The sequence below is a fragment of the Gymnodraco acuticeps genome, unplaced genomic scaffold (genome assembly GCF_902827175.1).
Source record: "Gymnodraco acuticeps unplaced genomic scaffold, fGymAcu1.1, whole genome shotgun sequence".
Classification (NCBI taxonomy): domain Eukaryota; kingdom Metazoa; phylum Chordata; class Actinopteri; order Perciformes; family Bathydraconidae; genus Gymnodraco; species Gymnodraco acuticeps.
Window position 1 is genome coordinate 452,213 of NW_022989917.1, and position 62,305 is coordinate 514,517.

At 40.8% G+C, this 62,305-nt stretch overlaps 3 protein-coding genes across 3 annotated transcripts in view; 2 read left to right on the forward strand and 1 right to left on the reverse strand.

Moving 5' to 3' along the window:
• LOC117542261 (filamin-B) overlaps positions 1-23,843 on the forward strand; it is a gene marked incomplete at its 5' end in the record, with an annotated part of 50,575 nt that extends 26,732 nt beyond the window's left edge. Inside the window, 25 exon segments of the mRNA XM_034209831.1 lie at positions 1-165; positions 530-692; positions 797-957; positions 2,119-2,410; positions 5,153-5,306; positions 5,699-5,888; positions 6,592-6,839; positions 7,365-7,448; positions 8,625-8,730; positions 10,332-10,472; positions 10,757-10,885; positions 11,136-11,309; positions 12,250-12,408; positions 12,508-12,711; positions 13,155-13,307; positions 13,780-13,902; positions 16,538-16,740; positions 16,742-16,805; positions 17,313-17,450; positions 17,618-17,733; positions 19,539-19,671; positions 20,274-20,450; positions 20,853-21,071; positions 21,671-21,877; positions 22,394-23,843. The exon segment at positions 1-165 is cut by the window's left edge and continues 9 nt beyond it. Of these exon segments, the coding sequence (XP_034065722.1) occupies positions 1-165; positions 530-692; positions 797-957; positions 2,119-2,410; positions 5,153-5,306; positions 5,699-5,888; positions 6,592-6,839; positions 7,365-7,448; positions 8,625-8,730; positions 10,332-10,472; positions 10,757-10,885; positions 11,136-11,309; positions 12,250-12,408; positions 12,508-12,711; positions 13,155-13,307; positions 13,780-13,902; positions 16,538-16,740; positions 16,742-16,805; positions 17,313-17,450; positions 17,618-17,733; positions 19,539-19,671; positions 20,274-20,450; positions 20,853-21,071; positions 21,671-21,877; positions 22,394-22,581 (4,091 nt within the window).
• Positions 23,844-32,159: 8,316 nt separating this feature from the next.
• Positions 32,160-37,718, forward strand: tmem74b (transmembrane protein 74B). The gene is made up of 3 exons (XM_034209826.1): positions 32,160-32,285; positions 33,979-34,251; positions 35,018-37,718. Exons 2-3 carry the CDS (start codon positions 34,036-34,038, stop codon positions 35,648-35,650), a joined length of 849 nt encoding a protein of 282 aa, XP_034065717.1. The 5' UTR covers positions 32,160-32,285; positions 33,979-34,035; the 3' UTR covers positions 35,651-37,718.
• Positions 37,719-45,625: 7,907 nt separating this feature from the next.
• psmf1 (proteasome inhibitor subunit 1) lies at positions 45,626-59,388 on the reverse strand. Its single transcript, XM_034209827.1, has 7 exons — positions 59,125-59,388; positions 57,646-57,801; positions 56,980-57,062; positions 54,402-54,584; positions 48,301-48,357; positions 46,530-46,691; positions 45,626-46,159 (listed from the first exon to the last, which is right to left on the reverse strand). Exons 1-7 carry the CDS (start codon positions 59,251-59,253, stop codon positions 46,108-46,110), a joined length of 822 nt encoding a protein of 273 aa, XP_034065718.1. The 5' UTR covers positions 59,254-59,388; the 3' UTR covers positions 45,626-46,107.
• Positions 59,389-62,305: the final 2,917 nt, after the last annotated feature.

The following is a 62,305-nucleotide window of genomic DNA, read 5'->3' on the forward strand; positions in this document are numbered from 1 at the left end:
GAGAAGCCACCACAGAGTTCACGGTGGACGCCCGGCCTCTTAGCCGGCGGGGGGGGGACCACGTGAAGGCGGAGGTGAAGAACCCGTCCGGAGCGCTGACGGAGTGTCAGATCACCGACCGGGAGGATGGCACATACAGCGTGGAGTACACGCCGTTTGAGAACGGTAACACAAACCGAGACTGAAAACACTCATCATCAGGTGGACTCAAGTCACCGGACCTGAACTCCAGTCAGAATACAAACCAAAAAAAAAAATCTAACAAGATTCACTGTTTTAAAACTAGTTGCAGTATACATACTGTGCTGGTGGAAAATGGCTTTGCATTTGGTTTACAGCGCTTTATGACTTTAGGACTTCGGACCTTTGTGCAAAGTCTTAAGACTTATTTGCGCCTTGCAAAACAACGAGGTGGTCCCATCTCTGCTAATCATAAATCTGTAATCATTACCAAATGATCTAACTGTAACCTATAACAACCCATCGTGCTGTGATCATCAGCTCCTCTATGTCCTGGTGTGTGTTTCAGGCGTCCACAGCGTGCAGGTCTTCTACGACGACACTCCGGTTCCTAAGAGCCCTTTCAGGGTGACGGTGGAGGAGGGATGTGACCCCCGCAGGGTGGTGGCTACCGGCCCCGGGCTCCAACAAGCCCTGACTGACAAGACCAACAACTTCAACATCATCACCAGGTACTGTCGGGAGTAGAGAGTAAAACGTGAAGTTCGTGAAAGGTGAACATTCTTTAACTTGAGCTCAAACTAATGCTGACTTTGTGTGTGTTGATCCTCTCCAGAGGGGCAGGTATCGGTGGTCTGGGAATCACTGTGGAGGGTCCATCAGAATCCAAGATGTCCTGCAAAGACAACAAAGATGGCAGCTGCAGCGTGGAGTACGTTCCCTACACCCCCGGCCTCTACGACGTCAACATCACCTACGGAGGAGAGCACATCCCCGGTGAGATAACGGATTCAAAGAGGCCCTATTCCGCTTTTTGGGGGTTTCCCTTTCCTGCAGTGTGTTACAAAGGTTTTTGTGAATGTAAATGGTCTGCAAAGGCTAACATCCCTGTGTTTCTCTCCCACACACTCATCCACCCCCCCCCCCCCCCCCGACTGAAACACCTCCATTGGACTCCTTTGTTTACTTCAGTGACATCCCTATATAACAGTTGTGCTTCTATTTGCTAGCACGCCAACACATTTTAAGTGATATGCTAAGAGGGGCGGGACATTTCCGACATCTCTAAGCGTTTGACCAATCACAACAGAGCCAGCCAGTTAACCAATCATAGCAGCCTGGGCTCTGGTTTAAGACAGAGGGTGTTACACTAAATGCTGTTTTTTAGGCTCTCAGTTCAAAGCCCATTGATGGAAAGAATAGCTCACAAAAAAGTCTTTCTAGGGATGTACGACGATTTTGACACGTCAACTATATCGGTAGAAAAAGGCTGTACATCTGTTTATTTCCTAAATGCCCTTTATGTCGTTTCCCGTGCAACGTAATAAATGTTATGAACTTAGTGTTTTTCAGTGAATGTTTAAAGGATGTTGTTGATGTTATTGGCTGATAAACTAAGTGCCAGGTCTTTGAAACAAATGTTTTAAAGATGTGGTTGAAGTTAAAAAGCCGCAGCTCTCTTTAATCGACTTTGTCCAGGAAAAGCTCAGCATGGTTTCTCGTTCGACACCTTTCACAGAAAGCTGTGGGTTTGTGGTTCTGCTGTGTGCAGGCAGCTGGGACACAGGAAGCATCAGGATGCAGAAACCACATTACCCAGAAACCACGTCACCCAGATCCAACTCGCAAAGAATTTAACAGCAGGACAAAACTTTATAGAGCTCATAATTATCCAGTAGTTAGGCGTTTGAGAATCTAAGGTCAATGCTGCACGGCAAGTTTAAAAATGTAAAAACCTTCATTTAAAAAATAGTTTCCATTTATGTATACAGATTATTGTTTAAAAATATAAATGAATGAAAATAAATTAAAAGATAATGTGTGAAACAACCTAAATCTGGAGTTGTTTTTTGTTTGTTTCTCCAAAAATAATATTTGTTCTCTATATATACAAATATATATTTATTGTTTTTGTGACTTCAACATTTCCTCCTGCAGGAAGTCCCTTCAAGGTCCCGGTGAAGGACGTGGTGGACTCCAGTAAGGTCAAGGTGTCTGGTCCCGGTGTGGGGTCAGGGGTCAGGGCCAATATCCCACAATCATTCACTGTGGACTGCAGGAAGGCCGGCGTGGCGCTGCTTGCTGTGGCCGTCTCGGCTCCTAAGGGCCAGGCAGAGCCTGTGGAGGTGACGGACAACGGGGACGGGATCCACCTGGTGTCCTACACCCCGTCTGTGGAGGGCCCGTACTCTGTAGCCGTTAAATACGCAGAGGAGGACGTCCCCCGCAGGTACTGAGCACAACCTATTCAGAGAGATCTGTTAGAGATAGAATGGTCACACATGCAGAGCACACCGCACACACAGTGAAATGTGTTCTCTGCTTTTAACCCATCCTAGTACCAGGAGTTTAGTACTAGAGCAATGGGAGTGGGGGGGAAGGGGGTTGTCGGGTGCCTTGCTCAAGGGCACCACGGCAGGGCCCAGGAGGTGAACTGGGACCTCTCCAAGTAGCAGTCCACACTCCATATTTAGGTCTGTTCGGGAACTTGAACCGGCAACCCTACAGCTCACAGTCCAAGCCCCTACTGACTGAGCCACTGCCGGACAAAAAAAATACTAAATCTACAATATAAACTTTTCAAGACCTTGAATTCTTCTATGGCCCTTGAATGCCTATACTTTGGCATTCTATGTTTAGGGGATAATGAAATATACCTTGTTGAAATGTACAAATAGAAACTATTGTGTTGCAAACATTTGGAGGAAAATATTCAGACTTTTATGCTAATTAAGTAAAAGAATACCAAAAGCTGGTTTCTGTTGACTGTAATACATGGGGTAGGAATGTGGGTGGGACAATTTGACAGGGGGTGCGGGCAGGTGGTGGACCTCATATCCTCTCGGGGGGGGGTCCGGGGGCATGCTCCCCCGGGAAGATTTTTTAAATGTTGAAGTTAAAAGCATCAATCTGGTGCACTTTGAGAGCAAAGTTAGGAACTAAATCTATGGATACATCTCTCAACAACCATATGAAACAGTACTGTAAACAGATTTACTTTTTCTTTATGCATATTTTACTAATCACTCCCCTTTTAAACTGTATTTTTGTTTTACTGTCCTATAGTATGAGTTGGAATGATTTCATACCTGTTATTCTCTTGTTTTTTATAATGATTATCATATAAAGGTGTGCCTTGGAAATACTTGTTTACATGAGATAACTTAGACTAAAGTCAACGATCTAAACACTCAGAGAGTCCTTTACCTCCCTGAGCTGACGTTATAAGATTTGTCTGACAGGAGAGAGCTCTCCTCCTCCTTGTTGTAGAAACAACTCCTTATGTACGTTAGCGCTCGCTCGCTCGCTCACACAAAATGCGCTCGTGCCACACACACAGCCAGGCTATGACACACAAAGACCCAGAATAACTTTTAATGCTGTATCCTATTATTTTCGATGGCTTTATGACAGATGAACAGATCACCACTGGGCTTACAACTAAAGACACAGCTACGCAAACAACGCCGCATGTGTACGGCTCTGAGAATCTGCCTTGGTACAAAGTAGCAGTGAAAACATGGTACGGAGTTTCATTGATTTGGGCATTCTCTCAATAAGCAAGTGGAATGGATTTGATAGTGAAGCACTGACACAGCGCTCTATAAAGGGCGGAGAAGGGATAGACCGATTCACGGACTTTCCACATGGTAAAAGTGGGGGGGGTCTAAACTAATCATTTTAAAAGGTGGGGGGGACTTGTCCCACCCTCATATAATAGCTGCGTGTAATACATTAATATTCCTTAATTAAATTGTTACTTTATTGTAAAATTGAAAAAAAATCGAAAACATAATCCAATTTTATTTCAGAAATCAGAGCACAATCTGAAATCCTATCTTCTTCCCATTTGGGGATTTTATTCCAGCAAAGTGGACACTGCAGAGAAAGGGCAACAATCAAATAAGTAGAGTTAAATGTTTAAATAGAGAGGTGAGCACAACCTGTTAAACCCGCGGGGGCGAAAGCACAACAATATGTCTCAGGGCTTCTTAACATTTAACAACCTATTAATGTGTCTTACCCACTTAACGGGAAGCAACTCAGCTAACTGATGATATGAACCATTTTTACCGAAATAAAACACAACTCTAACGCCGAGCGTCTGAATTAGCACTAAACGAAAGAGTGCTGACGCACTTGGCACATAACTCACAACTCACGGTAGCGATCTTTTATACTTCATGCAATCTGCACAGATTGCACAGATACCAATGTTATAAGTATCATCACTGAGCGACCAAAACAGGAAAGACAACACAACTTCACTTTACGGGGCCAAAACGGCAAATACGTCGTACCTTTGCTGTTTTCTGATCAAAAGTTGTGTTCAAGGGCATTAAAACGCTGCTGAAGATTAATCCAATGTCTCTGTGTCACTTTGAAATGATTACTGATAATCCATCATAACATTTAGGAACTTCCCCTCGATTCTATTGTCTCTAACGGTTCAAAAGAGGTGTCAATCACCATCATCGACCGATGGGTTCCAGATGTTTGTTTTTTTTACTAAATCTCTCTAAAAAGGTAAAATGTCACTTGTTTTGCATCAATCTTGATACAGGGTACTTATTATGTTATAGTTTGGATTCCTAAAGCTTTTAGTCTACCATCCCATCATTCAAGGGTGGTTTTCACTATAAATGATGGGGTTTTTTTGGACGGAAACTATAATTTACATTTTTTTACTATGTTAAATCTGAATTTACTTAAAAACAAAAAAAACATCTATGGCATGTCATTTTCGAGCCTGAGGCCTGAAAAACAGGCTTGGGGTTTAACAGGTTAATAAAATAAAAAGTCAAATAAGTACACACCCAAGGTAAAGAAAATAGGTAGCAGCATTATCAAAGTAAACATATACAAATAGTGAAGAAGCAGCCAGTTATAACATGAAGAAATGGCTAAGCAGTATATACTCCATGGCGTTGTTCCAGTCAGTATCTGACAGTCCCTCTGTGTGCCCCCTCAGTCCCTTCAAGTTCCGGGTCCTTCCCACTCACGATGCCAGTAAAGTGAGGGCAAGCGGCCCCGGGCTGACCAGCGGCGTGCCCGCCAGCTTCCCCGTGGAGTTCAACATCGACGCCAAGGACGCCGGCCAGGGCCAGCTGAGCGTGCTCATCACCGTCAGTGACACACTCATAGCACACACACATTTATAAACAAACCTCTGAATGTTATTTTTTTCACAGCTACCTTTTTCTAAACCTGAATGAATGTAATAAACCCAAACTTAAATGTAGGAGCTTTAGTGTGTCAAGACTATAGAATGACATTATCTGTCTGTTTTTTAAGAGATAAAGGCAGCAGTTGTTATCAAAATATGCCACAGCTTGATCATAAGACTAGCAAAATGAATCTTTTTCTTTCTTTTTTTCATGTCCCTTTAGGGGCTCCGTATAAATGAGTGGAAACAGGTTAATAGGAAAATGTATAAAACCACTTAAATCTGTAAAGGTTTTTTTTCTCGTTTGTGAATATAATAAATGCATTCTGTCCCGTCCTCCCTCCTCTCCAGGACCAGGATGGTAAACCCAGGCAGCCCACCATCCACGACAACGGTGACGGAACCTACCGGGTGTCGTACATCCCCCACCGGGCAGGCCGGTACACCATCGTCATCAAGTACGGCGGCGACGACATCCCCGCCTCGCCCTACAGAGTCCGAGCCACCGCCACCGGAGACGCCAGCAAGTGCACAGTCACCGGTACGTTGGCACGGAGGAAGATGTAACACAGAGAACATAAATAATCCCAAATATAAATTACGCATTAAAAAACATTGCTGGAGGGATTGGCCACATTCAAATCATTGAGTAAAAGACTTATTCCAACAAAACACACAACAACCCTTAATAAACTGTGCAAGACGGACAATAGTTGACCATGGAATACTGATTTAACTTAAGATAATTACAGTATTATACTTTACATTTCAAGCAATAATCAGGTTTCCAGCATGAATATCTTTATTACAACTTTTACTACAATTTAAATATTGTTATATATACATTTTTCTCATATTAATTGTTGCTATATATTGTAATAATTTGGCAGACACACTACTTTGCTTTTTATGTTTATAAATATATTATATAATATATTTTATGTTATTTCAATTTATAAAAAAACTGTTAAGGAACCAACATTCTTAATTTAACTCATTATCTTATTATAAATATTAGCTTTTTATTTAAATATTGTTTTATTTAATTTTGAAATATAGCAACTGTAACAAAACTAAAATGTTTACATTAATTTCTTATTTTTATATATTCATATTTTAGCTCATATTATCTTATCCTATTCTAGTTTATTGTGAAATGGAGCAACTACAAGAATCCAACTTCATAAAACAAACAGATTGTGATTGTTAATCCATTAACTGTCCTCTTCCTGCCCCCACCCCAGGTCCGGGTGTGGGTCCCACGGTTGCCATCGGCGAGGAGCTGGGCCTGGTGGTGAACGCTAAGGCTGCTGGGAAAGGGAAGGTGAGCTGTGTGGTGGTTCAGCCCGACGGTAGCGAGGTGGAGGCCGAGGTGCTGGAGAACGAGGACGGCACCTTCGACATCTTCTACACGGCGCCGGCCCCCGGGAACTACGTCATCTACGTCCGCTTCGGGGGGGAGAACATCCCACGCAGCCCCTTCAAAGTCATGGTGAGGGGGAGAATACATTTGTGGTTAGGTTTAGGTTCATACGGCTCTTATGGGGATCCTAAATGGTTTCATGAAAGTCGAGGTCGTCATAAAGCTGAGAACTCAGTACATTTATTTACAGTTTTATATAGAGATTTGTTTTCAAAGCACCATAACTGTGTTTTTAAGTCCTTAACTGCGATTATTGTCTATACATCTATCTATACAGGCTTAAAGGTTTATTTCTTGTCTTCCAGGCAGCTGCTGGTTTGTATTCATGTTAACATCAACACAAATTACTCTTTGACTGTCGAAGCTTTGTTGAGATGTATAATCTATAACTGTGAAGATAAACTGCACAATGCAATGTAAATGCAGATTGATTTGAAAATGGCCAAAAACAATCAGCTGATGCAGCTTTTGGTTGATTAATTTACTTTTTGACCTCATACCTTCAGTTTACAGGAAAGGATTTACCCACAATGCAGTGTGTGTGTTTTTGTTTGTGTGTGTGTCAGATGTTAATCATTACTATCGTGTCTTCAGGCTACTGATGAGGTACCCATCATGCAAGAGGAGAGGTCTCTTCCGTCACAGGCTTCGGCCCCTGGAGTTGGGTTCCAGCCCTGGGTACCCAAAAGCACTCACACACACACGTGCACACACACATGAGGCACAACACAGTCGTATACTGACGTTACACCAAATGTTTCCTACAATTGTCAAACACAAATATCAATCAAGGAAACATCTGTTTGATTTGCCTTAAAGGGGCATTCGTAAGGGTTGTGTTTGGCTGTCATAAATCGACCTTTCATCCAGTATAAAAACCCATTTTTATGATACACTTTCTTAATCTTGGTCCAACTACATATTCCAACTGGATCTTCATTTATCAGAGAAGAGGAGAAGGTTATCAAATGCTAACGGCAGTCCAACAGCACTTATCCTTATAACTGCCTAATTCAATGTTTTAACCAGTTTTAATTACCTGGTTTGTTTGGGTAGAGGAGCCTTTAATTCAGTTCCTGGTAAAAACCTCTTGAAAAAACCCACAATGAATTGAATCCTAACTAGGAGAAGCTCCAATGACAAACTCCCATTAACCCAAATTACCTCACAATCCCAAACAATTAATTTTGTTGTAGCTGATATAATCAAGAGAAAAAAAATTCATATTACAATTTCAAGAAAATCACCATACACTATATGAAAACGTGATTTGTGTAAAGTTTCCCTTTAACACACAGTAGCATAACATAGTCACAAAATGAACAAAACAAACACACACACACACACACACACACACACACACACAGCTCCTCTCTCTTGCAGGTGGCTGCTGGGTAAAATCGCCCCTTGCTCTCTCTCGCTCCATGCTAAGTTGGACTTCCTCGCCTGCTTTGCCTCATCCAGATCATCGCTTCTCTTTTTGTCTCCCAATCCCAATGGGATCGCAGAAATCACCTAACAGCGTAACGTGAATATAAAACAGTCCCAGGTATCTTTGTGATGCAGGAAGCTTTGCTTGAGGATCCATATGTTGTCCTGCAGGGGGATTTCTGTGGTGGTCTGTCTTTCTCCTCTTCTTCAGTCACCTCATCATCATCATCATCATCATCATCATCATCATCATCATCATCATCATCATCATCATTCTAATTCCTCTCTGCTCCCTCGCTCTGCACTTCCCAGGATGCCACAGGCAGCAGCATGTTTCTGTTGCAGGGCACTGAGACTGACAGGAAGTTGTTTCAGGGTTGAATCAAAGTGTTGACTTCCTGTCTCTCTGTCTGTCTTCTGCAGGTGACCTCAGATGGCTTTGATCCTAATAGCAGCAGCATTAATGGAAGCGGCTTCAGGCCGTTCGACATGGTGATCCCTTTCTCCTTCACGAAGGGAGAGATCACAGGTGATTTTTTTTAGATTTTCAGTTGAAGTGTTTTTCCATTAAAACATCTTGAACCTTGAACATCTTTCTTGTTAGTTGGTATGAGAGCGATGGCGTATTGATGATTTTTGTTCTTGTGGTTGTATACATTTATATTTACAGTGCCATATACAGTGGGGCAAAAAAGTATTTAGTCAGCCACCAATTGTGCAAGTTCTCCCACTTAAAAAGATGAGAGACTCAAATCCTGCAGTGCCAGACGTGTCCCCCTGCTTAAGCCAGTACATGTCCAGGCCCGTCTGAAGTTTGCTCGAGAGCATTTAGATGATCCAGAAGAGGATTGGGAGAATGTCAGATGAAACCAAAATAGAACTTTTTGGTAAAAACTCAACTAGACGTGTTTGGAGGAGAAAGAATACTGAGTTGCATCCAAAGAACACCATACCTACTGTGAAACATGGGGGGTGGAACACATCATGCTTTGGGGCTGTTTTTCTGCAAAGGGACCAGGACGACTGATCCGTGTAAAGGAAAGAATGAATGGGGCCATGTATCGTGAGATTTTGAGTGACAACCTCCTTCCATCAGCAAGGGCATTGAAGATGAAACGTGGCTGGGTCTTTCAGCATGACAATGATCCCAAACACACCGCCCGGGCAACGAAGGAGTGGCTTCGTAAGAAGCATTTCAAGGTCCTGGAGTGGCCTAGCCAGTCTCCAGATCTCAACCCCATAGAAAATCTTTGGAGGGAGTTGAAAGTCTGTGTTGCCCAGCGACAGCCCCAAAACATCACTGCTCTAGAGGAGATCTGCATGGAGGAATGGGCCAAAATACCAGCAACAGTGTGTGAACACCTTGTGAAGACTTACAGAAAACGTTTGACCTCTGTCATTGCCAACAAAGGGTATATAACAAAGTATTGAGATGAACTTTTGTTATTGACCAAATACTTATTTTCCACCATCATTTGCAAATAAATTCTTTAAAAATCAGACAATGTGATTTTCTGGAATTTTTTTTCCTAATTTTGTCTCTCATAGTTGAGGTATACCTAGGATGAAAATGACAGGCCTCTCTCATCTTTTTAAGTGGGAGAACTTGCACAATTGGTGGCTGACTAAATACTTTTTTGCCCCACTGTATATATTTATGGCACTGTTAGGTTGTACCTCGACGACCCCCTTTTCAAATACAGTTTGACTTATGATACAACGCTCTTGAGTTATTGTAAATGTTTGAAGCACACAAGTTGGAAACAATCCAAGTAATATTAGTGTAGCCTAATCTTTATCTGCATCTGTGCAGATATACAGGGTTTAAACATCATGAATAGACATGCATAAACCAATACATCCAATCTTTTTTGAGACATTTTACTAAAATCCACAAATGTCAAACTCATGATGGGGATAGAGAAACATCAGAGAATCACAAAAGTCTTTAAGATTCATCCATCCAATAGTTGAGATTGTTCTGTTAGGAACAAAGTGGTATACCTACCAAGAGATAAAGAGCCACGTGTCATACTTTCATACAAGTAACAGAATAATACAACAAATTCAAAATGAATAATCGGATTGAATCATAGATTATTTACATGTGTCTCTTTCTCTGACCCTCAGGGGAGGTGCTGATGCCTTCAGGTAAATCCGCTCAGCCGCTGATCTCTGACAACCTGGACGGGACGGTCACAGTGCAGTACTCCCCCACTGAGGCCGGCCTGCACGAGATGCACATCAAATACAACGGAACACACATCCCAGGTCAGAACACACTCTCTCTCTCTCACACACACACACACACACACACACACACACACACACACACACACACACACACACACACACACACACACACACACACACACACACATCCCAGGTCAGCACACACTAACAATCTCACAGTTAAGCCATAAATGCATGTCGAACACCTTTATTTTCCTTCATTGGAGCAAAGGAGCACAAACCATAAAAACAGAAAGTAGGTAAAAAGCATGTAAACTGAGGACTACCCATGTTTAAGTGAAATGCTTCTTTTTTTTTTACAGAGTCTCCTCTTCAGTTCTACGTGAACCACACCAGCAGTCCCAACGTCACAGCGCACGGCCCCGGGCTCTGCTATGGAGTCGCCAACAAGGTGGCCACATTCACCGTCTTCACAGAGGACGCCTCCGAAGGTACGTTAGCTACAGGACCCCATCCACACTTCTCTAGATCTAAGTTTCTCCACAAAGAATCAATCACCTTCAAGCTCACTACCTTGTTTTCATCAGTCCAAAACCCAACAAAATCAGAAATGCAAGATTATAATTTGGTAGTAAGCGGTTGCGTTTGTAGCAGCAGTAATAGTGGCGTTCTTTGCATTTTGCATGCAATTCAGTTCAGCGATAACATCCTGTTTCAAATTGAATCTGTCTGTCTGTGCAGGGGGTCTGGACCTGGCCATCGAGGGTCCCTCCAAAGCGGATATCAGCTGTGTGGACAACAAGGATGGGACGTGCAGCGTCAGCTACCTGCCCACTCTGCCCGGAGACTACAACATCCTGGTTAAATACAACAGCAAGCACATCGCCGGCAGCCCCTTCACCGCCAGGATCACCGGTCAGCCTCACATACACACACACACACACACACACACACACACACACACACACACACACACACACACACACACACACACACACACACACACACACCACACACACACACACACACACACACACACACACACACACACACACACACACACACACACACACACACACACACACACACACACACACACACACACGGAAAATGGGTGGATGGAAGTCATTCCATCCAATCAGTTTGTTGATTAGCTTTAAATCGCAATTTCTGAATCATGAATGGTACAAAACAGATAAGTTGTATTTTATTGCTTAGAGCGTTCAACAACACCTTTTTGGTTTCTTATGCCAGCCCCACATAAGTGCAGCACAAATGCCCCAACTCACAATGTTAATCAAAGTGCAACATGGTTATTCTATCTGGCTCGGGATTCAGATCCATTCTAACATTTTATTGGTAATTCTGCTTAAGACAAACTGAGCAGAAAACATATGTTTTTGTTTCTGAGTTCTATCATTAAAACTTCTTAAAGGTCCCACGACATGCTTTTCTGGTTATTACCCGTCCCCTTGTGTGTTATGTAGCTTTTTCTGCATGTAAACGGTCTGCAGAGTCACAAACCCTCAAAGTACACCCTGTAGAGAGTAAAACTCTAACTCAGAGAAGACCTGTCTATGCTGCCCCAGAACGCCTCGTTTTTCTTCCTGGGTACAGTGACGTCACGTGACCATACCCAAATGGACCCATTGATCTCGCAGCGGCGAAACTGTGGCGCGCTTACACTGTAGGTGCGCCGCGTTTGGGGGTGCGGGTGCTAGTGGAGCCTCGCAGATGGGGGTGCTGCAGCCCCCTCAGCACCCCCCCTTCCCGCATCCATGGTGCACAGACCTATTAAATCGCATTTTTCAGCTACATGTCCACAGGTGTGTATTTACCTGTGTGTGTGTTTCAGAGGACAACCAGCGGCGCTCTCAGGTCAAACTGGGCTCTGCGGCAGACTTCTCTCTGGACATTAATGAGACGGACCTGAGCCTGCTGACCGCCAGCATCCTGGCTCCGTCTGGCCGTGACGAGCCCTGCCTGCTGAAGAGGCTGGCCAACAACCACATCGGTAACACACACACACACACTCAGAAACTCTCCATCTTCTATTCCAACTTTCATTCCCTCTTGACTGTTTATCCCTCTACCCCCTCTCTCCTCTTCCCAGGTATCTCCTTCATTCCCCGGGAGGTGGGTGAGCACCAGGTCAGCATCCTGAAGAACGGCCGTCACGTGGCCAACAGTCCCATCACCATCATGGTGGTCCAGTCTGAGATCGGAGACGCCAGCGCGGTCAAAGTTCACGGCGATGGCCTGGTGCAGGGAACCACCTTCAACAACTCCAGCTTTGTGGTCGACACGCGGGAGGCTGGTCAGTGTGGAAGCCGATTTTAATTATTTCTTCTTCTTTTGCCATTTTGACTTAAGTAGTGGCTTGACCACAGACAGCTTTGTAAGGGTTTACCATTATAATAATGTTTACATTTATTCATGTTTCCCAGAGGATGAAATTGAAAGAAAACGCTGAAATAAGATGTAGAACATGGTGAACATCATACTTGCGCAACATTAGCATGTTAGCATTTAGCTATCCACCGTCTGCACATCACAGAAGTACTAGCATGTAGACTCTTATTCATGTGTTTGTTATAAACTTTAGGTCCTTTATCGGTAATAATATTGTATGTATTAAACTATTTTAATAACATTGTAATCACAAAGTTAATTCTGAGATTGAGGAACACAATATAAACATTAAATGCCTGTTTCTGCTGTTAGTGAGCCACTGTTAACTTCGTGTGTGTGTGTATTCAGGTTATGGTGGCCTGGCTCTGTCCATCGAAGGTCCCAGTAAGGTGGACATCCAGACGGAGGACATGGAGGACGGGACATGTGGAGTCACCTACTGTCCCACTGAACCAGGGAATTACATCGTCTCCATCCGCTTTGCAGAGGAACATGTCCCAGGTAAAAAAACAACATTTTTATTTGCTGTTGGTGAAAATAATATATCATTTGACTATAGGTAAATTCATTTGATAAAAGGATTCCTCTTTGAAAAAGCTACCATAAATGTTAAACAATATTTTGATTGTGTTGATGTGAATAATTGTTCCAAAAAAAAATTAATGGGAGTAAAACTAATGTTAATGTAATCCGACTACAGTCGGATTGGATTTAAAGGCCCCCATTGGACTATTACAAATATAAAAACATATGACATAAACAGTGTATATATGTCATATGTCATATGTTTTTATATTTGTTGTCACGACCAGATTGAATCCATCAATTAGAACATTTGAAACTAAGCAAACAGACTTTTCTAATCATCATAGTTTCAGGATTGTTCAATGCCTAATAAAGAATATACTTGAATTACCCATAATGTGATATGTCTTTTCAGAAGAATAATGTGTGTGTTTGTGTGTGTCAACAGGAAGTGCGTTTACTGTGCGGGTGACAGGAGAGGGTCGTATCCGTGAGAGCATCACCCGGCGACAGAAGGCGGCGTCTGTTTCCAGCGTGGGGAGTGTGTGTGACCTCAGTCTGAAGATACCAGGTACAGTACACACACACACACACACACACACACACACACACACACACACACACACACACACACACACACACACACACACACACACACACACACACACACACACACACACACACACACACACACACACACACACACACACACACACACACACACACACACCAAATACATCTTAGTTTGGTACAGATCCTGGCAAAATAAATCTCCCCATAAATGAAAATGAGGATAATGATTCAGAAATGAACAGTCCCTGAACTTTCATTAATAATATTGCAATTGCCATATCAGTCAAAAATAATGGCAAACCGATATTTTTTTCGAATTTGATAAGCCCTCATCCGATGGCTCATGATCAGACTCCCTGAAGGACAGGAGCAGCGGCTCTCATTTCTAGAGGGTTTCCCTGGTTCCTTAAAAAGTCTTAAAAGGCATCAAATGTATTCATAATAAACTGCAAAGACCTATAAAGTAGGATGTTAATCGTTTTTTCTGAAGCTGCATTATGAAATCTCAAAATAAATGGTAACACCTATGTAAAAACGTTTTACTGAATATTTCTGAAATAGACATCATGCCGATCTGGATAGCAGAAAAAGTCAGTGGAACGTTCCTTTTGTATTTGACTCCACTTAAAGGCAAAGACATGTCTCAGATGTGTTGTATCCATCGCCTGTGAACAGCAGTGAGCGTTCAGCTGTCTTGTAAGTCAGAGAGAAACTCTTCAGGTAAGCGTTAGCAGCTCCTGATATTTGGGAGCTGAAATCTGACACGACCTTCAGACTGAACACTTCTGCGTCCTCGGAGCTGCTCCTCCTTTTCCTTTTCTCAAACCAATTCCTGTCTGAAATGTCTCTGCTTTCTGTCTCATACTGCTCTGGTGATGTTTGTCAGTTTTGTCGTTCACCCTTTCTTAATCTCTGATCTCCTTTACTCTTCTTCTATCCTTCCCTTTGTCTCACCCTGCATCCTTCTTTCTTTAATCTCTGTTTTTACATTTTTGTCTCCTTATTTTTTTGTTTTCTTCATTTTGTTCCTTTCTTGTTTGTCCTTATCCTCCTCCCTTTTCTCCATCATTGTTCCCTATTTTCCTCCTCAGCTTCTCCTCTTTTCCTCCTCCTCTGCCTTCTTCATTTCCTTCCTCCCCCTCTCCGTGTGTCCTCCTCTCTCTTTTCCCCCCCTTCTTCCTCTAGTGAGCTGGTTCCTGCTGGCCCTCTCTCGGCAGCAGCTCCTCTCTCCCCCCTCCTCCCGCTCCTTCTGCTCCCTCTGGTGGTCTGGAAGATCCAGCGGTCGAGGGGCTCGTTCCTCTGCTGTTGCCCAGGATCCGAGCCTCTCCCCTGGGCACGTGCGCCTCATCTCCGGCCTCTCCGGCCTGGTGCTGGGGGGGGGGAAGAGGGCAGCAAGGGGGGTTTGGGTCGTTGATGCCCGCTGCTCAGTGGGTAGTGCCAGGGTGGAGGGTGCGTTGTTGCTCTGTGGCACTGTTTTTTTCAAACAATGTATCACCTTTTAAATATATTTCCTGAAAAGAGCAATTGACTTCTAGTAGAGCGGAGACTTTATTGTTTGAATACTTTTCATGCAGAATGTGCAACCACATTTGTTGTCAGCTTGTTCAGGTTAGAGTTACTATTACATTACTTAATACTGCTGGCTAGATCATCTTTAATACTATATGAAATATTATAAGTACAATATTTTCTTTTTAAATCTAGTGGAAATGCACATCCAATTCAAAATCCCCAAGTAAAAAAATAAATTAAAAAAAAACCTTACAATTTTACTTCTGGAGTAAAAAGTAAAACTTTCAACCACTGAATAACATCCCAAATTCATAAATACCTCAAATTAAGGTCAAAATAGAAAAATAAAGATAAGATGGCTCTTCCAGTACTGCATCTTTTTTTATTTTCACAATTTATTGAGAAACTTGGACTTCTTTTGACTTTTTGGACTCATTGTTTTCAGCTATATTGATGCTAAAACAAACACACATTTAACACAAATAAGTTTTCTTGATTTTCCAACTGAGCAAACATCATCTTCAATGTGATAGCATTTATAATGATTTGCATTGAAAAAAAGGAATATTAGACAATCTGGTTATCAAACTTGTATTTACATTATTTTTATTGAACCTATCATATTATAATTATTTAAGAATCCATGCACAACTGTTTACAAAATGTATATTAAAGAAAAACCTGCCGCATATTTCAGAAACTCTGCTCTAGGGGGAACCTCCCAGTGTTTGTAACATAACTGCAACTGCTCTTAATTTCTCTTATCCTCATCATTTTTCTACTTGGATAATTTACCTGATTAATGTAATTGTATCAAATCATAATCAAATATGTACTCATAATACAAAAATGCTTTTTTTGAAAAGCTTGTAAAGGTGGAGCTAATATTTAATAACTTTATACTGCTGGCTAGCTTCATGATACTATATCAAATGTTATTTTTTATTTGAATTTTTTTTATTAATAATGTAAACCTACAAATTAAGTGGTAACTAAAGTTTTTAAGATAAATGTGGTGCAGCAAAAAGTAAGTACAGTTCTGGAATAAATGTACTAAGAGTAACTTCCCAAATGATTACAAAAATAATCCATATGTATAATAACCCTCTTCCTGTGTGCAGCGATCGACATGCAGGACGTCTCCGCGGAGGTCTCCTCCCCCTCGGGGGCCCGCCAGCCTGCAGAGCTGGTCGCCGCAGGCAACGACACCTACTGTGTGCGCTTCGTTCCCACGGAGATGGGCGTGCACAGCGTGAGTGTGCGGTACAGGGGCGCGCACGTGCCAGGCAGCCCCTTCCAGTTCACTGTGGGGCCCCTGGGAGAGGGGGGGGGCCGCAAAGGTGAGGGCAGGAGGTCCGGGACTGGAGGGAGCCCAGGCAGGAGAGCCAGGTACACACACAGACACACACACACACACACACACACACACACACACACACACACACACACACACACACACACACACACACACACACACACACACACACACACTTGACAATAATTTAACCGAAATACCCTGCCAGGTGTTGCAAACCCTTTTCCATTTAAAGTAAAACCAACCCGGTTGTTTCACGATGATTCATAACGATAATAAACCAGTGACAGAAATATCAGAGTTTTGCTTACCCTCTTTTTCTTAAGAAGCCCAGCGAACAACTAAACGGGTCATAAACAAATCATGAAATAGTATGCTTAGAAAAAAAAAATCATAATTTACTTAGCATTTGATTATTTTTTTTTTAAATCATATACTGTAATATGTTTTCAAAAATGTCCCTGCCACTCCTCTCTGATGTGACTCCACCAGCTGTTCAGACCCCAGCAGGGAGAACTAAATGCTGCTTTTGCACATGGTCACTCTCACCCCCTCCCCTCTCTATCTCTCTCTCTCTCCAGCTGAGTTCAGTATCTGGACGAGGGAGGCGGGGGCCGGCGGTCTCTCCATCGCTGTTGAGGGTCCCAGCAGGGCGGAGATCTCCTTCGACGACCGCAAAGACGGGTCCTGCGGAGTCTCCTACGTGGCTCAGGACCCCGGTACAGAAACATTCAAACAGTGTAGTCTGATGATTGTTCACTGATGCATTTATATTCTTATCAACTTTTGTTGGTACTAAGTGTTTCTGTTTTCGGTTTGAGAAGCGATTTGGATTACATTTTGATTGATTAATTTGTTTGATCGCGTCTCCCCCCCTCCTCTGCAGGTGATTATGAGATTTCGGTGAAGTTTAACGAGCAGCACATCCCTGACAGCCCGTTCCTGGTTCATGTGGTCGCTCCGGCCAACGACGCCCGCCGCCTCAGTGTTACCGGCCTTCAGGTGAGGCACGAGGAGACACCCCCACACCCTCTGAGGCTCAGTTGCATAAAAGTGTGATATCATGAGCACAACAATAAATCATGGGCGAAGATAGATATTAAGATTTTGAGTTAAAACACACACAGCTGGCTGATTTCATTCCACTTATTTTTTTAAATAAAGTTTCCTTGTATTTATTTTTTGGAGTGATGTATTGTGAGTAATAGTAGCAAGTCTCATCCTCGAAGTTAAACAAACTCTCTGATTTAGCCCCCCACTATAATTGAGTTTCTCATTAAAGAATTAAAGCCATTTCAGTGGAACCTTTGTGTTGCTCAGATAGTCAGATAACGTTTTTTGTTTCTTTCTTTATGCAACTGGCCTCATGGATGTGACCGCAGCCAGGCAAACGCACCGCTTCTGTGTGAAGTTGACACCTCAATCTGAGAGGCACTAAAGGAAACCTTTGGGGATTTTTGGACACATTTTTAAGAATGAACTAAAGCTCTAACTTTAAGTTTCATTTTATTTTCCGCTAATTGATTATTTCGTTTATAATGTCAGATATCAGTGAAAAATATCCCAAATGATGTCTGCAATTGTCAGAAAAACTAAATATGATCAGTTTACATTCATGTTAAATTGAATCCTCACATTTGAAGCACATGAACCAAAGAGTGACTGTTGATAACTGACCAGTTATTGGATGTATTGACATTATTCAGTGTGTCAGTGAACTGATAAATACATGTTCTGACTCTACAAGGTCATCATTACATCATGAAATCAACAGATGTTCTTAACATATATTAAACACACTCACCTGATGAGATTACATTATCACGAAAAAGGATTCCTCTTGTATTTTTACAATAAACTTTTCGTGACATTTAGTATTGACAATGGTCTAGAAGAAAAGGTCAGGAGGTGACTAATAATAACATATTAGACACTTTAGATTTACAGGTTAAAATGATTCTATATAACAAGAAAAGGTGTCTCCAATATTCATTTAAAACATTTGGTCAGCTGATCTGTCCTCTCAGCTGATCTGTCCTCTGAGCGTTTTGCCTGGCTCTGGTCATCCCTCTTCTGTCTGGTGTGGAACTGCTGGTGTTTCTCTTGTGTTTCATTTAAAGGCTCTTAACAGCACCTTCATCATCTTCATCATCCGCTCTGGATGCTGAGCAATGGCAGACGGAGGCGGGCCACTCAGAACACCTGCCGAACTGTTGTGTTACGTCACTATGACCAGGAAGAGCAAAATAAAAATGTCCAACGAGGCGTTCTGAGGCAGCATAGACAGGTCTTTTCTGTGTTAGAGTTGTACTCCCTACAGGGTGTAGTTTGAGGGGTTTTGACTCTGCAGACCGTTTCCATGCCGTAAAACCTTCATAACACACAAGGGGACGGGTAATAACCGGAAAAGCATGACATGGGACCTTTAAGTACCAAATGTAAAGAGCCGGCAATGTCATTATCATCAAAACATGGTTCAACTAAAACTACTCACTAAATCTGAGATGGCTTACAGCATTTAACAGACTGTACTATAACACTGTACGACTGTAGATTTAACTCTTCAGATGCGTTTTAACCCTGTCGCTGCCTCTGTCTGCTGCAGCTGCACCACCTGGAGCTCAGGTAAGAGTGGAAGAACATATAGTTCAGAGAAAAGATAGAACCAGAGCCGAGACAACAGTATCTGGTTTGTAGTATTCCTCCACTCTTTTATACAGTGTCTGTGTTTTGGAGTGTTGGGTTTTTTCTTCCTTGATGTTTCTCTTTCTGGCCCTGTACCCTGACTGTGTGTGTGACCTCGGTAGGAGTCTGGTCTGAAGGTGAATCACCCAGCATCCTTTGCGGTGCGTCTGAACGGAGCGCAGGGCAAGATGGAGGCCAAAGTCCACAGTCCCTCCGGAGCTCTGGAGGAGTGTGTGGTGACCGAGCTGGAAAAAGGTGTGTGTGTGTATGTGAGCTTTAAGTGGGTTTTTTTATTGCATCTGTGGTGAAAGAAAAATCCTGTTCTGCAATGCGTTGAATAATTATCAGTATAGTTTGGTCTATAGCTGCTTTTAGAAGATATTTCTAGAACAAATGTTCAAGTAAAAATACTTCCTGTTAGGACTGGGAAATAACTATAATATATTACCCACTTTATTTATTCCACATTACTTGTTATTATTCATCAAAATTCTTATTGTGTAAATATTTTTCAAAGCATCAAGGGTCAACCCAACAATATTGATTGAGTTATTTGCTCGAAAATATCTTAATTTTAGATTTTCTTCATATCGCCATATGTCAACTTAAATCATAATCAGATGTATTGATTTGGGTTTTTTCGTTTTTTATTAAAATAAATAAAACACTAAAGCTACTAAAATAAAAAATAATAATACATTTTACAGGAATAATAATCAGATAATAAGAATGACACATTTTCTCTTAAAAATAAAATATGTGAAGTATATCAGGATTAAAAAGTGGAAGCGCTGTGCAGTTTGTTCTAAAAGAAGCCAGAACTTTGAGTTCTAATAACTAAGTCCTCTGTCCTCCAGACAAGTACGCTATCCGGTTCATCCCGAGAGAGAACGGAATCCACACCATCGACGTGAAGTTCAACGGCTCTCACATCCCGGGAAGTCCTTTCCAGGTCCGGGTCGGAGAGCCGGGACAGACCGGAGAGCCCGGCCTGGTGTCGGCATACGGATCGGGGCTGGAGAGAGGAACCACAGGTGGGAGAGCTGTTGTTATTATTTCATATTATTTCATATCAGAATAAATATATATTTTTAAAGGCCATATTATACATTTTAGGCTTCAGATACGCTCTTAAGTAACATTTAAGCACTTTTAAAGCACTTTGAACATTTCCAGACTCTCCAAGGCTTTATCATCTAATCTAAATGTATATTGTAAATGGGAAATAAAAAATGACAGATTTATAATGTGCCCACAGCAATAAACTTTTTTACTTTGTTTATTTCACAAGCCTTTGGTTTTAAATATTACTTTTATGTTGTGGCTTCCAACACATTGTATGAAGCATTACATGCATTTTTCCATAGGGCGACAAATCTGTGAGAATAACTTCTTGCATTTTAACAAAGCGTTATTGTTTGTTTTAAATCATGCAGGTAGCCAGTCAGAGTTCATCATTAACAACACTAAGGCGGGGCCCGGGGCCCTTGCAGTGACCATCGAGGGGCCATCTAAAGTGAAGATGGACTGTAAGGAGGTTCCTGAGGGCTACAAGGTGCACTACACCCCCATGGCTCCTGGAAACTACCTGATCAGCATCAAGTACGGAGGACCCAACCACATCACCGGCAGCCCCTTCAAAGCCAAGGTCACAGGTCAGTGAACGTCCTTGCACTCATCCACTTTAACCTTGCGATGCAAAACATTATATATGCATCTGTAATCAATAGGTCTGTTGAGTCTTTTGCATTATTCTTTCGGTGGAAAAATACAATCTGAAAATGTAAGTGTACATTAATGCTTTATTTTCTGTACAGCAATTACTCATTTGTGTCTCGAAACATCATGTGATTTTTTTGTAATTGCCTTTTTGAGCACTACCTCAAGAAAAAAGTCATATTGTCATGTCATATTTAATCTAAAGTTATATACATTATTTTTCATCTAAATAGTTTTGTTTTTTAAAGTGAGAAATACGCTCGCTTGAATATATTCCTTGAAATTCTTGATTTACAATATAATCTTATATTTACAAAGTGTTTTGGTCCTTTTTTTATTATTAAAAATTGTGTTCTATACTGAAACGGTATTGTTTCCATCTTATTATATTTTTAAAGATATTTTATCGAAATTGGCACAAGCTAGCTGACTCATTTTATGGAAAGTCCTGGTTTTCTCGAGCAACTTATGACTTTTTTTTCGGTAAAAAAACGTTTTTAAAAACGATCTTACCTGATTTGTCTGTCTCTCTTAGGCGCTCGGCTGGTGAATGTGACCAACGCCAGCGAGACGTCCACCCTGACGGTGGATCCAGTGGTCAGGTCCAGCAGCAGTTTCTCCCAGAGTGCTTTGCCCCGGCTCACAGACTCTGATGCCAGCAAGGTGTCGAGCCGCGGCCCCGGCCTCAGCAAGGCCTTCGTGGGCCAGAGGAGCAACTTCTCTGTCGACTGCAGCAAGGCCGGTAAGTACGGCTCATGATCGATGGATTTTTTCTTTAGCTTTAGTGGTATCGCACTTTTCATACAGAGGATGCATCTTAAGAGTGCTTTGAGAGTTTGGTGCAAAACACAACACAATCAGTTGAAGTCAGAGGATAAAATATGTTAGCACACATGCAGCGTGAGTACATGATACATACAGTACATGATTCCAGGGAATACAAGAAGGTCAAATAAATGAGAATACTTTATTTATGAGTTTGAAAACAGTTGCTCCTTTTTAGAATAAAATGAAATGTAAATATAATACCATAGAATACAAATAGGTATGTTAACATAGAAAGCTAAAGTCAAAATGTGAAGTACAAAATATATATAAAAAAACATTGTTGTACACAAAATAAGTTAAAGTAACAATTTGCAATAAAAAATAAATAACACACCAATCCAAGGTAGTTATTGCTAATTAAAGCTAAGTTGAACGAAAACACGTTTACCAACATTGATTGACGTGTAAACTTCCGCCCCTCTTCCTCCAGGTAAGAACATGCTCCTGGTGGGGGTGCTCGGCCCCCTGGTCCCCTGTGAGGAGGTTCTGGTCAAACACCTGGGCAACCTGCAGTACAACGTGAGCTACATGCTGAAGGAGCGGGGGTGCTACATCCTGGTGGTGAAGTGGGGCGACGACCACATCCCAGGCTCCCCCTTCCAAGTCAACGTCCCCTGAGGCAACCAATAAAAACACACCGTCACTCCTCCTGAACCATTTTGCATCCCTGTTTGAGTGGAAACACTCTACTGCAGATAATCATCCAATAAACAACTTGCTTTACAAAGTTAAAGAGGTGCACTTTGCCTTCAGATGTGTTCATTTCAAATCACAAGTATAAAGGATCTGACACAATTGATTTACTTGCTAAAAACTGAACTTGATAAAGGAGAGGAAAGCGTTAAAAAACACTTTAGTTTAGTTTTAAACTAAAAATGTTAAGGAAGAGAAGTGAACACATCCATAAATGTAAGTTGGACCATTTTTCTGCAGTGAATCAGGGAAGCAAAATGGTAAAAGAAACTATAATCTGACCTAAAACTGGAGTCAAAATGATCTGATTTGGAAAGATAACTATCATCTGTTGATTTTTGCTGACCTGAAATTGACAAATTGTGAACTTGACGATAGTTTTTATACGTGATTGGTAAACTAAGACGGCTTGACATTAGTTGGTGAGAACACAAAATCTGCATGTTTCCAAAGTGTTAAAACTAGATTTGGGCTCAGAAAAGTTGAGTCAAACTTGGACAAGACGACTGGAATTACACAGCAATTGCCTCAGTTTAGTACCAGGAGCGGCACTAAGTACGGCAAAGTACTTGGTTTGAACGCGGCTAATAGAGACAGACTGTATATTTAACCTGGACTTCTGAATCCTATCATGTTCTCTGACCAGTCAGTTGCCTTTTCAACAAAATTATGTGCTGTGGATTTAAAAAATGATTTAACATCTCAATTTTAAGAACTGGAATTATGTTTCTTTAAAGCACTCGAGGCGACAGGAAGCGTCAAACTGTACACGACTACTGATGTTTATTATTGATTTATTAGCTCCCACAATCCCTAAAGTACATAATGTTGCCACTACTACTTTATTATGTGCTTCATCTGTGGGTTCATCTCTTTGCTGTATTTTTCACATGAAAAGATCTGACTGTTCCTCGGATCTGACCAGTGTTTCTGTGTTCGATTGTACTGCAAAGTCAATCGGTGCATAAATTGCAAAAATATTACTCTACAATCAGATCTGAGCTGTCTTTATGTCTCCGATGTTGTTGCCTAATCATTGATACTTTTGATACTTAAGGGATGAGAGAATTTTTGTATTGTGGGAAAAAATGACTTCTTGTTTTTTTATTATTAGGGATTGGGTGTTTAATGTGAAACTAAACCCTGAGATGATGTATATTTTGATCATTAAAATCAGCTGGAGCTAAGGAGGTTGTCTTCTATCTTTAATTTCCTGGCTTTTTTAACATCCTTTATAAATATAATTCTACTTTAACTTAATAAAATAATATAATTAACAATGCATGTCTTTCTTAAAACATAATAACTGATCAGGGGACAGATGTATACAGGAAAAGATGTGAACACCATTTCTCATGCATTCTTAATCATATTTTCTTGTCACAATATGCTGTGTTCAGGTCGATAACATCTTATAAAACTCATGTTGTTGACTTAAAATGTAGTGTCTTATAATGTCTTATAAATTATATTATAGTATGCCATTGAAATTTCCTTTTAAAATTCATAGTACAGTATCACACAAATATTTTAAATAAATAAAAACATAGTCTAGTATGCTTTAAATAGTCATAAATACTAATTCTAATTCAGCATGACTAAACTAACAAAAATATCTGAACATAATATCCCCAAAAATCCTATGTATATAATAGTATTTATGTTAAGAATGTAATAAATATGCAATACATGATATAAATAGATACTATTTATAGTATGTCTTTACAAATGTATAATATAGTATAGTATGCCATACATCATTGAACGTTGACCTTAATTAAATGTATTATGTCAACAAATTACACATGACTGTATTAGGTTAGTTGAAAGCAATAATATTAAGTAAAAGAAAAGGTTAAATTTAACATCATTGCTTTAAACAAACTTAATAAAATGATTTGTAATTTGTTGACATAACACATTTATTTAAAGTCAACATTTCAGTTGTTTCTGTGTATGCGATAAAAAGGCATCATTTGAAAAAATGCAATGAAACAATCATAGTATAGTATTTCATACAAATAAAAGAAAGTGTCTTAGGCTATAGTATGAAAAAAAACATTATTTATAAAAATCTAACATAATATCCCATCATTACATTACATTACATTGCATTGCATTTAGCTGACGCTTTTATCCAAAGCGACTTACAATAAGTGCATTCGACCAAGAAGATACAAACTTGAAGAAAACAGAATCAAGTAAGTACATCAGGTTTCATAGAGCAAAAACATTTCAAATGCTACTCAACTGGCTTATCTTATCTTTAGATAAGCCAGTCCTTTATTAGTATATAAGTGCTTTGTTAGCAATTATTTGTTAGTAATTCTAACGCTCGAAGTGGAGTCGAAAGAGATGAGTTTTCAGTCTGCGCTGGAAGATGTGTAAGCTTTCTGCTGTCCTGATTTCAATGGGGAGCTCATTCCACCATTTTGGAGCCAGGATAGCAAACCCACGTGTTTTTGCTGATGGGAACTTGGGTCCCCCTCGCAGTGCTGGTGCAGCGAGCCGTTTGGCCGATGCAAGGCAAGTTTATTTATATAGCACCTTTCAACACAAGACAATTCAAAGTGCTTTACAAAAAATGAAAGACATTAAGAAAATGGTATTTAAAATCAGTCATTAAAAAGCAAAGATAAAAATAAACATTAAAAGAAAAAATACATGGATAAATGTTACAGTGCAGTTTAAGATGTGAATAGTTCAAGTAAAAGCAGCGGGAAAAATAAAAGTATTTAGCCTAGATTTAAAAGTAGTAAGAGTTGCAGCGGACCTGCAGGTTTCTGGGAGTTTGTTCCAGATATTTGGAGCATAATAACTGAACGCTGCTTTACCATGTTTAGTTCTGACTCTGGGGACAGAAAGCTGACCAGTCCCTGAAGACCTGAGAGATCTGGATGGTTCATAATTTAGCAGGAGGTCACAAATGTATTTTGGGCCTAAACCATTCAGTGTTTTATAAACCAGCGGCAGTATTTTTGAAATCTATTCTTTGACACACAGGAAGCCAGTGTAAAGACTTCAGAACAGGAGTGATGTGATCCACTTTCTTAGTGTTAGTGAGGACTCGAGCAGCAGCGTTCTGAATCAGCTGCAGCTTTCTAATATATTTTTTAGTGAGACCTGTGAAGACACCATTGCAGTAGTCGAGTCTACTGAAGATAAAAGCATGGACAAGTCCTGCTGCGACATTAGTCTTTTAATCCTACTGTAGATATGTTTTTTAGGTGATAGTAGGCTGATTTAGTAACAGTTTTAATGTGACTGTTGAAACTCAGGTCAGAGTCCATGACTACACCTAGATTTCTGGCTTTATCTGTTGTTTTGAACATTGCAGACTGAAGCTCAGCGCTAACTTTTATACGTTCTGACTTGGCTCCAAAAACCATTACCTCAGTTTTATCTTTGTTTAATTGGAGAAAGTTCTGATACATCCAGTCATTGATTTGTTCAATGCACTTACTCAGTGTTTTAATTGGAGCATAGTCTCCTGGTGAAATTGTTACGTAAATTTGTGTGTCATCTGCATAGCTATGGTAACTTATTTTGTTGTTTTTCATTATCTGAGCCAGTGGTAGCATGTAGATGTTAAAGAGAAGAGGCCCCAAGATGGAGCCTTGAGGAACCCCACATGTCATATTTGTCAACTCAGATGTGTATTTACCTATAGAAACAAAGTTGTAATATGCTGTGGTCAACAGTGTCGAACGCAGCACTGAGATCTAATAATACTAACACTGAAGTTCTGCCACTGTCTGTGTTTAAGTGGATGTCATTAAAGACCTTTACAAGAGCAGTCTCAGTGCTGTGGTTTGGACGAAAGCCTGACTGGAACACATCAAAACAGTTATTTAAATGCAAGAAATTACTCAACTGTTGAAAAACTACTTTTTCAATGATTTTACCTAGAAATGGCAGGTTTGATATGGGCCTGTAATTGTTCATTACTGAAGCATCTAGATTATTATTTTTTAAGAGCGGGTTTAATGACTGCAGTTTTCAGGGCCTGTGGAAAAATACCTGAGTGAAGAGATTTGTTTACTATATGAAGTAGATCTGAGGCCATGCAAGGCAAAACATCTTTGACAAATCCTGTTGGAATAATATCAAGGCAGCAGGAGGAGGATTTCAGAAGTTGTATAATGTCCTCTAGGTTTTTATCATTAATCTGATGGAATTGTGTCATGGTGTTTGAATTGATGTTAGGTGGACAACACATTTGCTGTTCCTGATGCAGAGGCACTGACTGCTTGTCTGATTTTCTGAATTTTGTCAGTGAAGAAGGAGGCAAAATCATTGCACGCCCTGGTGGATAGAAATTCAGAGGCTACTGACACTGGGGGGTTAGTTAGTCTGTCGACGGTAGCAAACAAGGCACGTGCGTTGTTTTTGTTTTTGGTAATGATGTCAGAGAAGAACGATTGTCGTGCGTTTTTCAATTCCAAATTATAAAGGCCAAGTCTCTCTTTATAGATTTCAAAGTGAACCTGGAGATTTGTTTTTCGCCACCTGCGTTGAGCTTTTCGACACTCTCTTTTCTGCTCTCATGGTCATGGCCTTTCTCCATGGAGATATTTTCTTGCCAGACACTTCCTTTACCTTAGTTGGAGCAATGGCATCTATAACATTTTTAATTTTTGAATTAAAATGATCTACTAGCTCATTTACTGAGATGTTAGCAGGGGCAAGTGTGGAAGAAAAATTCTGAGTAAACATTTCCCTAGTATTTTCAGTTAAATATCGCTTTGTGGTTACCTCTTTTTGAACATTTTTGTGAACAGAAATAGAGCTCTCAAAGAAAAACACAGGAATGGTCAGAGAGTGCAACATCAGTCACCACAACCTTAGAGATATTCAGACCCTTTGAGATAATTAAGTCCAGAGTGTGCCCCTTATTGTGCGTGGGCTCCGTCACATGCTGAGTCAGTCCATAGCTATCAAGAACACAAAACAGTTCTTTAGCCCCTCTGTCCTGGGGGTTGTCAACATGGATGTTAAAATCACCAACAATGACTAGACGGTCAAAGTCAATACACACTATAGACAGCAGTTCAGTAAAGTCATCAAAAAAGCTTGCACAGTATTTGGGTGGTCTATAGATATTTAGGAACAGAGCTCGAGAGGAGCATTTCAGCTGAAGGGCCACATATTCAAAAGAATCAAAGTTTCCATACGATGTCTTCCTGCATTGAAGAGAATCATTGAACAGAATAGCAACTCCACCCCCTTTCTTATGCTTTCTTTCCTGACTCATAAAACTAAAGTTGGGAGGGGTTGATTCGATAAGAACAGCTGCACTGTTATTTTGTTCAATCCAAGTTTCTGTTAAAAACATAAAATCGAGATTGTGCTCAGTGATTGATTACAAATGTTTTTCCTGCCAAAGACCTGACATTTAATAAAGCTAGTTTAAATTTGTTAAACACACTATCAGTCATGTTTTTTGTAACAAGCTGTGGCTGACATGGAATCACTGCTAAATTAGATAAACTCACACAAACGTTTGAGCGCTTCCTGTTTCTATGATTCACCGCTCTTAATCTATTACCTATCAACACAGATATCGGCAAAGCTACTAGCAGGCAGGGCCCCGACATGTCCTGGAAAGAGTTGAGAGTGCCATACGCCCTTGAGCCTGGACCCATCACATATCAGTAAGAGTTTTTTGTGTTTTGTACACACACATCCTTATCAGGCTTCGGAGACTGCAGATGCTTTCTTGAAGGGAGGGGAGGTGGTTGACGTAGGCACGGTGATGAAGATGGGCGAGATGGTGCGGGGGTAGAGGACATGCTGCCAGGGGGGGAGGTGGTTGACGTAGGCGCGGTGATGAGGACGGGGGAGATGGTGCGCGTCTCTGCAGTGATTTTGGTGGGCGTCGTTGAGGAACGGGGGTAAAGGACATGCTGCCAATCCTGCGTATCGCCTTCGTTTGGTCTTTGAACTCCAGGAAGGAATCGGTGCCAACCCTCTGTATCTCCTTTGTGTGTTCAGCGATCTCCAGGAGGGTGGGCGAGGGTGGGCGAGGGTGAAAGGGTGAACGGAGTATCCTCAAAGGTGTTGACAGAGGGGGGGTGACGGGCAGTGGAGACTCCTCCATGTGTCTCATAGGTCTCCCATAATCAGAACATTCCTCAGGCGGGTGCAGTGATAATTCTTCAGGGTTTTCTGCGTGATGTGTTGTGTCTTTCTCCTGTTTTGATTCCTCTTGCCGCTTGTCCTTGGCAGAGGGAACAGATTGATGACGCAGGCAGTTGAATATGTTAGAGATAAACAATTTCACTCCTGACTTGTTCAGGCAAACTCCATTTGCCTTGAAAAGATGTCTGCGATCCCATAAAAAGTTAAAATTGTCCATAAAATGGACAGAATGGTCAGTACAGGCAGTTGAAAGCCAGGTGTTCAGTGCAAACAATCTGCTGAATCTCTCCACTCCTCTTCTGACTGGCGGTAGAGGGCCACTGATGAACCCCTCTGCATTTAGAGAGCTGGCAGTTTCCAACAAACATTTAAATTCTTCTTTCAGCACTTCTGACTGTTGTTTCACAACATCATTTGTTCCAATGTGCAGTACCACATTCTTCACAGTCGGATGTTCAGCCCCAATATGCAGGATCTTCTCAGCCAAGTCAGAGACCACATCCTTGGGAAAACAGAGTACTTTGGTGTTACACAGACCTTTTACATCTCTTACAGCAGAGTCACCCACAATCAGAGTTTCAGGCCCAGTCGTTAGCTTTCCCTCTAGCCTTTTACTTTTGGAGTAGCTATTGGTCCTTACCCTGCTGTGTGAAGAGGACAGGTTATCCAGGTCATCAGATCTCCGGTTCTCGGTCAGCAGAGCGTATCTGTTCTGGATTGGCACACTTGGTGGTTTAGGAGGATTGTTTGTAGTTCTCCCTTTAGCAGCTGTCCACTGCTGTTTCCTAGTATGAATAGGGGTTGAAGAGGCGCTCTTCCTGGGTGATAACAATGCAGGCCAGCCGGTCGCATCACAGATTTCGGAGCTCTGGGCTCTGCCTGTTATCCGTCCTCCCAAATCCCATGGAAATGATTTACTCTTAGGCTTTGCACCCAGAGAGTTCCAGGGAGGACTACCACTTGTAGATTTATTACCCAGTACACAGCCCTCCTGTTCCTTGGAATCCTTGTAGCTGCTAACTAGCTGTGAGTTAGCATACCCTTCTCCATTATTTTGCAACACTGGTAAAGTGGTGTCATTCCCACGACATAGTCCATTCACTTCCACGTTAACTTCCAACCGTTGCATTTTCATTTCCAACACAGCTATCTTCTGTATAAGTTTCTGGAAGTCATCTGTAGAGAACGGAGGCATTTTGCTACCAACTAGCTAAATAGCATGCAGCCTACCAGGCTTTAGCTGTTGCTAGGCCACGCTACTGTAAGACTGAGGTCGTCGTAAAAATGTTGAAATATGGCTGAAACCCTCCGTCTATTTACGAAGATGAACTGTCCCAGTGATAAGTTAATGTCCAGGAGCCGCTGCTCGAAGTTTTCAGAGAATAAGAATAGGAAAATCAGCATAAAAAGTAAGCAGAGGCAAGAGCAAGCAGAAAAGCATCTGCACTGTAAGAAAGATAAGCCAGTGAGGCGAGACATCCTTCTCCTCCAGCTTCTCTTTATATATACACGGCTGAGTGGAATTTGGAACACCTGGGCAGAGGCGGAGCCAGGGGCAGACCAGGTGCACCTGCGCAGCAGGGGGACAGAAAAGAAAACAAGGAGGGGAGCACATGTCTACACAGACATCCACTCGAAGTCAACAATTTTCTGAAGAATGTGCTGACATGGGGGTTTAAATTGCCATGCCTCTTTTTGGCTTTCGAGCCCGTCTCAGGATTAATGCCCAGGAAGCACCTGAAAACAATAAGCCAAGACAACAATTTCAATTTTACATAGATTTATATGTTGCATAGTTTATTTTAAGGCACATGCAGCGGTGCCCCTTTCAATTTAAGTAAAACCTGCACCAAAGAAATAAATCAGTATTTAAAGCCAAGCAAGAGCGATAAAAGCAAGAAAATCACTTAATGTGTTGTGTTATCACAGAGGATGGTCTGAATACAGTATTGTACTGTGAAATAATACAGTAACATGTTGGGAAATCCTGGTAATCATTGATCCTGTACATTCACAGTAATTAACTGTGCCTGCATTGATTACAAATTACAGTATTATATTTTGAACATCACAGGTAAAGACTGTAAAGTGGTGAAACTGTAATTTATCATAAAATATTACAGTTAAATATTGTGAAATCATGGTAATATTTTACAGTGTGGGTCTGGGTGTATTGGAGAAGGAATACGCTGTGGAGAGAGCTGCAGGGGTGGATGTGTTGGATGGAGTAATCCAGGTCTCAGTGAGGGCAAGGAAATCCAGAGACTGCAGGGAAGCGTAGCCAGAGATGAAGGCCCATTCCCAAACCGCCCCCTACACCTTACCCCTACACCCTACCCCTCCGTTTGCGCGTTCACGCGGAGGGTCCGCCATATTGAGGGCTGTTCCAAAGCAACGAGTGTGGAGGGGGAGTGGGCTATCAAGCCCTCAAACAGCGAGTCTGCAGCGGTGCTGACTTGAGACCGGTCTCTACCTGACCGGAGTCACGCTGTGTGTGTCCGTCAGGAAACACGCTGTTTACAAGTAGCCTAGTTCCAGCAAACATCCACTGATAAATTGCGATGTTAACAACCTCATGATAACCTCATATGTTTTTAACTTAGGATCACCTGTGTTTAGTCTAGAAAAAGGTAAATGTGTGCATTTTATTATAAAGTTGTGTATATTTACAGACCGTTGCAAAAACTAAGAAGCTTATAAACATCAGGTTTAAAACTAAAAGAGCTTTGAAACACAATGAAAGATGTTTGGAGTTTTATTTGAGTTATTCATTTAAACTTTTTGTCTAAGAGATGCTGATTTGAAACCGTTGTTACATACAGTTACGGCATTTCCTGTTTCTGCCGGAGAGAGGGGAGGCCGTCCCAAAGCTTGCTGCTGTATTTACTCCCTCCGTCTGACAGGAGGGAGCCTCGTTGAGCTGCGAGTGTGGCTACAGACGGAGTTCACTCTATCACGGAGGGGTAGGGTCGAGGGAGTGGTTTGGGATTGGGCCGAAGTCAGCCTTAGGAACAGCTGACTGGCAGTTCCACAGGCCACCTGTAACTAGCTTTTGGGTCGCAGTAGAACATGTGGGATAGACGAGAGCAGGCCGGTTATAGCGATTAGGAGATACACAGGGCCAGTGATAAACATAGCACTAGTAGTATGCCCTATATTTACTTGCACTTTACACAACACCATTCAAAAAATGACCTTATGATCTTCTCATCATCACACTTAGTCTACTTTATACAATTTATTTCAATATTAATCAATATTTCCCCACCACACCTCTCTCCTCCACCAGGCGCCAGCCCTTCAGACCAGCAGAGGGTTTGCGCATGGTCAGTCTCACCCCTCATCACGCCCCCCTCCCTCACCTCCCCCACGCCCCCTCTCTCTGCACCCTCCTCACATATGATCCAGCAGCAGCCATCCATCTCTCTGGATGCTCTGCCCCGCACTCGGCCGTCTTGATTCCCGCCTGGTCGCGGCATCAGCACCAGGTAAGAGCCCGCGCTTTCATCCCGATCACTTCTCGCAAAAACCTCGGATCGATGCCCATCCAGGTGATCGATGCTACCCGCGATGTTTATTCTGTTTTTGGTCGGGTGGGAAGCGGGATGGATGCTGCCTGGATACCGAATCCATCCCCGGTGTTTCCCTCTGGAGAGAAATCGACACTTGTGTTTTCTCGGATGCGTTATTTTCCTTTAGAATAAGATCCCCCTTTGACTCTCCCTCCGCTCTCAGTCCGTGTTATCTGCCGTCAGATCCGGATAATGAATAACGTGTCAGTCGGTGTGGTGCTTATCTTCCCTGGATGATATTATCGCTCTTACACACACACACACGCGCTCATAGATGGAGTGTATTGGTCCAGGTTTTTGGCTGTTTGGCGCATCACAAGGTCACGGTGCTGCTGGTGACCGGACACCTTGCCACGGGCATCTGGCTCTCCTCTGCGGGCCACGGGGCTTGATGTGCGGTGTGGTAACTGTCAGTGGGCTACTTTAGCCTGGAGCTCCCTGGGGATTAACCGGCTGTTTAAACACAAACAATTTGATGAACAATACTCAAAAATGACATATTGTTGGTGAAATGACACCCCATGATATGGTAAAGGCTATATGTATCGGAGTAATATAGTATTGTAGCTATCATGGTGGTTTTGATATTCTGACAGTCTCATGGTTACAGTAAAACCGGTGTGAGGGTTTGAACATGGGCAGGTTCACACCCAGAGCTCAGAGGTGTTACTGTAGCATGCACACACTCACAGTTTATTCTCTGGGAAATAATAAAGAAAAAAGACAAAAAAATCAAATTCATCAAATGTGTTTATCATTTATTAGAATATAATATAAATTACACTGTAATATTAACATCATTCTTTCATACTAATATTATTAGTGACTCATTGATTAATGCCACACCATTCAGCTGCTAAGACACAACAACATTGAAAATCATTGTTTATTATAAACCTACCTTGCTATATGTTAATTATTTCTATTTTGTGGTCAATTATGATACTATACCCATTATATACTCTACATGTTATAATCTATTGAATTTGATGTTCTATTGCTTTGCTATATTATTTGTGTTATACTGCATGTTACTGCATTTCTTATCTAATTACACACTTTATAATAATGTATCATTCTACTATATTATGATCAGATCACAGATCTTGCATTATTTATCCTTTACATTGCTTTTGAATTGTTAGATTTGTCTTTTTTTAATAATTATAATTTTTTGGACTTTTACAAAAGTGTCGTGTGGACTAAAAAGAAAAGATTCCACTGTTAACTATTGTATAATGTAGTACTTGATTAAGTCATTAATACTTCTAACAATCATTTTAAGAAATGAAGAATAATAATAAATGCAATAACAAATGTATATTTTGATTGATTGATATATTCCTTTATCACATTTTATATACAAAATACAGCTGAAAGGCTGAATAGCATCACTGTATTTTCACTTTACATAAAGTGAAAGGCTGCACGTCACTAATGTGTGGATTTAAGCCCCTGTATATGAATATTTAAAGTATGACACCATTAATATGACCTCAAATAACTCTAATGCCTATAGCAACTTACCAACAAGACCTTCATTGATCACACATGTCCCTAAAATAATTGTATTTCTTCATCATTACATCATTATTTTGTGTTTATTCAGTGAGGATAGTGCACAGTGGAGGGATGGTGAAGACATGAGCACATCCAACAGATTTCGATGGAGTCCTCTTTCAACGGTGTAGAGCTCCGGGAGCTGCGGGGGGGAGGAGGTGGTGGAGGGGGGCAGAGCGTGTCTCCAGCGCCGGCCGCAGTAAGGGGGGGCTTCAGGGGCTTCGAGAACGCCTCCTACCTGCAGGACGATGAGAATGAGGACCGCCAACAGAGGGCGACTGTCCTGGAGGGGTGTCCGCCCTCAACTTCAGGCAACAGCAAGGTAACATTAGGCTTTTTATACAGGGTTGTTATAAATATCTTTAATTTGCACAAATCATAAAACATCTGACTTTGGTGCTAAATGACGCTTTTGTTTAGATTACATTTCTCTGAAGGGCCCTATTATGCTTTTTGTGGCTTCCCCCCCCCCCCTGCCTGAAAACACCTCCATTGGATTCCTTTGTTTACTTCCTTAACATAGCGACATCACTGTGTAACACTTGCTCTTCTATTGGCTAGGCTACAAAATATTGTACGTGATAGGCTAAGGGGCAGTAAGAGAAAAATAAGAGCTTTTTGACATTAAAGCAAAGAAAGGACAGAACAGGAGCGAATGTTGAGTTTTGTTCATGCCTGACCATGTCCTAAATCGAGAGTAGGGAAAACTGAAGGGGCTAGCATAGTAGCTAACGTAAGCAGCTAACTGACAACCTCAAAATAACCGGGTCTAAATAAAAATTGGACAAGAGGCAAGCTACAATTTACGGGTTCAAACCTTTTTTTCCACTCATCCAACTCAATTGCCAAAATCAAAGCTGCAAACAGTCGCTCTCAGGTTTTGGACTTCACAAAGCTATGCAAAAAAGTGACTTAATTCAACATTTTATAATATTATGGCGCCCCCATCAGGGAAATTGAAGTAATATTTGACATATTTTAGGCATCATCTTATATTTTCAATGTCTTCATCAAAATATGGTTTATTCTTGGTCATACCCTCCTCTTGTTTGCCTTCTTTACTTTGTGTCTGTCTTTTCCTCTCCCAGGTGGAGCAGCAGCATCAGGAGCTCTCCCCGAGGTCGTACGATGACGAGGAAGGAGCTGGAGGTCAGGAGGACGGCCAGGACTTCACCGAGTTCCACCCCCCCGACGACAACACCGCGGACTACGGCTTCATCTTCGCCCTGGTGTTCCTGGTGAGCGGCATCGTGCTGGTGGTCATCGCCTACACCATCCCCCGAGAGGCCAAGGTCGACCCGGACTCCGTGTCTGCCCGCCAGATGGAGAAGCTGGAGATGTACTACGCCCAGCTGGGCTCCCACCTGGACAAGTGCATCATCGCGGGCCTGGGCCTGCTGACTCTGGGGGGGATGTTCCTCTCCGTGCTGCTCATGGTGTCCATCTGCCGGGGCGAGATGTACCGACGCAGGGCGGCGTTTATTCGCCCCAAGAGGACTTACGGCTCCATCAACCTGAGAATGAAGCAGCTGGCCACTGGGGAGGCAGTAGGAGGCGGCGAGGGCGTGGGCGTGGACGGAGGTGAGGAGTTTTTGGTGGAACACGCAGAGACGCGGAGTAACACCCAGCCAGGTCCGAGCCGGGACGCCAAATCAGAACCAGGACCAAGCAATCCTCCTCCTGCTGCTTCATCCTCTTCTTCTTCACATGGAGCGAATTAGCATAATTTTCACTGTGCAACCTGCCTTCCTCTGAGTCAGTTGCAACACGGGGATGCAAAATGGTGCAGCTCCCCCCATTTGTGCAGACAGGGGAATCCCATGTTAAGCACAAGGCTCTCTGCAGGAGCGACCCAGCTTTAACCCAGCGTTTTGGGATGAACAAGGGTCTGGGATATTTATTCTAACCAATCATAAAGGATGTTTGATCTAACAAAAGAGGGCTCGACCCGGTAAGAGAAAAGAGGTAAGCCTATATGTTCGTGTGGAACAGAGCACATTTGGAGGTGAATGGCTGTATATGAAAAAAGCTCCAATATAAATCCTAATATATTAATCAGAGTTTTACAGTAAAAGCACATGTGTTGATTGGTTGCAACTGCAGAAACAAAGATTTTATAAAGGTCAGTATTGATCCTCATCCATCAGGTAACCTAAATACGATCAACATTTAAACCTAGCCTTGTTTTCAACCTCAATAACAATGAATAATATCAGACTTGCTGCTGTGATCATTGGAAATCCACCAGACTTGACAGTGAATTGATAGAAAATGTTAGTACTGTACTAAGATAAGAAAGCTTAATGGAGAGTTGGATGCTAGCTCTGGCACAAATAAACACAGGCAACATTTCTGACATGATGTGAGACAATTACGCTCATCAACAACATCAGCAACACATCGACAATAAAGGAGATTAAATAATATCAAAAGTATGTCTAGGTTTACTATCAGCAAACAAATAAAAACAAAACAGTGTTATTAAAACCTGCATTAAATAACATACTTGAGTGCCTACAATTACAATAAACCATTTCACTTATTGCCAAGAGTTTTGGAAAATATCTTAACAGTCACAAAAAGTTGTAAAAACTTGCTACTAAAGCGCCATAAGATCTTTATGCACCCTTTGGTCGAGACTTATTGAACCAAAATGATTATTAGTTGCTTGTTTCTTCTCTGAATGCAATGCTTTTTTCACCAAAAATAAGAAAATGCATTCAAATGCAGAGCTGGAGTAGGCGTAAGACGGACATCTGATATGAGTCACTGTGGAGAGGGTGACACGTATTACCCAGAAAGCATTGCATCAGCAGCCCTGAGCTCTTCATACCTGATTTGTTAGTCACCCATCATCTTTGTCCTCCACCTGAAGGTTCTTATATGAAAACCTTTGTGTTTTTACCTCCCAAACAACAACATGAGGGATGAAAAGGAAATTGTCACTGTTGCAAATAGATGTTTTTATGACAGTGGGAAAAAAGTGAAATGTGCATCACAAGAATCAGGTCATGTTTGGTTGAGATTGAAGGCAGATAGCTGAAAAAGTGACATAACTAGAAAAGAGAAATTAAAGGTGTGAATATCAAAAATAATGCTGAATGTTTTAGATTGAACATTTGGTGAATCTGAAATAACCACAAAATAAAGCCAAGTCTCCAAACTATCATGTCACATATCCAATTTCTACTACATCACTGAAAAACTGCTGCCTCGTGTTTATTAATCAGCATTTTCTGCTAGCATCACTTTTTCAACAGCCTCTTTGTATCATGTTGCAAGTAAATATCAACTATAAGCAGATCCTCATATTAGTCATTCTATGTATCTGGCATTTGAAGCTCCTGAGTATTTAGTGGACAATAAAACAAGCTACCGTGCTACAAGCTATTCACTGCTGTAAAAAGAAAACCTCACGATTCCAGATAATAACTTTTAAGAATACAGAAAATAAAAAAACTTTAAGCTAATTAAAACATTTTTAAAACACTAAACATTAAGAAGCTTTTTTTTTTCTATTTGACTGCAGCTCTTATCGCGGAGAAGAAGCTGGTTTTGACTGGAATGAACCTTTAATGACACAGCGTCTACTTATGTGTATGATATGTAAACAGATGTTATTTATGTCATGTAAGGATACAATATGCCTTAATGAGTAAACACTGACACTGTAAATTGTGTATACGCAAATATTATTATGCTAATGTTTAAGGTCTGCATAGTGAGCCAATTAGCCAAGGGTAATGTAGCCACACACACACACACACACACACACACACACACACACACACACACCACACACACACACACACACACACACACACACACACACACACACCACACACACACACACACACACACACACACACACACACACACACAACACACACACACACACACACACAAACCACATCAGACACACACACACACACAACCAACACACACGCACACACACAACCACACAAACACACACACAGACACACACACACACTAACACACACACACAACCACACACACACACACCCACACACACAAACCACACACACAGACACACACACACAACCACATACACACACACACAACCACACACACACAACCACACACACACACACACACACAACCACACACACACACACAACCACACACACACACACACACACACACACAAACACACACACAACCACACACACACACACACACACAACCACACACACTCACACACACACACACACACACACACACCACACACACACACACACACACACACAACCACACATACACACAACACACACATCAACCACACACACTCACACACACACACACACACACACACAAACACACACACACACACACACACACACACACACACAACACCACACAAACACACACACTTACACGTAATATGTCCTAATACGTTTTAACTTGTGAGAACATCTTGATTCTGACTTTATATCCGTAAACACTGACATACTAATCTCAAGTTGTTTATTATAATATGTACAATATTTGTATTTCGTATTCAAATATACTGTAAATACTTCATGTGAACATGTGGGATGTAGAGGACCAGCTAAAGCTCAACGCTCAGAAACCAAATCCACAATGCAGGTGTGCAAAACATCTGCAGCAGCAACTAACCAGCAGCTGGATCAGAACAAACAAAAGTCAACTGTGAAACCGAGCCAAAGTGGGCCTAAATATGAAACATTCAGAGTACTTACATGACAAACAACTCATAGGTTAACAAATATAATTCAATGGTTTAAACATTTTAGGGTTGTTAATGGTTTTTTTAATTGTAGAATAAATGTTTAATCTATAAAATGGCAGAAAAGGTTAATGTAATAAATAAAGCTTCCTGTTTTTACCCAAAAACGAAAAACCCGCAAATATCGATGTTAATGTGACTGGAACGGTTGGAACCAGTGCATTTTTAATTTTGTTCTTATCAAAAGAGAGGTTAACACGTCTATTTTCAAAAATAATGGCCAATATCTGACGATTGACTAAACTATTTAAGAAGATCAAGTCCTATTTATAAATGTTATTATGATTGAAAAGAAAGAATACCAAGCTCACTTTAAATGTTCTGCAGGAATGAAAGAATAATACTTCACCAGGACTTGATTTCCTGACAAGTGTCTCCTAAAGCATTTAGCGAACATAACAACATTTATGAAATTGGTCAGCACTGTTCTAAAATCCCTTGATGATTTGAAAGACTGACGTGTTTGGAGACAGGTTTGGTCCCTGCTACAGTCATCTCCTGCCGAGGTGTCCTTGAGTAAGATCTGTGTGGCTGCTTCTGGGGAACAGGGTCATTTATTTGGAGCGGCTTTCTTGCTTAATCTTCAAATGAACAACATCGCACTGTTTTGAACTTCACTTTAACACTTCCTGCTGCAGGCAGGAAGCTTGGTAGAGGGGATGATTCAGACTGTCTGCCTCAAGACAAAAAAAGAAAAGTCTAATCTGCATGTTGTAATAAAGCTCCATAATAAGAGCGTAAGGCGATAGTTGCCAGTTTTATATTAAAAAATAACATCAATAATAATGATGATGATGTACATTGCAATATGAAAAAACAAGACACCACCCCTCAACTGACGTTCATTTTTACAAACAAATCTTTTTGTCCTGTCTCACGTTCATTTTCGAGGTTTGATCGCAGACAGAGCCTGCATAGTTTTGTTAAAAGGTTAAGAATGATTGTGATTGGTGGTTGACTGTATATGTAGAGCCAGCATATAACTCACTAGCAACACACACTTAAATCAGAGTCAATTTGTCATAGAAAGTTAATTTGACATGGCCTGCGGTGTGCTGACACAATAAATTGTATAACATACTGTATATAAGGTTCAATGTCAAATGAGTGTTACTGTTTCTATGTGCACAACACCACTATACAAGCATAAGTCAAAAGTAGGCTACAATGATTTCCCCGTTTCAGGGATTACAGTGTATTTCAGGGACTGGTTTGTTGAGAAGTAAGCAGATGCAGGAGAAGTATCTGTGTGAGATCGGAGATAAGAAGATGTGTGAGAGCTGATAGGAAGCAGCGGAGAGCCGGATGACGTGAGGTGATTCTTGAAGAGATTTGCAGCTTGTGGGAGGAAGACAGGGAGTGACTCTGCATGAACCCAAACACTTTCAACCAGGTGTCCCAGAATAACAAGAGACAGGAATAAACAGTCGGGCGTGACTCATGTTTGGTTTTAACGAGCATGAAAAAGCACTTTAACTCTCATTCTTGTCGAGACATTAGTTTCAACCTGCAGGTCCTTGTTAGTGGGAGGAAACAACAAGAGAGAGAGGGAACTGTGGTTGGTGCAGGTCGGGCGCACACAGCTGGAAGAAAACATTTCTGAAAGGTTTTTAGAGAGAGTTCAGTGACACAAAGGGATTGAATCGGGTCAGGAGGAAACAGAAAGGTTGATGATTGCTTCTGTGCCTAAAGGGAAGCACGTCTTTCATCAAAAGTTGGGGAGGACAAGTTCATATGTTGTGCAAGTAAAGTCGATGCTGTCTCCAAAGGAAGTCTGATACATATCCTCCAGTGATTGAGGCCCAATCCCAAACCACGCCCTACACCCTACCCCTACACACTACCCCACCGTTCGCGCGCCCCACATTAAGTGCTGTTCCAAACCAACGAGTGTGGAGGGGGAGATGCAGACTCGCCCTCAAACAGCGAATCTGCATCGGTGCTGACTTGAGACCGGTCTCTACCTGACCGGAGTCACGCTGTGTGTGTCCGTCAGGAAACACGCTGTTTACAAACAGTTCCAGCAAACATCCACTGATAAACTGCGATGATACCTCATGATAACCTCGTATTGTTTTAACTTAGGATCCTACCCGTGTTTAGTCTAGAAAAAGGTAAATGTGTGCATTTTATTATAAAGTTGTGTATATTTACAGACTGTTGCAAAAACTAAGAAGCTTATAAAAAATAACAATTAAAGATGTTTGGAGTTTTATTTCAGTTATTCATTTACATTTTTTGTCTAAGAGATGCTGATTTGAAACCGTTGTTACAGTTACGACATTTCCTGTTTCTGCTGGAGAGAGGGGAGTTTGTCCCAACGCTTGCCGCTGTATTTACTCTCTCCATCTGACAGGAGGGAGCCTCGTTGAGCTGCGAGTGTCACTCCACGGAGTTCACTCCGTCATGGAGTAGGGGTAGGGTGTAGGGCGTGGTTTGGGATTGGGCCTATGAGTTTGAAAAGTAGAAACAAATCTGGAGGTGTGTTGCTGTTGGCCGACAGATGCAAAACCACTACAACGGCCCGAAACACTCCCATTAGCAGAAATGCTCTGCAGTTTCTAAAATGATTCAAATATAAAAACACAAATGTGCCAAAACACACGCAAATAAAGAAACATCTTGTATTTGCAGTGTTTCATTTACGCAGTGCTTTTAGCAAACACTGCACATTGTTGTCAAGTTGGTGAAGATGTTTCTTTACTTGCATGTGTTTTAGCAAATTTGTGTTTTTATATTTGCATCGTTTTTGAAAGTGCAGTGCGTTTCTCCTACTGGAAATGTTATGGACCATTGTAGCACGTTTGCATCTTTCGGCCACCGTAGGGTGTCCCCTAAAGTTAAAAATGATTACCGGTATAAATATCTGGATATCTTAAACTAAGAAATTGGAGACAGGAGCTTCTGAGATGGATTTGCAGTTTGCTTTGTAGTTGTTTTATGTGTCTATCGTAACGTTGAGTCTTTTTGTGGTTGTTTTCCCTGCTGTGAGTCTTTGAGGTCAATGATGTCACGTTGTAGCTGAAGTTGTTTAACTCTATTAATAGTCATTTTGATTATCTTTTTCTCATTCTGCGGCTTTTCGTATCCTAGCTAGTCTCTCTGATTCTCTTTGCAACGGATTTGCATCTCTTTGTTGTTGTTTTGGTTGTTTTTATAGTCGAATTGTGTCTTTCTTGTTGGTCCATGTCTCGTTGATGGACATTTAGTATGATGGTCCTCTGAGCCTGTGCCTTGTAGGTCTGTTCAGTGATCGATACATGAATCTGATGTTCTTACTGGATAGTCATGTTGCTGTTGATTGAGATATAAGATGAAAAACGATGAACACAAAATGAAAGACATGAATGGATGATTACCAGAAAACAGAAGCAGACATAGGAAGGAAGGACGTAGCTAATCGTCTGAAAGAAACGTAACTATGTTTCTGATCCTATGTGACGCCTTGAATGTCAAGACAGAACCTTGACCAAAGACACAAAGAAAATCAATCTTTATTCTGTCTGCAGCACAATGACTGTGTTACCATAGAAATCGTCTATTTATATCAAGGACCCATGGCAGAGCCGCTCTCGGATGTCATGGAAAGTCCTTGTGAGGGCACCACAGAGGAGACAATGGTATAAACTCTTAAAAACCTCTTGGAAATATACAAACCTGAGGGGACACGCAGAAGTCCATTTTTAGTACAAATCATCTATAAGTGGGAGCTTTAATTCTCACCAGACCAAGGGCACATTTGAGCTGAGCAGTCAGAACGTGCTGCAGCAAATCCTGAGGACACAGCAGACGACTGAAACCTCAGCGGATGGTGCCGTTTTTTATGGATTTGTTTGCCATAGTATAGGAGACTTGATGTGTTGAACAAATCATATTCTACTTACAAAAAACAACTGGCAGGAGCAAGAATCATTCTGTACAAAAAATACATCAAACATGTTCAAACTTTAAGATATATATGTTAGAGCCAGTATTTTGATTTGATAAGAAAGGCCACCTAATCGTGACGTCTGTAGTCAACGCACTATAAAGGACTACAATTCCCACGGCGCCTGTGCTAACGCCACAGTGATGGGCAACCTGTTGAGAGACGCCGTCGAGGAACAGTTTTTAACCGTACTCGTAACCGTACATACAAACCGTACAAGTACCCTTTAAGTTGTGAAGTTATAAGCATTATCAAGAAAGAAAGAATACTTAACTTGTGTTGTTTTATTTGAGTTTTGCCTATTTCTTTTGAATATTGTAAAGGCCTATTTTTCTTTGTTGCATGTGCAAAAGTTTGTTATTTTATTTTGAGCAAACACATCGCAACATCTTCTAAACCATCGGAGGCCAAGCAACACTTCAAACTGTGAGTACTTTAAGGAAGGAAACGAGTTAGAACTGTCTGTTTAAGGCGTCTAGTGGCTTGGTGGAAAACAAGGAAGGAAGGAAGCCACGACAATATATTTTGCTATTTGAAACTGCTGCAATTTATATTTTGAAGCCGCTTCCTGCTTCATTAGCTTGTACACGCTGCTATTAGACAACATATTTTAATAAGATTAACATGGAGCAGCACTGCACAATATCAGACAAACAACATTGTTTGACTGTTACATGTATATCATCATTACAACACAGATTTTTTTATTTGGCATAACATTCATTGAAATGTATTAATGTATTCAAAACATACACTCAAGAGACCGTTGGTTCTGTTTCTCTGATAAGCTGTTTCCTTTCCTGAACCAGAGCAGTCCCTACCTCCATCCTCTCCAAATAGGAGGTCAGAGGTCAGTTGTTCCCACAGCTGCTTGCGATTCAGAGCTTTACTCAAGGACACTTCAGCAGCCGGGGCAGGGTTGTGCCCCCCAGCTCAGCCTCGTTAATCACTTCACATCCTGCTGCTGCATAAAATACCCAGAGAAGGTTGCCAAGCTCCAAAAACAAACTCCTGAAATCAGCAGAAAATATAGAAAAATAAACCTAAATACCCTCCAGTTTTATTCAATTTAACAAATTAAAACATAAAAACATAAACCGGTACATCCTGCTGATGCCTCCCTTTATATACAGACACAATATGCTCAGATGAAACACACACAGCAGTAGCATTTTACTCAGAGACTCAATGAATGTACAATTGAATGCTGTAACACAGCACCTTCACGCAATATCACAATATCTGTCGGTCACATGGTTTCAGTGCAGACGCCTTGGAAACACTGCTGTATAAACATTCCTGCTCTTTTGTTTGTATGGGTCTGTCTTAAACAAGTTCAAAGATGTGTATCTAACCAGATACAGCGACATTTCACCCATCTGGAATCATCTTTGGGGCTACAGCATCTGGTAGTAACATGTATAGCCTTCAAAATAAAAGCAGGCACAAGAAACAGGAAGTTGACTTTTTCAATAATGAAATGTAAAAAAAGCAAATAAAGTATTCCCTGTAGGTGAAATGTCGCTTTACGATAAAAGAATGAAATGAAATGCATATTATGAAATATATGAAAAAAATATAACGTGGCCTGGGAAAGTAGTTGTGTGTCTGTTTGTGAATCAAAGATGTGCATTTTTGCAATCCATTTATGACAATGAAAGTAAAGTTTAGCACATAAAATAATGAGAAATGGAATTTAAAGGGATTTATCAGTTGGTTTTTGAAGTGGTTGTATATTAGTTGTACTGTCAGCTGGTGGGAATGTTAAGAGAGTAAAGAAAATGTGAAGATATTGAGACAAACAAAGACCATTGTAACGTGATCAAAGTGACAGATCTCTTTAACCGGAGTGAAAATCGAGGTCTATAAAGTTTTATAAAGCAGAAGTTTTGCAATTTTGTTCAGTGTTTCTAAATAAAAATTATCCAGATGTTAACAGTTAATTGTTTTATTAGTAACTTTAAAGCTTTTTATCCCTTCATGTTATTTGCACTAAGTGATGAAGACATCAATTACAGGAGTGAATTGAGTCAAATGTAATTTCATAAAAGAAATGGTCTGAGTCTCAAATATGTCTTTCTTAAGACTCCATTCTGTAGTGAATGTATGAAAGGTTCTGCTTTCATCTGGTTCCAGCATTACGTTAACACAACAGAACATTGAAGCATCTACGGCACAAATGTATCCTTTACTTGGATAAAATGGGGACATGTATTATTCATCAGGATTTTGAAGATTGCTTTTCAAGATTAGTTCATGAAGCATGGATCGCATTTATTTAATTTGACACAAACCACAAAGATAGAATTTGTTTTTGTTATTACAACAATGTGTGTTTTCCAATCGGTCTATTTGAGATGCGTTCAGCTGCACAGACCCCTGGTGTTGCTCTATGGTGCATTTTGTGACGAGCACAGCTACTTATGTACATTGTGTTAATGCCGTATGTTGTTCAAACCATATCATAATCTGACAAGTGTTTAAATGTGCTGATTATCCATTCATATTTCCCAACTTTATTCCTCTTAATAAACCTCTCTTTTCAAGCAAATACAGATGAATGTAGGGAGCTTCAGCTCTTCCCTAACTGAATTTAATATATTCTCACTTGAGAAACTGATCCATTGAATACACACACAGATACATTTATATGGATTTGTATGTCATCCGTTGGAGAAGGGGCCCCTCTCCACTGATAGTTGAAGCGCTGCTGTGGAGGCCGCTCAATCTGCATGTTCTAAGTGTGTGAGCTGTGAAAGTGTAAAGATGCCTCGTTCCTGTACATACTGTACGTAACAACAATGCTGATTCTTCATTTTGTTAACGTGACCAATAAAAGTTCGGTTTTGTTGTTGTTTTTAATCGAGTGTGCAAAGTGTCTGTCTCTTGAACCTCGTCTGAACTTGATTTGACATTTAAAACATGACACTGCACTGACCGTATAATTCCTTCATCAGCAGTAATGAAGGAATTATAAATATGGAAAGAACAGACAACAGATTGTTAATCTAAGACTTTTATTTTGGCATGGGATATTTCATCAACTATGTTCAACAACAATCCAAACAAAACAGCTGTAAGGAACCATATGTCATGCTCTTCTGATGTCTCCACAACAGAAATACAAGCGCTTGTTCTTTATTATGTATAAATTAGAACTACAAGATGCAGTTTAATGGGACAATAATCATCTAGACTCACTTCTATCCTCCAGGAAGCAAAGCACATTTGCTGATGTATATTTATCACTAAGGGAACTTCTACACAAGTTATATACACGAGTTGTACATAAATGATAAGAAACCAATAATATGAAACCCTCTTTCTCAAAAACGGGAAAATAAAAAAGGCAAACATTTTTATTTTCAGGCCACTAAAGCAGATCAAACCCTGCAGGGGGGGAAGAGGAGATCCTCCTCCTATTGGCTGGAGGACAGGATGTTGTCGTGAGTAGCAAACAGGGAGTAGAAAAGAAGGAAGCACTACATGAACATGTCGTCATACCCCGGAGGGGGCATGTGGTCCGGGTCCGGCCTGGAAAACAAACATGCTTTTTTTAGACCAGTTAGCTTCATTGGCTTCAACTATAACGCTTCTTTATTTACATATTTTATTTGCATATGCCATGGATAGTCTGTTGTAAAGTTTTATTAATTAAACTAAGGCTGGAACTAATGATGATATTATTGTCCTGGCAAATACACTGAATAGCAAAACAAATATTATCTCTTCTCTCTCCTTTCAGTATCATTCAGCTTGTAGATTCTTATCTTGAGCCAGCAGAGGGGGTTACTTTCACCAAAATAGATGCATTTTGTGTGTGTGTGTGTGTGTGTGTGTGTGTGTGTGTGTGTGTGTGTGTGTGTGTGTGTGTGTGTGTGTGCGCGCTGTGTGTGTGTTGTACCCTGGTCTGGGTCGTCCGACTGGTCCAAACGGGTCGAAGCGAGCCCCCTGGGGAACAGCTCCAGGAGGCAGGATGTCTGGTATTCCACTTGATGGGTCAAAACCAGCGCGAGGATACCCCGACCGCAGGGGGTCCAGGATCATCCCGCCACCACCACGGGACCTGGGGGGGGGGGTTAGGATATGTTTATTTATCTTTTCTTTCACACACTTCTTCCCTTAGTTTAAGTTTAATGAGTGCTTTATAGTTTGAACTGAAAACTGCTTTAGTACAAACCAGTCAAACATTGTGGAGAGACGGGCCATTTGATTTGATAAAGGGCCAAAACTTCTAATTACACAAGAGATGAAACACAACAAGTTATATGTCTGATGCTATAAAAATATGCCAAATGTTGCCATAGTAACTTACTATGAAAAGTTTGGAATCAGCTGGTTTTTCTTCTTTACACCAATTATACACCGTATGTATTATTTACATTTGAAATAGTTTTGGATCCAAAAGAAGAAGAATTCAAAGATGACATCTTCCATTTAGATTTGATTATACAGAAAGATTACGGTTGGATTTTGAATTTGTTTTCCAGGCCACAAAAGTGTAAAACACCCGTATTCATTATTTAACCACAACACTGCAACTGAACTTTAAATATTTGGTTTGTGAGATTGTTGGGGTTTGATTGAAGAGGTTGAGCTGGTGTTCCCTGATCCCTTTCAACAGTGCTAACTTCATTATATTGTGAATCTAAACAAATGGCTTTGAAGCAGCAACACATTGGCGGTTAATTCCAGGTTGTTAAAGGCATTGTTTTGCCCTGACACTCAAACCTGTTCCTTATTAAATCTGCAAAGATATTGTTGCTAAGCTTCCAGTTTCTTTAACAAACGTCTGTGAATTCTTCTCTTCTTTTTGGGTCCTTCTAACCTTTTAATTGACATCGTTCAGAGCATGTTCTCAAAATACAAAATAAAATATGTTTGTAAAGAGGGCTTTCTACAACCTGAAGCATGAAAGACAATGAAGACAAGTCCTCTCAGACATCTGACTGTTGTGGCATATGCCTGAACAGTATGTATACAAGTTGTTTTCTTTAAAGAGGCCCTGCTGTGCTTTATGCTCTGCTTTTTTACGCTTCCATTGGACTTCTTTGTTTGATTCCTGAACACAGTGACATCACTATATAACACTCGCACTTCTATTGGCTAGCGCTCCCACATCTTTATAGGCTAAGGGGCAGCCAGCTAACCAATCAGAGCAGACTGGGCTCTGGTTTCAGACAGAGGGGGAAAAGAGGTGCTGCAGCACAGGCAGTATGAGAGAAATAAAGAGCTTTCTGAACATTAAAGCATGGAGACATGTCCCAGTAGAGACACACAATACAAATATGAACCTGAAAATGAGCATAATAGGCCCCTTCTAATTATAATAAGGTGAAGAAATATCTCTGCAAAAAGTCAAACCCTGACCGTCATTGATTTAAAAAGAAACCTATTGTAGGATAATACAGGGAAGCACATGTAAGGCAGTAAAGTGATGTCATTCTCATGTTCAGGCTACACACAGACTGCTCTGGTTTACTATTTATAATGTTTGTGGTTCACGTTGAGCTGGCAGAGGGAGTCTGGGCCAGCGCTAATCCTGTGTGGAGGGACTGTTCATCCCTAAAATCCCAGATTATAACAACAAAAACACGCTGGTGCTTATATATATATATATCTGCAAAATGATTTCCATAAAAATAATTTGTAGGGATTAATTATGAGAGACTCACCCAAAGGGATCCAGATCTGCTCCTCCAACGGAGAACGGAGGGACCATGGGGTCCCGCCTGGAAAATGCATTCGATTATTAACGAATCACAATATCTGCTGTCAATTGTGAGCAACATCTTCTTGGAGTAAACAAGAATTAAGTGCACTTCAATAGGGTTTTAAATATGTAATATGTCCCTAGATGTTCAGATAAGATGTTAATCAAACTGCATCTGATTTCAGATCGCATTGGAGTGTAGTGATATATGTATGTATATATATGTAGTGACACCCCAGCCACAATCTGTTCCGTCTGCTGCCGTCTGGCAGGCGGTACCGCAGCATCCGGACTAACACCACCAGACTCAGGGACAGCTTCATCCGACAGGCCATAAGACTATTAAACACCTGAACTTAGAAACAACATCCATAACATTCATCTGGCTGCTACTTAGGAATTATTTATCTAATATATCACATTCCAATCACTCGCACTATTTCACTTTTTTTCCTTTTGTATTTACTATTTACTTGCACTATTCGTTTCTGTTTATCTGTGTTTTGTGTTGCACTGTTGGAGGAGCCTGTGACCTAACATGTTCATCGTCATAACTACACTGTAGCTATGCACGTACGACCAATCAAAGCCTTGAACCTTGATATGGGAGAGGTGAACTAACAACTATTTATATTATCGATTCATCTGCCAATTATTCTCTCAATTAATCAATAGTATCAAATAAACAAAATGTCAGAAAATTGTGACAAATGTTTATCCCAATTTCGTACGTCCAAAGTCATTAATTTAAAAGAGAACAGAGAGAAGCAGGAAATCTCCACTTAGGCTGAAAACAGCATTTTGTTGCAAGAAGAAGAATGTTGACATTCTATGATTAGATGAGTACAATTTGTGGTTTGATCTTTAGCACTTCTGTCCTTTACTCCCTCCTCCTCCCTCTCCTCTCCCCCTTCCTTCTCCTCCCTCTCCTCTCCCCCTTCCTTCTCCTCCTCCTCCCTCCTTCTCCTCCTCCCTCTCCTCTCCCCCTTCCTTCTCCTCCTCCCTCTCCTCTCCCCTTCCTTCTCCTCCCTCTCCTCCCCCCTTCCTTCTCCTCCCTCTCCCCTTTCCTTCTCCTCCCTCTCCTCTCCCCCTTCCTTCTCCTCCCTCTCCTCCTTCTCTCCTCCCTTCTTCTCCTCCTCCTCCTTCTTCTCCTCCTTCCTTCTCCCCTCTCCCTTCCTTCTCCTCCCTCTCCTCCTTCCTTCCTCCCTCCCTTCCTTCTCCTCCTCCCTCCTTCTCCTCCCTCTCCTCCCTCCAACACGTTCTGCTCTCCGCAGTCCTGACTCAGTTTTTGCTTTCTCATTCATTATTCCTTTTCTCTCTTCATCTTTTTTATTCATTGCTCTATGTTTCTACCCATTATATCTCTTGTCATTTTCTCTCCCTTATTTTGTATTTTCTCTCTCAGATTCTTTTCTACTCCATCTGTCTTTGTTTTGACCCCATCCTTATCTCCCCCCCTCTCCCTCTGGAGATGAGGAGGCGACAGCAGCGAGGTCGATAAAGTGCTGACATCACCTCGCATCTGATCGGGTCACGGCTAAGAGGTGGGGGGGGAGCAGGGTGGTTGGACACACACATACACACACACAGCTCTGCTCTGCAGTTGAAGCCTCTGCGTCTAGACTTTCTACAAAGTGGGCGTGTGTGTGTGTGTGTGTGTGTGTGTGTGTGTGTGTGTGTGTGTGTGTGTGTGTGTGTGTGTGTGTGTGTGTGTGTGTGTGTGTGTGTGTGTGTGTGTGTGTGTGCTGGGTTAGGTTATACACATACAAGCCAGTTTCAAAGTCAAGTCCTTCATGGGTTTGTGGTATTCTTGTTTTGATGCACTCTTTCACACAGGACATTTTAAGGGAGAATCCATACACTTTACTTTCACTAGTGTAAGGACTTTGAAGAGAATTCTGTTTGCAAATTTGATTAAAAAAAAGTAGAAAGCAAATTAGGGATTTCTGAATGTGTGATAGAGTGCGTCAAAACAAGAATACCACAGACGGGAAAGATTGTGTGTTGAAATGTCATACTGGAGACAGGAGGAGTACAATATATTTTGGGCAATGCTTCAGCTAATTTGTTGATAGACAAATATTTACTAAATATATATGATTTATTTTGTAACCTGCAGGATAGCTGAAAATAGTAACAGAGAGACCCTCCAACTAAGACTGACTCCATAGATGTTGTGAGTATTAGACAGTGACTTTCTCACTAAATCTATTGGTTGACACATTTTAGCAAACTGGGATTAATATAAATCTGCACAAGTATGGACATGGACAAAGTAACACTATTATTATACTTTAATTAAAACGTATATACCTTAAAGTAATATAATCTTGACCATTAGATTAAATGTACAGTAGTCCCTTAAAAGATGAAAAATGACAGTTAAGCCCCTGTCACACTGTCCCGAAATGTACACCCGATGGACACACGAATATGGAATTGTGAATTTCGCACGAAGATGGCCCCGAACCACACACGAAGGCAACATTTACATTACATTTAAGACATACAACTGCAACGAAAGTAACAAAAACAATTATGTTACAGTACTATGATACTGTACTGATATCTTCAGACTTTGTTCTTTACTTTATCCGTCTTTATATGTAGAAGATATTACGTTTTCTCCGTAATGTTGTTTCCATAGCAACAACAACTTCCTGTCAACTCTCCTTCAAAATAATATATTATATCCTTTTCAGTTTCACAGAACACAAATTGGGTTATTTACATAATATGTTTACATGATTTTGTTGTGCAATAAAACAACCCGATGGACACACGATAAAGGAAATGTTCAAATTCGGCTGTGATCGTAGCAACATCGGGCCATTCGTGAGGGCATCTTAAGCCATCGTATGACCGCCGGTGGAGTTTCTCAGGCTCCGGCAGCAACTTCGTGAGCGGTGGGAAAATCTTTGGCATGCCAAAAAATTGCCGAAGGACCTTGCGAAGGTTCATTTTCGTGTTGAATTTGTGTGTCAATTTTACCCTTCTTAAGGCCATCGTGAGGGCATCTTGTTATCATCGGTGCCATCGGGCATTCGCCCCGATCAGAGTGAGGGTGAATGCCCGATGGCACCGATGATAACACGAAGATGACACGATTCGACAAGATGCCCTCACGAGTGCCTTACGAAGTTGCCGCTCACGAAGTTGCTGCCGGAGCCTGAGAAACTCCACCGACGGTCATACGATGGCTTAGATGCCCTCACGAATGGCCCGATGTTGTTACGATCAGAGCCGAATTTGAACATTTCCTTTATCGTGTGTCCATCGGGTGTCAATTTCGGGACAGTGTGACAGGGGCTTTGGGAAAGAAACAAGCTAAGTGCTACCTGAGGCCTGTACTACGAATCCAGTTCAACAGACCCTGGATATGTTTGAGTTACCCGGCTTACCTAATCCAAAACAAACGCGCTCTCGCTAAACGGCCGTACGACGCTGGTTATCAACTCGGTAACTCAAGCCAGGGTTTCTCTGTCCGGCTGCAAGCGCGTTCACATGAAAGGGGCGGGGCCAGCAACATTTGACCAATCACAAACATGGAGAAGCGTACCGACAACGCAGCGTCATACTTCCTGAATGAAAAGTAAACTATAATATGATGTTTAAAGTTTAACTTCTTCATGTCTAATATGAAGAAGTTAAACTTTAAACATCCATGACTTAAACACTTTATCCAGGATAAAAGCCACATAGCTGCCAATCACTGATATCACTGCCCCGTCTAAGACACGATCTGACTTTAATTACATTTGACTCGAGTGTTTCGTCAACTTAATGTGTTGCTTAAAATAATACTTCTGCATACAGTATGTGACACTGTGAGTGTTGCACTGCCAGATACGGCTCAGCTGACTCAGATCAGGAGATATATGATACATTATGATGTGATATGAATGATAATGGGACACATCGACGCCTGCACTCACAGTGCCGTGGACTGTACGTAATGTTACTTTGATCCGGTTACTTGTGTTGTGGCAGATATTTAAGTAAGCTTTCTTAACGCTAATGTTATAATAGTCAGATTGCTCTGAAGATGGGAGGTGATATTCTATTAATGTTCACGTTCACACATTCGGTGATTTTTGCCGGCCGTCTTTCCTGCAACGGCAGCTTTTCTGTATTTCCTTTCTCCTGTAATATGACTTGATCACTTTAAACTCCGCACACTGAGCTCTGATTGGTCAGCAGGCGGTGCTTTCACTGAGTTGAGCTCTTAGCCTGCAACCTAACCTGGTCCGGAGCAGGTTAGCCGTTCAGCAAATGGGGAGCATAAGTTACCATGGAGATCCAGCCCGGTAAGAAGTGAACTAGCGTCGTAGGACCGGAAACCCAGAGTTTACTCTGAAGTTAGCTCGCTAAGCGAAGAACCGGCTTCGTAGTGTAGGCCTCTGGTGGAGGATGTACATGTGTAATGCAGATTTGGAATCAAATTACTATTTGCTATTTTGGAATAGGTGATGCCTAAATCCAGATCTTCGGTTTGCATCTTTGATTTGCATCTGTGGTTAAAATGCAAATCATTCAATCTAAAACAAACATTTTATAATGTGACACTATTGATATATACCAGGGGTGCCCAACCTTTTTTGAACCGAGAGCTACTTTTAAAGTTGCCAGTCTGCCGAGATCTACCAGTCCAAATAGAGAGGCGTAGCCATTACTGACAGCCTACTACCAGGTAAATACACACTTCTACTTGTATAAAACTGACCTTTGTACGATGAATACTTCATAAAATACTGCAGATCCTTTATCTTACCTCTTTCTAATCTACACACATACAAGTATTTAACTGAAGTTACACAACAGTGTTGTTGATACAGAGTTGGAGTTTATTCACACGTCACTACAGTGGGTAATGTTTTCAAGAAACATTGAACAGTGCTGCCACATATGACACAGGAAAACAAGAAAAGACTCTGAACCCTTTCTTTGCCATTATATAAAAATAGTGTTGCTACAAAAGTATAAATGAGGCTTACTAATAAGACAACTCAGATCTGAAGCTACACAATAAAAAAGACAACATTAATAGAATAAAACTCTTTTTTTGTTGCATTTTAGTAGATTATAAAAATAAATGCCTTTAAAATAGGATGCAAGCAACACTAGTTTCTTAACCTGAATTGATAATAGACTATAATCAATTTAAGTTTGCATTCTTATACCATTTTGTACAATAATTATAATGAATAAGTTCAAACAACCTCAAACTTAGAGCTGATTAATAACGGTATCTAACTTGAGTTTTTATCATATCAAAAACCTGTTGAAATGTTACTGTTATTTTTATTACGCGTCGGCAGCCTCCAGGAACGCTTCTTTCACAACTTCGCCGTCTTTGAAAGACTTCATGTGTTTCTCAAGAACGTGACTGACACGATAAGATGCTATGGTAGCAGCCTTGCTCTTGTTGTTGGGCCTGGTGAAAATAGACTGCTGTGCATTTAGCTGTCCTTTCAGGCCCCTCCCCTTTTGGAGCGTAGGGCAGAATTAGGAGGGAATTCCGTCTCGTAGCGTTTGTGCACTGTTTTGAAATGCCGCTCCTAAATTACCCTTCTTCGATAAAGCCACGCTCGCATTGCAGATGAGACAGATGGACTTTGAATTGGAATAGATACAAAAATAATCATCCTCCCACTCGGAGTGAAAATTATATATGTTTTGCTTCTGCCATAATTGCGGTCTTGTGTGTGTGCGGACTGTCACTCCTGTTGACACGGACAACGTTAGCGAACTAGTGCACTGCCCACCAGCCGCGCCCCGACACAGTGCATTATTCTGGCACAGGAAGATTATGTGACAGGACATTAACGATAAAACAGAATATTGTTGTTCTATTTTTAGACACAACTCGCGATCGACTGGGAATCTCCTTGCGATCGACCGGTCGATCGCGATCGACTGGTTGGGCACCCCTGATATATAGTATAAAAAGATATCAGTATATTTTGGACTCTTGTAGCTTATATAAGACATGTTATCAGACATTAACTCAAAAGAATACTTCCTATGTATGGTTTGAAGAGGCAGCCTCCTGTGTTAACGCACCAATGTGGGGGGGGTCCCTGTCGGGGCTGTCTGATGGGGATGCGGAGGGGGTCGCTGTCCTCTCTTCTCCTCCGCTCGTCCTCCTCCTCCCTCCGACTCGTCCTCTGTCCTGGCGCTCGCCCCTGAGCGGGCAGCAGCTGAGTCTTCACCTTCTCTGACAGACTGTCTGTGTCCTTGAACACACTGCACAGAAAAAAGTGATTTATGTTAATTATTCACAATAAAGTTGTAAGTTGTAAAAATGTTTGTACATTGTTATTGTTTCTTAGATCTACGGCAAAGGTAAACTTGGTTCTCGTGATGGTCGATTATGGAGCATTCTGATGTGGGGAAAATTAAACTGACACTTGGGCAAGAAAAATAACTAATGGGAATTATTGAGGAAGATTACGTTTAATAACTTCTTTTTTTAGGGTCGTGTAAACTGTCTCGAAATTGTGGAGCTAAAGTATACATTGTAAGACAACTGTAGAAATGTTAAAATGTTAAAATCCACTCATTCTTTACCACACTCCCCATTTGTAAAACATAGGGCCTGAGCTGAAGAACTTGGATAAAGGACATTTGATCTACTACAGCAGTGGTTCTCAAACCTTTTTCAATAATGTACCCCCTTTGAAAAAAATATTCAGCCAAGTACCCCCTGATCAGCGCAAAAACAATTTGTTAAGGAAAAAATGCCTATATAAAGAGGTACAGTACAGCGCTGCACCATCAGTGTCTGATTTATTAAAACAACAACAGTAACTGAGAAACACTTAAATGCTACATTTCAAATGTTTACAATCCATCACTAAATTCATGGCAAACCAATTTTAACATCATGCAATAACACTAAGACGACATTAGCTGCATTGAACTGATCTTTTAATAAGTTGTACTTACAATGTAGTGAGAAACATGGGCTTGTGCTTCACTGAGGACCTTTGTCATTCTGACAGGGAGGCAAACGTTGTTACACTTCGCGTTTTGAAATATGTGTAACTGTTCATATAATACCCACACTGCTCAAACTTCGTTACTTTTCCTAAAATGTATATATTTATTTATTTTGGGGCGTGGGGAATGAAGAGAAAAAAAGATATGAGCATGTTATGAGCATGGGATTTTGACCCCTCATATAAACATATGCATAATGCTGCGCTATACTTTGCGGCCACACGCCGTTGCCAACCAACGCTTATTGTTTAGGTCCTTTGATAAGCAGGCAGTCATATAATTAACTAGAACTAGCTAGATCTGATAGATTTGGACAAAAACGCGAGTGATGTCTAACCGGACGAGAGAGAGAGATCAGAGATCAGCTGCTGCTGACAGAGAACACGCAGCTCTGCATGATCACAGCTCCACCGCTGTGACGGACCGGTGAGCGGACCAAAATACACTGAGAGTTAGACCTAACACACTTAGCTAGTAAATCTACTCTGGAACAAGCTAAACTAGTTATAAATATATGTATTCTTTACTGTCGGGTCACTTAAAGTTATTACAGGTTCAGCGAGCTGCACGAGACTGTCAGGAGAGGGAGAAGAAAAGAGAGCACCCCGTTTATTTTTCCCATTTTATTATCCAGAATTACTGTATACCTTATATATATAAATAAAGTAGTTCATCTACTATTAGTAGTTTGTTTAAATGCATTACTTATGTTTTTTTTTTTATTAACATAAAATAAATCTCACGTACCCCCTGCAGTACTCCAACGTACCCCTAGGCTTACCCCCATTTGAGAACCACTGTACTACAGTATTTAAATGATGGATTTGTTACCTTATTCTACAAGATGATACTAAAGAAACAACATGGATTCATTGAGAGATAGCGCCACCTGCTGCCCAGTCATGATTTACGTTTTCTATTGTTCTCTGTAGTGATAAGGTACATACAGCCTTAAAACTACAACCGAGAGGAATTGAAGTCAGTTTGCATTTTTGAAACCGGAACTATTGTTTCAGTTTTTATTAAAATGCAACATTTATTTATTTCAGTTTTCTGTATTTTCTCTGCTTATATCAGTTTGAGTTTACAATAATAACCCTGGTATGAAAGGATTATGTCAAAGCAGATGTGTATTTCAGTGGTTGGGCATTATTTATGGGATCTATCTACAGAACAATTTAAAGGTTTGTAGAAATAAAACAAAGATATAAAGAATAAGAATTAAGCTAAATAAAGTGTCAGGTATTATGTTAAATTAATGGTCATGGCTTTGATTCTTCTTTTAACTATTTGTTGTTATGTACCTTTACTTACTGTAACTGTAATTAACGATGAACTGTTATTAACAATATTGGTATTGTTTATTTATCTTTCAAAAAAGGGTAAGGCAAAGTAAGATTACCCTTTTCCGCTATGGAACATGTTAATACAATTGTTATTTTAATGTCGATTGCTCCCTTTTGTATTTCGTTCTGGTTTGTTCATAATCATGGAACAAATAATACAAACATATTAAAACATTTGATTGGTCATGTCACGCTCTTCATTACTGGTGACCAAATGCTCTTTTTAAATTTATTTATAAATATGATTTACATAAGTCAATAAAACAACTTAAAAAAAGAAACTGACCACCAACCTGTCAAATGTGTGCAGCTGGTCGGCCTCCACGTGATCGCTGATGTTCACCGTCAAGTCGGACACCTGCTGTGTGCCGGAGTTCTACACACACCAACACACACATCAGGAAAAAGACAGAAAGATACACACAATTACCGAAGTGCATAAGATAAAGCTCAATACCAGTCATACACTTGTTTCTCAAAATAATTGTTTAATGGCACATAAATCAAAGCTGACCACAATAATATATATATATATATATATATATATTTCCTATGGGGCATGTACGAAGGAGCAGGGCCCTTCACTTGCAGAAATCTTCCTAATCTATATTATCAGAATCAAAATGTTGGTGAATGTGAATAGAGAAAGAAAATGTAGAAGAACCCAAATCCTTTCTCTTTCAATTTATCTCAAATTACTTTACAAAAACGTCCCTATTTTTTTATATGTTTGTAGTTTCATGTAGATAACAAAGAATTTGTGGATTTGCACACTTTTTTGATAGTAATGTTAATGATGAGGGATCATTACCTCTTATGCTGCTTTGTCTCAGCATTCAATCATTTGTTTTCTGTCTTTAAAATTTGACTTCAAATTAAACACCATATCGTTTTCTTTCCAACACATTTTAAAGTTGGTGAAATGTGCATTCCCCTGTATGTTAGTCGGCTGTTCCTACCATCAAGTTGAAGATCAAGGTGGAGTCGACAGAGATGGCTTTAAGCAGCAACTGTGTCTCACTGTCTTTGGCTTTGTATCGCAGACTGTACAGCTCCTCCCGGTTGCTGTTCCAGTCAGTAGGCAGCAGCTCGGACTTCTTATCACTGCCTTTGGGCTGGAGGAGGGGGAGAGAGAGAAAAACAACAAAACAGGGATAAATAAAGGGCTTTAGAGGACAGTGAGAGCATAACAGTCAGGACAAACAGATCGGATGGCTCTAAAAATCAGTGGTCGTGGTAGTAAATACTGAAGAACTGTTCCGAAGTAGAAACTTGTATTGTACCTGAGACTTTCCACTACACTATATCTAAGAGGTCACTTTTTATTCCACTATATAACTCTCACAGCTTTGATCGGTTTTCATCCCCTTCCTGTCGGTTATTACTACTAATATACTATGCGGTTCTGATGTGAGGATTTATAATGTTTGTGAAAAACTGAAGTATAAAGTGTCCTTTATGTGTTGTAAATATAATCATATGTCTTAAATTATGAATTAGAAGATGTTTTAACACAAAGAAACTACAATCATATGATGATCCTGTAATATATGATGCATTTTGTAGAATAAACGACCCTACAAAACATTAAAATGTGTAGATCCTCAAACATCTACAGCAGTAAGATGCAACATACAAATGAATGCAGCAGTAATACTAATCCTATCATCATAAATCTAACCACTGACAGGGATTTGTTTTACTACATAATGATTATTTGTTAAGATGTAAGGTTTTGAATCCACGGCATTACTTGTATAATACTGAGGTATTACTATTTTTACTGGAGTAGAGGATCTTAGTATAAGTGTAATGTAGTGCTTTCCTGTGACTGCCCCAGGAGGCACAGTACCAGGTTAGCTAGCTAAAGATGACAGGACAGTTTTTAGAGCTCGTCAAAATATCTCTGTAATAGAACAACTGCTAGCTGATTATGCTTCCAATACAAAGGCTTTTTTTAGAAGACCTTCAATGTCTTCACAACGGTATAACTGCCCATTAGATAAACTCAGATATGCTCATTTAGGAAGCTAAAGCTAAACTGTGCAGCTGGGCAAGTTAGCCAATGCAGAAGTCCTTTTAAAAAAGTACTGGTTTTTTTCTTCCAGTAAGGCATACATCTTTACCCTCGGTAAAAACACACAGAATGATGTACTTGGACAGTTTAAGAGCCATTCTTCAATTCGGCTTGACGTTATAGGTGATTCACCAAACAGCACGTATTTGCTTTATATAGTTTAATTTATGTTGGTCCTATAAACGCGTACATATACGATGTTTACAAATGGTCAATGTAGCGTTAAACGGCTGGATTTTGAATGAAGTTTGGTGGAAGCTTGTCTACGGCTGATGGTTAAATGTTAGCTTTAGCATCTATATACAGCCAGTGGTTAACACAATGTTGTATTTTTCAGCTTATGTTAGCTAGTTTAATTTACCTCGTCTCCAGAACCGATGCACCTGTATCCACTCTTTATCATTTCCCAGTGAACGAAGCACACCACGGCGTCCTGTGGACAGCTAATGCTGCCACCGACACAGGAGTATAACACCTCCAAGCCGGCCATGTTTGTCTGAACTGGCAACCAACTATAACAACATCAATGCAGTGTCAACAAGAAATGAAAACGAAAGTCTTCATAGGAGCTTAACGACGTCAAATTCACAGCAACCATAACAACCATTTCCTGTCTAAACCTTTCAATGTAAAAGCACCAGTGAGAATTGTAGCTTTACTACCAATTGTTATTTAAATCATAGATATTAACCATATACAGTCTATGATATTAACAGATCAATTATATTATTATTAAAGATATTTCTTATATAAAAGATTAATGCAATTTTTTTTATTTTGTGATGAATATGCTTTGTGGCTACATGAAGGAAAAGGTCCTACACAACAAAACTTCGCATCAACAAGCAGGCCAACTGATAAATGTATATATTATGCAGATTTACATTTAGAGAACATTTTTCAATCTTATTTCTCAAGCAAAAAAAAATACGTTATAACAGATATTCTTAAAGAAAGTGCCATTTCATGTTATTTTTAAAGAAAAATATCCAAGCCTATATCTTCATTTTTAAAAACATACAATAACGATGTCCGTGAATTTCAAGGATCCTTATCTTCCAAATATTGTTGTTGTTTGAACAGAACTAGGTTTTGGAATAAGTAGACAGAGCTATCTGTTGCTAAATGTTGGTGGATGTGTGTTCTTGTGTTCAGAGACAGGCGATAATGTCTGGATGTACTTGTGAACATGTGCTGAGGAATGAATGGATTCAATCTAGCACGATAGGAGGAAACACGAAACACTGCCAGACTGCAGAGTCCTGTAACCATGAATGTGAGAATAGGGTTAGAATAGATTGCTATGAATGTTGGCAGCAAACAACTTAATCCTCAACTATGAGTATTAAGTAAGTTTTAGGTAGTCAAGCAAATGTGTCCTTCAAACAGTAGCTTATCAGTAGCTACTGTCTTGGACATAGGTGCTTCATACCTTGCTGGCTTTGGGTTCTTAAAATGCAGTCTTTCACTATCCGACGTGTTTATGATGCGCCAGCGGACGTCATAAATGTGCGTCTGCTGCTGTGGGGGAACTATGGAAACTACAGTTTTCTATACAACCGACTACATGGATGTTTAATAAGAAGGAGGGACTACTGTAAACTCATCTAGAGACTCTGCACCGTGCTCTGATGCTGTTGTTTTATGTTTTATGAACGTGGACAACAGACCAAAGTTGGAATTGAAATAAGAAAGGAAAGTGAAATGTATGCTCGTCACCCTCTCCCTCCGGTCCACATTAATACAAATGATCCCAATACGTATGATTGTATGAAAATATCTTAAAATAAATACAAATGTATTTATTATAAACGTTAGTCCTTAACATCTATCACTGTGTATATCACCATTCAAACATCTTTTAAAAGTTGAACAAACCCCACACAGCTCAGTAAACACTGTGAAATGTTGACTTTATTTGATCATTTCAGTAAAAACTAATGTTCATATTTCTCTTTTTGATTATAATACTGATGAATGTTCAAAACAAAGCACTTTGGCAAGTTACCACTTACGTTTTAAAATGCTTAAAAAGCACCGTAACTTTCATGATAGCCTATAACTTCTCCGTCATAATCGTTTGTTTCCGTGAACGGCCGACTGTTGTGTGACGCCAAATGCTACGGCTGCAAGGCATTGTGGGGCAGCATTTTCTCCTCTCCTTTCGGTAAGGGAGGTCCAGGGTTGCGTTCCGATAATCCAAAAATCAGCTCCTAAATTCTAACCCTATCTCCTATTCCTTGACCTCTGAATGAAACGTCACGGGGTTAAGGGATAGTGGATAGGAGAATTCAAAAGGACTTAGGAGAAGAGACCGCGGTACTTTAGAGAATAATAAGGGGGGTCCCAGCTAGAAATGTTTGGTTCTAAAAACATTCTGAGAATGTTACATTCCATTATTCTAGGAATGTTTTCAGCGGGAAGTTTTCTTTTGGTTCCCAGAATGTTCTTCTGAAAGGTAGGATAACGTTCTCTAAAAACATTGTTAAAATGTTTTTGATAACATTGTTAGAACATTATGCCCTACTGTTCATAAAATGTTTTCAGCTGCAAGTTAAATTTGTTTATGTTGCCAGAATGTTATTATTTTAGAGAAGGATAACATGCTTTATGTTTAAAACATTATGCAAATGTTCTGTGGTAACAATTTACTAAAATATGTTTACATTATTAGAACATAAAGACATAATATTCCTGTAATTGTTCAACTCAAAATTCCTGGGTAAGTGGACTGACCACTATTAGGATGATTTTGATAATTTACTTAACTATTGGAATTTGACTATTAACACATGTAAAAGGATGACTCGGATTCAGCTGTGAAAGTAACATTTGTTTATTAGAAAAGGGGAGCTGCGGAGGTTGGTTATGGCGGCAGTGGGAAACAGTTGTTCCAGGGTGGGTAGAGAGGCCTGGCTGGTCTTGGGAGTGTGGAAGGCCTTGGATTCCTCCTGGGAGAGACATACAAATGAGTGTGAGGCAAAAGCAGGCAAAGTTGTCAAAGAATATGCTGGTAAAAACCTAGAGCGGCACGCAACAATCCGGCAGGGAATGAGTGCAGGCTGCAGGCCTTCATAGTGTGGCTGATGAGCAGGTTGCAGGTGTGGTTGATTGGAGATTGCTCCCAGCCGTGTCGAGCAGACCAGCAGGCAGGGGGGGGGGGGGGGGGGGAGAGAGACACACACAGTAGAAACAAACACATACAAACACTAACTGAGGTTACCTAACTGTAACCCAGCTTCTATGAGTATTGGCGCAGCCCTCTAAGGCTATCGCTATTGGGTTTACCCTTCTGCGCCCCCGCGCAGTACTGAAACACTTGTAGTCCACGCCCACCCGCTAGGTGGGCCCCACCCTCGGGCCACCTTCCGGTATAAATAGGGAGGTTGCCCGGTGATCTGCTCCCATACAATATAACTTTTCTTCAGCTATTCGTAGAGCCAGTGGGGCCCGGCGCTTAGAGGGCTCACTCTGACAGGACACCCAGTACAGGGTGCGTCATAGAGGAAAGGGAAACATCCCTCAAATAAAATTGAATAAAT

What these genes read in the sequence shown, in the direction of transcription:
- tmem74b (XM_034209826.1), top strand. Translation starts at nt 34,036, where the DNA reads ATGGAGTCCTCTTTCAACGGTGTAGAGCTCCGGGAGCTGCGGGGGGGA. An exon ending in CAACTTCAGGCAACAGCAAG is followed by an intron (nt 34,252 to 35,017) that starts GTAACATTAGGC and finishes TTCCTCTCCCAG; the next exon opens with GTGGAGCAGCAGCATCAGGA.
- psmf1 (XM_034209827.1), bottom strand. Translation starts at nt 59,253, where the DNA reads ATGGCCGGCTTGGAGGTGTTATACTCCTGTGTCGGTGGCAGCATTAGC. An exon ending in CAGGGACCCCCCCCACATTG is followed by an intron (nt 48,358 to 54,401) that starts GTGCGTTAACAC and finishes TGCATTTTCCAG; the next exon opens with GCGGGACCCCATGGTCCCTC. An exon ending in GTCGGACGACCCAGACCAGG is followed by an intron (nt 46,160 to 46,529) that starts GTACAACACACA and finishes TTTGTTTTCCAG; the next exon opens with GCCGGACCCGGACCACATGC.